The sequence below is a fragment of the Cryptotermes secundus genome, unplaced genomic scaffold, assembly GCF_002891405.2.
Source record: "Cryptotermes secundus unplaced genomic scaffold, Csec_1.0 scaffold26, whole genome shotgun sequence".
In the NCBI taxonomy this organism is placed as follows: Eukaryota; Metazoa; Arthropoda; class Insecta; order Blattodea; family Kalotermitidae; genus Cryptotermes; species Cryptotermes secundus.
Genome location: NW_019743656.1, coordinates 1,238,834 through 1,310,922, shown reverse-complemented (window position 1 = coordinate 1,310,922; position 72,089 = coordinate 1,238,834). Strand labels below are relative to the sequence as shown.

At 40.1% G+C, this 72,089-nt stretch overlaps 2 protein-coding genes and 1 long non-coding RNA gene across 11 annotated transcripts in view; 1 reads left to right on the top strand and 2 right to left on the bottom strand.

The window, feature by feature from the left end:
* Nucleotides 1-7,219: 7,219 nt before the first annotated feature.
* On the bottom strand, nt 7,220-9,447 carry LOC111874143. Its single transcript, XR_002844493.2, has 3 exons — nt 9,330-9,447; nt 7,790-7,907; nt 7,220-7,383 (listed from the first exon to the last, which is right to left on the bottom strand). It is a non-coding gene; the product is annotated as an uncharacterized LOC111874143 (long non-coding RNA).
* Nucleotides 9,448-20,790: 11,343 nt separating this feature from the next.
* On the top strand, nt 20,791-55,465 carry LOC111874142 (protein mesh). 2 transcript variants are annotated; one of them, XM_023869378.2, is made up of 21 exons: nt 20,792-21,280; nt 26,111-26,352; nt 28,288-28,653; nt 29,637-29,774; nt 30,007-30,175; nt 31,566-31,677; nt 32,229-32,374; nt 33,195-33,388; nt 33,903-34,048; nt 34,777-35,058; nt 37,779-37,911; nt 40,059-40,206; nt 40,318-40,506; nt 40,923-41,060; nt 43,988-44,124; nt 44,776-44,911; nt 45,994-46,135; nt 47,588-47,739; nt 49,143-49,325; nt 54,057-54,216; nt 55,372-55,465. In XM_023869378.2, the coding sequence occupies exons 1-21, from the start codon at nt 20,908-20,910 to the stop codon at nt 55,454-55,456; spliced, it is 3,771 nt and encodes a 1,256-aa protein (XP_023725146.1). In that variant the 5' UTR covers nt 20,792-20,907; the 3' UTR covers nt 55,457-55,465. The 2 variants fall into 2 exon arrangements, with proteins under 2 accessions (XP_023725145.1, XP_023725146.1); XM_023869377.2 differs by lacking the exons at nt 54,057-54,216; nt 55,372-55,465 and adding an exon at nt 49,840-51,035 and having other exon boundaries at nt 20,791-21,280.
* Nucleotides 55,466-70,184: 14,719 nt separating this feature from the next.
* LOC111874138 overlaps nt 70,185-72,089 on the bottom strand; it is a 611,561-nt gene continuing 609,656 nt past the window's right edge. For 7 of the 8 annotated variants that reach the window (XM_023869365.2, XM_023869368.2, XM_033755346.1 and 4 more), the window contains one exon: nt 70,185-72,089. This exon is cut by the window's right edge and continues 2,446 nt beyond it. The gene's annotated coding sequence lies outside the window, so the exon portion shown is untranslated. The other variant, XR_002844492.2, reaches the window with a different exon arrangement.

Sequence of the window (72,089 nt, the reverse complement as noted above, 5' to 3'; positions counted from 1 at the left end):
TATTTTACGCGTTTCTGTTTGTTCTCGACCTTCAGTGTCTCCCAGACCATAGTTCGCAAAGCACTGCCACTCGTACGTTGTGTAACGCATCCTGTGTCCCTGTCCCTCACTTGGTGTGAGCCTATATAGCACATTGTCTCACTGGTTTCTTGTTCCTCCATAATTACGTAAACTTGTCCCTCGGTTTAATTAAGTACCACACCATGAAGACATATAAGGGAATGGAGGTACAGCTCCACCGTTCTGAACTCCGGCACTAGATAGAGATGAGTGGTCAGCTTCACAACCCGACGGCTTTACACCCGGGGAAAGAACCAGCAGTAGCCATTGGATAGAAGGCTGAGTGGGCCCCAGGACTCGACGCTGTGGAGAGAAAAATTTTGCCCCTGCCGGAATTCGAATCCCAGCCGTCCAGCCCTGTAGTCCGTCACTACACTGCCTGAGCTATACAGATTAGATAAAGAAAGTCGAACTATAAATGAACACCGTACCAATCAAAGCCACGTGCTTCTCTAGCTCGCTTTAAAGAAAAGCTAAATAAACACCAAAAAAAGTAAAAGTAAAGTAAAGCTATCCCTGTAACAGACCGTGGAGGCCCATAGCGTTGTGAGATGTTGAGGTTCCCATATTTTCTAGACAATCGCCTCACAGATGGCGGTAAGGTTGTCAGTCTTACGCGCCGGCTGCCCCTTACCCCCCAAGAATATTCCTGGTACACATTTTTGTTAGAGGCTGAGTCGACCCCAGGGCCATAGTGCGACTGGAAGGATTAGGTCAATTGAAAAAAATCCAATGACCTCATCGGGACTTGAACCCGCGACTTTCCGGCTTGTAGCATAGTGCCTCAACCAACTACGTTACGGAGTGCCCCAAATAAACACCAATATGGGTGTAAATTTCTATGCAGCACTCTTGGTCCACATGGGTGTCCGGAATTCAGTAATGTCCCTTACCATGGCCATGGATGACCATAATTCATTCCCCGAAACCAATATATTTTAATCGTCACTTGTTCATGGTTAATTCCCCCTGGAGCCATGTACGACATTCATGTAGTGGACAGCACTTAGGTGTAGAGATAGGAGATATCGTTAAGGTTACGTCACGTGAATGGATGCTACGTTCCTGAGAGGCCGGTGTCCCGGAAGTGGACTGTGAGAAGAAACGCAGAAGTTGTTTCCCTGCCAGCCAGGGGGAGGGGCACGCTGTCCGAAGTGTCTGCCTTGCGTTACTGATTCGTCCTGACCGTCCCTACTCCGTCTATTTGGCAGAGGGTTGAGAGGGGCGAACAATTTTTTGGGATACCACACTTTTACACATTCTGTTTTCCCTTCTGATTGATGAAAATTAATTTCGGGTGTTCCATAATCTAAAAGTCCCATGACGATTTTCACCACGAAATTTTGCGCTTCTAATTACAATGAAGTTTGGAGAAAATTGGCCTGCTTTTTATACCCAAAGCCTACAGAAGATAAGGGTCCTTGTGTTGGGAACGGATTGTGGGGTGCACTCCCCAAAACTACGTGTATGTTTACTCAACGTGAATGATTACATTGCTACTAAATTTGAAACCTTTCTTGGTTTGTGTCAGTTGTGTCCTTTGATTTGAGAAGAAGCGCGAGCTCATCACTTCCTCACAGCTTACAAAACTGCATCATGTCCATCAAAACCTGTAACGTAGAACCAATCCGCAACATTTTTTTTTCCTTGGCACTACAGCCCCAGTGGGCCTAGGCCTACCTCCATGAACTTCTCCGTTCACTTCGGTTTTTCTAGATCTTAGACGTTCGGTAGGACTCCTTGGGCGGTGATCAGCTCGTCGCAAGTACACAAACACAGAAAAACGCACACACACAAACTAAACATCCATGCCCTGAGTGGGATTCGAACCCACGATCCCGGCTTCCGAGCGAGCGAAGACAGTGCACGCCTTAGACCGCTCGGCTACCGTGACCGGCTCCGCAACATGTACCCAACTTAATTTGTAATTACGCATGAACTTGGAAAAACATTTATTTTTCGACATATCCCCCACCAACACTGATATTCTTGTCTCAGCCACTTCTGCACCGCCGTTTCTACCTCTTCTTCATCAGCGAAACGTTTTTGACGTTTCTCGACTCACTTGTGAATCGCTTTACGCTTCAAACACTTCCCACCACAATCAGGAAACATTTATTTATGAATATCCTTTGAATTGAGTCATTTTGCCCACAAAGAGAGGCACAACAGGACGCTGGCCTTCGGTAGTACACGCCTCAAGCACGGTCGACATTTTGACTACTGAAACCAGCTCTGAACAAGCTGGACTGTGCTGCTCCCTAGTGATATGTATATATAGAGAAAACCCGTTACGTCTATTACAGCTGTTTTATTTCCATTTGTGACCTATTTACTGACTCTCTATCTCTCTCTCGTAAAATCAAATTTACTTTGCATTATCGAAGCTAATGGAGTTGGTCAAGGTATATTTCCATGGCCCCAATGTCACCGGACTTCGCACCCTTGGTCGTTTCTTTGAGACTTCGCAGATGATGCCGTTGCCAGGGTGAACCCCTCTCCCCCCCCAATCGAATCTGAACATTTTCCGTATTGCGCATTGGCGTTCCGTAGGCAAGTGGCTTTTCTTCGGGAAGATCTGAATTCGAGGTAGACACCTTGCCAATAAGTGAGATTCGAACTCATGCTCTGAATACTGGAGGTCACATTGCCCCAGCCGGTCTGCGCTCTGTTCCACATGACTTTCCATCAGCTATGCTCGGCTCTTAGTCGCTGGTGGGATGATTGCGTCGGTGACCGTGACCAGAACACGAGAAACTCCCCAGACCGTGGACAAATGCAAGCCGGCCTAGGAAATCTAATTTTAAGCTGTTAAGACCGAATGAAATGCTTTAACCGACTTCCTTCTTAATGTGAGAGTCTGTGTTTCCCCGTGCAAACAACACGGAGGAACACGCCTTCATTTCGGAGAGTTCTGTGTTCTAGGACAGAATATGAGACGACACAACTCTTCATAAACCTCAGCGCGTTTTTCTTTCTTTCTTCTTCTTCTTATTATTCTTAGTGGGGTGAGATTGAGTACACTTGGTGCATCGCCCACTGTTTGGCCTATTGTACCAGCCCAAGATGATAGATGATGATGAGCGTGGAACAGATGGTGGGATGAGAATTGGCAGGGGAAACCAAAGTACTCGAAGAAAACCTGCCCCAGCACCACTCTGTCCATCACAAATCTCACATTACCTGACCCGGGCTCGAACCCGGGCCGCCGCTGTGGGAAGCCGGCGACTATCCGCCTGAGCTATGGTGCGGCCCTAAACTTCTGCTTGCTACCTGTTTCACGCTGCTTTCTTGCTTTGATTACTCTTCGACCCTGAAGATGGAGGTGACATGTTCTTCCGAAATATTAGTTAACTTTTAACGGACTACACTGCGTTATTTCCCATAAGATATGACTCTTCATAACCGCCGGTTTGAGAATCTAAAATTCTATTCTTTTATTTCCTTCTGCATTAAATTTCTTTTGCCTTATTTCCATTCTTCTTTCCTTCCCTTCTTTCCCCACCTCAGTAAATCAAGAAACTTCTGCCACTGTAACCAGTAACATAAACATAAAGCGAAAGCATGGCTCCATGCGAGAAATGTGTACGGTGGCTGATGTGGTATACAAGTAGACGGCATCCACGTACACGTATTTCGAGAGAACTGTTCTCGTTGACTTGCTAACCCCACGGCGAGTGTCAAATTATAAAATTCTAGAAGAGTACTAACCTCCGGGTTGTAATGCCGTGTAGTCCAGTAGAGGCCGACCGAAGTTTCGGAGGAACGTATCCGCTCCATCATCAGTGTCGACGCGAAAGCCACCTGCTTCTTGCAGGTGGCTTGCTCGGCTTACGCTTCCACCCTGATGAGCGGACGTCTACCGGGCTACACGAAGTTACAAACAGTTGTTACCGCTGTGGGAACGTCATATACAGTATAAAATCACTGGCAAATTGACGCTGGTTCGAGTTTGGGCGTATCATTGTACTCGTATATTCCATCTCTTCACAGAAAAATGGAAGTTCCAGTGAAAACATTGACAATAAGGTGCAAAGTACACAGATGAATGTCCCTATTATGTTTTATTATTATTCTTAGTAGGATGAGACTGAGTCCACTTGGTACTGCGGCCACTACTGGCCTATTGTACCAGCCCCATATGATAGATGATGGTGATTGTGGAGCAACTGGTGGAATGAAGATTGGCAGGGGAAACCGAAGTACTCGGAGAAAACCTGCCCCAGCGACACTTTGTCCATCACAAATTCCACATGACTATACCAGGTCTCGAACCCGGGCCGCAGCGGTGGGAAGCCGGCGACTAACCGCCTGAGCTATGGCTAGGGCCCTAAGCTTCTCTATGTCTGCTGTCAACCGTATGCACTTTGCGAGGTGGCGGAGACACTAGCGCCACTATATTCATGGTACCGAACTGTGTGGTACGAGCCTGGATAGCGCGATCGGTATAGCAACTGGCTACGGGCTGGACGACAGAGGAGTCGGAGTTCGAGTCCCAGTGAGGGCAAGATATTTCTTCTCTCGAAGACGTCCAGTCCGGTTCTGGGGCCCACCCAATCTCCTATCCAATAATTCCCCAGGAGTAAAGCGGCCGGGGCCTGAAGCCGACCACTCACTTCCAACCAATGCCGAGGTCAAGAATACCTGGATCTGTAAATTCACTCCCCCATACGTCTTCACGGTATAGTAATTAATTAGTTAAGCACAGGGAACGTAAGTGTGTGGCAGGAAATCTCTATAAAATATGCAACCTTTGTTGACGTCATTTTTTTTATAGAAAATTTTGTGTAGCCTTCGGTTTCATGGCAATGACTAATGAAGCATTGGAACTAAGCAAATGAAATTTGATACGGAGCTAGACCGGTAAACATACTTTACCTTGCGGAAGGAAAGTCTAGTTGGTCCAACCTCCAGTATGTCGATTTTGGTTCCAATCGCGTGTTGAAAGTGATGCACCCCCCACCGGCAGTGTAATTGCCTTATTTGCACCCCATTCAGACAGGAAAGCACAGCTACTGAGCCTACACACTTCCTTCCCATTATCAGCCCCATGTCAAAGAGCGCGATCTCTCCTTCTGACCCGTGAGAGAATGAAACAGGAAGCTGTCAGCAGGGCAGCACTCGTTTCGTATTTGTGAGGTCCCGAGTTAAAATCTTGGTTCGGAGCCGGCCATTTTAACTGAAATTTTCCATTATTTTCCCCACCCCTTGAGCAGTGCGGGGAAGTACCTCAAGTTAGGTCACGGCCGCGTCTTACTACAAATATCTGTTTACCAAATCATGATTTACACAGTGTAACACAATGCAGTAATGGCTGACAGCTACTCAAATCAGCGGCCCTTAACATAACATCCATTTGAATTACATGTATTTACAAATTGTATCAGTACATTTAAAACTGAGGGTGTTCGAGAACAGGGTGCTGAGGAGAATATCTGGACCGAAGAGAGATGAAGTGGCGGGAGGCTGGCATAATGAGGAGCTTCATAACTTGTACTCTTCGCCAAGTATAATTAGAGTGATCACGTCAAGGAGGTTGAGGTGGGAAGGGCATGTAACACGAATGGGGAAAAGAAGAATCCGTATATTTTGGCAGGGAAGCCAAAGGAAAAGGTAGACGTACGTGGGTGGATAATATTAAAATGAATCTTACAGAGATAGGATGGGGTGGTATGGACTAGATTAATCTGACTCAGGATAGGGTCCAGTGGCAGGATGTTGTGAACATCTTCGGGTTGGATATGTGAGCGACTGGTGGTGGCGACCTCTCAAGAAAAACTCAGCTCTATGGAGTTACTTTAGTTGTCAGTGAACTTTAATAATTCATATGTTTTAAACCTCATATATACATACATTGCGAAGTTTCACTTAATGCTTGGTTTCCCACTGATGAAGGTCGTCTTATGACGGATTCGGGTTAAAAAGGTAAAGTTGTAACTGTGCTTAACTAATTAAGCACTTCGCCATGAAAGTGTATGGGGGAGTCGATATATAGATCCACATTTTCTTTACTTTGGCACTAGTTGGAGGTGAGTGGTTAGCTTCACGCCCCGGCCGCTTTATCACCGGGGATAGGAGACTGGGTGGACCCCAGAGCCGGTCTGGACGACGTAGAGAAAAAAAAGTTCTTCACCCTAACGGGTCTCGAACTCCAACCACTCGGTCGTCCAGCTAACCCCCTGAAGGTCGCCTTATGACGGAAACATTTCAATGAAGTGATATAATTTGGCCAGAAAAAAAAATAAAGTATATAATTGGGTGGTGATATATAAAGTGATATTGCCAAAACAAACGGCGTCTCGAGTGGAACTAGATAAAAAGCCAGATAAGTCGTTCCCAAGGATCAGGAGGAGGTACATATCAGGGTCACAGGGACATACAGGGACAGCAGACTATTGTGTGAAGCCCACGAACTGGAAAGTCCCTGCGATGGGTCTCCTTTAAGAACTGCAGCAAGGGGAGTTTGAGACACACCTCGAGTTTACTGCGTCATGCCTCCCTGTGCTCTGGAATATCGATTTATTGGCCTTCAACAAGATCCCGTTCTGCGCCCGGGATATGGTTGCTTCCTTGTCAGTATCACTAGCATACAGTTGGTAAAAATTTAAAGAACGAATAACTCTCACATTGAAGAACTGAAGTTTACTCACGTAATCAGAAAAAAATATTGAGAATGGGGATTCCATTTGCATCCAGAAACTCTTACCCCAACCACTTAAACAGCCCTGGAAAATACGGTGTGAATTTCATAGCATCTTTGGGCGAGGTTTAGTAGGTCCACATTAGGAAGCAGAAAAGTTGCAAATTTTATGTTCATTTGTTCTAAGTACATCCGTTGCTGCATATTACACATACAGTAAATCCCATTGGATTGTATAAGCCACACCTAACCTCACTTTTAAGGCAGACAGATTTCAGGAAAGGAACTATATTTCATTGCAATGCCATATAGGAGCGGTTTCCAAATTTTAATGGCACCCCCACGTTCTTACTTTTGTGTGTATACAGAAGAGCTATTTCAATTAATATTTATAAAGATTTTACAACCGTTATACATTTTTAGAATTACACTGAATTTAACTATACATGTGCCCCTTTCTAACCAGCTCCTCGCACAGACTGAAAACCACAGCCACGAAGAATCAAAATCAACACAGCCTTTTTCATTTAATGTAGAAATTTATTTTAATTCCATTAAAATGCGCACAATCCAAAACAAAATTGTACATGTACAATCTCTATATATTATTACACGCAAGTGACGACTTTTGAAGTGACAGTGTTGTTCTTCGCGAAGCAATGATGGAGAGCTTGCATGGTATCCTGAAACAATAGAGCGTCACATGCATCAGTACTCTGCCCTTCAGAAGCCCTGCAAGATGTAACACGTGTTCTCATTAGTTACAATTTCGAATTCCCTGAAGTATACCAAGTTTCCCACCAATACAAAAGCAATATCCTCCAACTCAGCCTTCTCTTTGCCTCTACAAAAAACTTGAAATGTGATGTCATACGGTCTTATGGGCACTGCTACCAGACTACACGGCGCACTACATTTCACAGCAAACTATGGAACTACTGAAACATTCCTTCGGCACGATGATTAAGTTACACCAATGCTCGTTTAGGTAACCAGGAAATTCCACGTGAACACTGATCATGCATAAAGCTAATGTCAGCAAACATGCTGTCATACTCGTATGTTGGGTTGCATACTCGACAGGCTTACCGCTAAGAAAGTTTCTTCTATTGCTTGTCCTTGGTGCCACCGGAAGACCCCTTCGTTCCGCATGCGCAGTTGGAGCAAGTGCAGCCACTGCCGCATTTGCACCCGGAACCCTCGCATCCTGCGGGTAAACAGACGTTGAGAAACATGAAATAATTAATGCCTTATGCAAAATAAGGGCACGGCACATAACACTACTACAGCCCTAATGACAAATCATTTGAGCTTTTTTTTTTTCGTCTAAATATTTTAAAGGCCACGTTCCGGGCATTATAAACAAATGCCGAGCGGGTTGATATAGCGGTAAAGCTCAAAGACTCCTAATGGTGCTTGGTTCGAATTTCGACCGGAACACCAGAAATTCCTGAGATTCTTAATAGTTCTCCTCAGTTCCGCCAGAAAAATGCCAGGCAGTATTTTCCATTAAGCCATGACTGCTTCCTTCCAAATCCCTTCCAATTCATGCATGTTCTTATCGTTCGACGCAAAGAATCTTGTTACGGCCAGCGTCGTAAAGCAAGCAACAGAAATAAACTTATAATACAGAAGTTTTAACGCTCGCTCTGTTACAATTCTCGGTAGAAATATGAAATCAACTGAAATACACACTCACTATGTATGTAAGTGGATCGGCAAGGACCCCACTATTCGAATTAAACCTACATAACCCAAAGAAACTGATTTCCCAGCTATTCAAGTAACTGCCCGTCTTTTTATGGAACGTGGATGTTCATTACCGTGTTCACAACAGCCACACGAACCCAGTCCCATTCACATCCTATTCATTTGAGATACTGTATCAGATTTGGGGTCCTCGAAGCCTAACTATGAACGATACTCCTGTATTCTGGAAGGTAATGCCGTGTAGTTTGGTAAATCGTAGTAAATAGGAGTAACTTGCTGCCTCAGTCTTCACCTGAATACCAGACTAAACCGCGCCACATACCAAAGGACACCATCCTACATTTAATAACTATCCTACCATCTACGTCTAGGTCTCCCAAATGATCTCTTTCCCTCAGGTTTTCGAAGTAATATTACGTATGCATTTATAAATTCTAACATTCGTGCTACTTGCGTGTTTTTGGTAATACAAATCTCCGTGTTATACACAAATTTTAGAAACATAACCTCAAACACGTCACTTCTTCTCTCCCCCCCCCTCATACTGTACTTGCAGAATGTTGAACCGTTAGTATCGACGTTCATCGAAATAATATGTAAGAATTCAGTTCCTACATCACAGAAAACACACTATTCCTTCATTAGAAAGATTAGACGGTTAATGCTGTAGTTATTGTGAGAATCATATAACTCATGAACCTGCACTGTGTGTTAGAAAGATTAGACGGTTAATGCTGTAGTTATTGTGAGAATCATATAACTCATGAACCTGCACTGTGTGGGCAAGACGCTGAGTTCCTTAATTTTACAGTAGGTGGTACACATACTTTCCACCAGCGTAACAGAGAATCAATATTACTTCATGACAAACAGCGAAGCTTACATCAGTGGTAAGAACAGAGAGTGCCGTGTAACTCACCCTTTCCGCTTCCACAGCAGGGGTCTGGCATCTTGAGCGTTGTTCTTCTGTGTCTGCAGCGAGCTGTAGCACCAGTGAGCACAGCTGTCCCCTTTTATGCGACGGTTCCGCACGACCTGACCTGACTGCTGTCGTGACGTTGCTGACGCGACCTGCGCCGTGTGCAGTAGGCCGTAATGGCAACTTGTAAGTACAATGCCGTTACGTCATCCTACGTGCCCCCTTTCGTCACGGAATGAAACAAATGACAAATATTCCATTGACACTGTAAAGGACAGTGTTTACTACACGTACCACTGGGCGCGCTTTCCCTTCACGGTGTATTTACATGTATCGTATGATTTCTCACAGTAAATGGTGATTGTTTCCCTATGTAATGGAGGTGCAGTGTGCTTTGTGTGATGGAGGAACTGAATTATTAAATATTTTGATACCTCCACCGTAGCCCTGCAAGTCGCAGGAGGCGACGAAACGGGAATCCAGCGCCTGGGGGTGTAACTGGGGCACCATGTTCCTGGGAATATAAATGCGTGGACCTGGCCCCAGCGGGACTCGAACCCGAGAATGACGGCGCTGGTAAGGGCCAGCAGCGGTCATAAGGACTATAACCGCAAGTGTTCAGTTGGAAAATACGGGTAAAATTACTGGTCGTGAGTCTCGAGGGATTGTCGCCAAGACGAACTGATTGGCGGTAAACCGCCAGTCGTAAATAACTCTGATTCTGACTCTGACTCTGCGTCAAATGACTGAACCCTTCAGAGCATAGCGGTAACTATATGTACCACCAGATTTAACATTTAAATTTCGATTCTGCCCACACACCGTGTGTTTCTATACATCCAATTCTCCATACGTCTTCATGGCATAGTACTTAATTAGTTAAGCACAGGGACAACTTTACCTTAACATGATTCTCACAATAAACAGCGACTGTTTCCCTGAACATCAGTAACCGGCTGGGCTCTGTAATGGAGACGTAATGTGTTTCCTGTGTGGTTCGCATTGGATTCTTGCATATTTATATACTTTCGAGGCTTGAAAGACGTAAAACTGAATTCCTATTGAATTCGTCAGTTGCTACGGAGAATGTACTTTACGAGATGATTATTTTGTGTATAAAAAGCAAAATGTTCTTTTGCAGATAAGAGCGAAGGTAATACGTGTAATGTTTTAATATTGCCTTAGAATAAGAGCGACCTTGTGATCTTAAGTAATATATTGATCGCTTAAAATATTATAGCGCTGTTAATTGGGAACATAAACAACAAAATTACGAGGGAGAGTCATTAAATAGGTCACAAATGGAAGCAGTCCAGCTTCATGACAGTATAGGTAGCATATTAATAGCATATTCCTAGAGCTAAGTTAAAGAGATATATTAAAAAATAACGGGACAACCGCTATGATAGAATACGTTGTTTATAAGACTGTGCTGCAGAGGGCCGGAAGGCTTAGGCCTTTTTATATACATTTAGATTTCAATATAAAAAAGTCTAGGTAGCAGACGCATATGCGCATATTCATAGACTGCTTTCAGTAGTAAAAATGGCTACCGTGCTTGGGTGTATATTGTACTACCGAATAGGAGAGTTCTTTTGTGCTTTTTTATGGACAAAAGACTCACTGCAAAAGATATTCATAAAGAAATGTTTCCTGTTTACGGCAGGAAGTGTTTATCGCGTAGAGTGGTTCACAACTGGGTCGATACATTCCCTCAAGGGCGTTCGAAAGTCGCAGATGATGCCCGACCAGGTGCGGAAATGGCTGGCACAGGTGTATCAATGTTGATGGAGGATATGTCGAGAAATAAATGCGGAGATTTTTTTTCCCCCCTTGGCACTACAGCCCCAGTGGGCCTAGGCCTACCTCCATGAACTTCTCCGTTCACTTCGGTTTATCTAGATCTTAGACATATGGTAGGGCTCCTTGGGCGGGTGATCAGCTCGTCGAAAGGCCTCTACCTGTACACAAACACAGAAAAACGCACACACACAAACTAAACATCCATGCCCTGAGTGGGATTCGAACCCACGATCCCGGCTTCCGAGCGAGCGAAGACAGTGCACGCCTTAGACCGCTCGGCTACCGTGACCGGCGCGGAGAAGATTACACTTGGAAAATATAAACGGGTGCACAGACGTAGATGCCGAGATAAATCTTAAATTAACTGGATGTGAGAGCTGGATTGGAGGCAGGTGACCCAGCATGGGATGTTGTGATGTTAATTTGCTGCTGGTCCTCGCCAGCACAGTGATTCTTGGTTCCGAGTTCCAAGGGACCCATGACCCAATATTCTAATGTATAAAAATCCAATTCGTACCTCACAGGAAACACATTACGTCTCCGCTACAGAGCACAACCGGTTAATGATGTTTAGGGTAACAGTCGCTGTTTATTGTGAGAACCAAACGGAACACACAAATGCACTGTGTGGGCAGAATGCAGAATTATGTAATATATACAAATCCAGTCCGTACCTCACAGGAAACACACCCATTAGGTCTCCGCTACAGAGCCCAACCGGTTAATGCTGTTAAGGGAAACACTCGGTGTTTATTGTGAGAACCATACGGAACACATGAACACACCGTGTGGGCAGAATGCAGAATTATGTAATATATACAAATCCAGTCCGTACCTCACAGGAAACACACCCATTAGGTCTCCGCTACAGAGGCCAACCGGTTAATGCTGTTTAAGGAAACACTCTGTGTTTATTGTGAGAACCATACGGAACACATGAACACACCGTGTCGGCAGAATGCAGAGTTCTGTATTATACACGAATCCAGCCCGTACCTCACAGGGAACACACGCATTACGTCTCCGCTACAGAGCCCAACAGGTTAATGCTGTTTAGGGAAACAGCTGTCCCTATGCTCAACTAATTAAGCACTACGCCATGAAGGCGTATTGAGGAGTGGATATACAGAGCCACGTTTTATTGACTTCGCACTAGTTGGAGGTGGGTATTCAGCTTCACGTCCTGGCCGCTTTACCCCCGGAAATACACTGTGTGGGAAAAGTGCATACTTCTCGTTATGTTTAAGCGGGCGGTATATTAAAAAACTATTAGCTTTCCAATTCCAGAAGGATTGTCACACATCAATGGGTCTGCCAGCCCTAGCCGCGCGTGAAGCAGGACAAGATATTGACCTCGGCCGCTCAGTTCTCAAGGCTGATTCATTTGAAACGCAATAACCGCTTTGACTTTGCTGGAAGGCGCCAAGGATCACCCAACGTAGCGTGTGCAGTGGTGGGGCGAAGTCCGAGGCTGGGAGCACAGAGGGATTAGGGCGTGAGTCACACAAGATGCTGTATTATGTTCGAGGATCCACCCCCTGTCTCCTTGTCCTCGTCTTTGGAACATACATCATATTCCTGTCATGTGACATGTATGCCGAAACATGTCCTAGACAGCAATACAACCTGCTCGATAAAACGATGTGTTAAATGTAATACATATCAGTTATAGCGATTTACATAATAGGACGCAACACAAGACGAGTATGCAGGTCGGGCAAATAAGTTCCGAAACTGGTTTCTTAAAAATTTATTTTAAGAGCTGCAGATATTTTCCAAATTAATCTCCCTCCACTTCTTTACGGCGTTTCCAGCGCTTCGGCCACTGTTCCAAACAGTTCTTAAAATCCCGGACAGGAATGTGTGTCATTTTTTAACAGATGATGTAATGTCCTCAAGTCCGAGAAACGCTTTGGTTTCAGTACACTTGAGTTTTGGAAACAGCCAGAAGTCAGCTGGAGCCAAGGCAGGAGAGACTGGCGGATGGTCCATGGCAGAGATGCCTTTTCCTCCTAAAAACTGCGACACTTGAAGAATGTTTCGGCGCGTTGCCGTTGTGAAGAACCAATGAGCGGTCTCTCCACACTCCACGCTTGCGCCTCACGGCACCAGTACAACATGCCCACGCGGTATGTCTGATTAACAGCAGATTAACATTGTTTTGATATTGGACTTTGACATCCGCGACTTCATTGGCCTGGGGCAATTCTTCCATCTCCCTCTCCATGGACCGGAGTTTGGCCCGTTGGCGACTTCTGCAGTTTAACCCTGTCAGCCTTTATTGAGACAGATCGCAACATGGCATACAGAAATACGGTCCGATCCGCGGAGCATGCGCTCGTCATATGTCTGTCTTTTTTCAGCAATTCCAAAATCAGTATGATGGTACTATATATGGGGCCTCGCGCGCCCCTTCGGCCCCTTCACCCCTCCTCGCCTTACTGGCCAACGAGAGGCTGTTGCATTCGTAGTCAATAAGTTAGTGACGTTCTTTTGACACCCTTGATAACTAAAACTGGTGCCACGTAGTCGACAGCAGTGGCGGTGATGGGCGGACAGCAGTGGCGGTGACGGTCTTGCTAGCAGTGGGCCAGGCGACATACCACCAGAACTGGACAATGAAGGTAAAGGTAAAATTGTCATATTTCGATCCGGATTAAATAACCGACTAGCGATGGTTTTTATTGTTGTTATTATTAGTGGGGTGGGACTAAGTCCCTTGTACTGCGGCCACTTCTGGCCTATTGTACCAGCCCCAGATGATAGGTGAGGGTGATTGTGGAGCAATTGGTGGAATGAAGATTGGCAGGGGAAACCGAAGTACTCGGAGAAAACCTGCCCCAATGCCATTTTGTCCACCAGAAATCCCGCATGATCTGACCTGGGATCGAAACAGGGCCGCCGTGGTGGGAAGCCGGCGACTAACCGCTTGCGCCATGGCACGGCCATATTTTAGACAAAGTTCCTGCAACATTGGTACTGTCGGTAAAACAGACGAATATGCGTCACGCAGTTCTATTCCCCATATTTCCGAATCTGAGGAACTGAGCCTGCCAGCAAATCAGTTCAGAGCTTTATCAGTAAGGTACTCGCTTGGTGTTCGTCCTGTGAGTGGGTACAGACACGTTTTATTGCTCTAACTTCCAGGAACCTGCTTCAAGCGGATATGACTCATTTAAACTCAACACATGTTTGAAAATCACTAAATCATCAGAAATAAAACGAATCGGTTACGTCGATTCAAAGCAGTGTTTTATGATTCATTTTTACGGATTTTCTTAACGAAAGAGGCCACGCGGTGTTCGGGCCAATAGTTGAACCCGGAACATCATGTTTGTGGACAAGTGGCTTCGGGCATCGATAAAGCGATCTTTACCTGACTGGCTTATCGCTTAATGAATGATAAACACAAACACATTATGAGTTTATAGTTGATGGTCGCCAATATGGTTAATTTCCAGAGAATAACTTAAAGGTCTGTTGGAGGATGTGACGCCGTGTAGCCTGGTTAATCGTTACGAACTTTTCGGATGAACCTGCCGTTTGTATACGTATCCTAGTGTAAAATCCGTTGACATCAACGGGAATTCTCATCATTCGTTATAGTATAAGCTTTCATGCTGTTAACTTTCCCTGCTTTCTCCCGTTTTTCTTTCCAGTCCTACATGTTATCGATGGATGCGTCGACGCCGACGTTTTATGCCATCTCCCACGAATAGCAAACACAAATAGGCAATCATAAACCGTCTACTTCTAATGTATCTTACACTTCACATATCCACATCAAGATATCATCAGTAGGCAGAGGATAGACACAATATATTGAAACAAAGAGACCGCTCGTTCTTTCGTGACATTCCACGTTACATAACTTACGGATGTTAAAGATGTTAACGCTAGGGAATTAGCTGCTAAGTAATCAGAAATTGCGTCATTTCAGATATTTCATCTCACATTCATTTCTGATGCCTGTATATGGAGAAAGATATGATATACCATACGAATTCTCATCTATGTATGTATGTAACAAGCCTGTTTGAAACTAACTCCATTATGGAACCGCAGGACCCGGCTACTTGTCCCTATCCTGAGCCAGCTGAATCCAGTCCACAGTCTCATACTGTATTTCCGAAGAAACAGTCCTTTTTCCTGTACGTTAAGTCGCTTGTCCGGTTTTACGAGGGAAGTTTTGTACATATTCGGAAGCGTGCTCATTTTGTCCGTCCGTCACTACATCTCTTGCGCGGCGAGTCCTATAGTTTTTATTCTGGCAACCAAAATTTGAAGAAAAAAATGCCTTTGTTACCTTCAACGTGTCTGTCTGTCCGCCTGCGTGCAACCACTCGAGCACCGCTCAGTCGATTTTCAATTAAAATTCTTTCGACTTGCGCATTAAATTAGCAACCAATAGACTTACGTTTCGAATCCTTTTTGGACTCACGCCATGTTTATAAATGCTCTCTCTGGTGGATCAAATCATAACCCTTAGCGAACCATAATACTGTATTGATTAACCTAGTTATTTTTAATATTTTAAAAGTTTAAATGTCAATAGTATATTATTTGATGTCAATTTATTAATTTTATAATAAAATCATATAAAAAGTAAAGCTATGCCTGTAACAGGACGTCGAGGCTCCCATAATTTCTAGACAATAGGCCCACAGATGGCGGTGAGGTTGCCAGCCTTACACGCTGGCCACTCTATACCTGTACTCATTTCTGTTAGAGACTGAGTCCACCCCAGGGCCATAGTGCGACTGGAAGGATTAGGCCAATTGAAAAATCCAATGGCCTGATCGGGAATCGAATCTGCGAGCATAATGCCTCAACCGCATGTCGGGGTTTCAGTGCAGTAGGAGGTAGAATGCTGAGAGATGGGCCTGATTCTTGAGGTTCAGCAATGTTGTACATATCCTGGTATAAGGGTCTCGACTTACGATTTTTCGGTTTATGACCCGTTTTCAGGGACGCATGAAGTCGTACATCCGAGATACGACTAATTAAAGAAAAGTGAGCGAATATGCCAGGAATGTTACAGTGTTTCTGCCTCACACATGAGGCGTGGAATCATAAACATCGCACAGCTGTCTGAGACTGGATTTGGATTTGTGTTCGGTATAAATCTTTCTCCTTCTTCGAGCCTAAAAACTGTCTAAATAAGTTTTTAAAATACAGAAAATACACCGCGATCCCGTTACGAAGACCACCCGGTTAATGCTGTATAAGGAAATGAGCAATGTTTATTGTGAGAACCACATGAAACACACATATGCACTGTGTGACAGAATACGGAGATTTTATCGGAAGTGGAGGGTTTCTGTATTGCATCCTGATTCTGATATGCTGGATTATCATTGCTTGGCAGCATGTTCAACCCGCTGACGCAGTCTGCCCGTGTACCATGGACCGTCGTCCCACGTTTCCAAGATAGTGTGTTTGCACACGGCACTCTCGGGCCAGCCACTGCTGACGGCTATCTCGGTAGTTTTCACTGATAAATCGATTCGGAGCGGTGGCAAGACTGTGATAACTGTGATGAACATGGTTTACGCTCTGCGTGTCCTTCCAGTATCACTTTTAACTTTTCTGGCTCAATTAACACGGAAACAGGTATAAATAATAGCTAACTGCATCCACCCCAACAAAATTGCTTCTGAGAGCGAGGACAGCCAAGCTCAGCTAGTCAACAGACTCTCCGCAGAACAACCAAGGAACCAGGGTTCGATTCCTGGAAGGGGCAAGAGATTTTTCTCTTCTCCTCAGCTTCCAGATCGGCTCTAGGATCCACCCAGCCTCCTATCTAATGGGTACCGGGGGCTCTTTCCCCGGGAGTAAAGTGGCCGAGACGTGAAGCTGACAACTCACCTCCATCTAGTGACGAGGTCAAGAATATGTGGAGTTATGTCACCACTCTTCCATATCTTCATGGTATAGTGCTTGACTAATTAAGCACAGGGACAACTTTACCTTTTTTACCGTTACCAGTCGTACGTAAACTTATTACTTTTTTTAATTTCCACCCTTCTGAATCTGTCTCTGTATACACGCATGGGTTGAACAATACTGGGAAAAGTCCACGGTGTTGTCTTAGATCTTAATTTACTACAAGGGGGGGGTGGTTCATCTTTGAAATATATTTTAATATTATCATTTCAATTAAGTGGGGGCACGCGGTAGCGTTGACGTGCACAGATTTTCACTTCAGTCTTGACATGAACAGATTATTGTGTCATAGTCTCAAGGGAAAAGACTATCTGAAAGAGCCAAGAATAGATAATCGGACAGCAAAATGGATGTCAGAGAAATGCTGTAACTTGCTTGTTATGACTGCACGGCAACAGCTTCTTACTCTTATGCCAGAAAAGCCACTTGAGGTCTCATGCTGATGAGTCACAGGCCTGAAACAATAAAATGAACAGCATTAAGAAACAGACACATTCTGATTCACATGTGAATCGGCATGTACAATTTCAAAGTCGATCCACTTTTAATTTCAACAAAATGTAAAACTTCTATGTGGCTTGCAATGAAAAATAAAATGGTTACATAACATTCCTGCATGATAATATCTGTCACTTTGCCCCCCACACAAAAAAAACACGTTTTTTGGTATTCTCAGGTTCAGTTTTTGCCTCAAGATTAAGAATTACAATGCAATGGTAAATGTGTGAGACTCTTGACAAGTTTGTCAATACAGATCAAGTATTTGCTGGTATACATACTGGCCTAAAGAAATGGTACTAATAATACCCATGTATTAAATCAATTTTGTTCATACATATCTCCATATTAGAACACTGTAAAAATACATAAAAATAGAGACTTTAGCTGCTTAAAAATGGGAAATTAATTTCCATTTCCACATTTCTGTCCAACGAAAATTCCAAGTCAATAATTATATTCATTCATTCATTCATTCATTTCCTTTATTTTCCATATATATATAATGCTGTGCTCTACATTTCAGTTAGAGACAGAAGACCATGATATCCATAGCCACAATTGTAATGTTTACTGTTTCACACACTTTGATGTGAGTACAGCTTTTATAAAATGCAATTATCTAGATCAGATTGTTAGTGGGGACCAAATATTCGTTCTGGAAACTAACTGGAAACTAAATGGAACAAAAATACACTGATATNTGATATGTTGGGATTTTGGACTTTATCCATCGTCCTGGTTTTTAAAATAACAAATAAAAACACGACGTTTCGGAAACAGATCCAGTTTCCGAAACGTCGTGTTTTTATTTGTTATCTTAAAAACCAGGACGATGGATAAAGTCCAGAAACCCAATATATCAGTGTGTTATACACCATCGTCAGAATCCTATAGTAACTACTTGGAACAAAAATATTCAAGCACTATAACAAACATCAAGAACAATCAGCTCATAAAATGAAAATGCTGATCTTCACCAGAACCTGAGTCATGTATCAGTTCCATAATTACAAAAAAAAAGTGTTAACACTCTGCTCAACAATAAAATATGGCTATAAACCACTCTAAAGACTGTGCAAGCCATGGAGAAATGATCGGAGTCAAAACAAACTTCCATACTGAAAAATTGGCAAAGAAAGTAATTCAAACAGTGAAGCTTCATTACTTACAGTTCACTATGACCAAGCTAATACCAATACAGAAAAGTGCTTTACATAATATTTGTACCTACTTTTAAACTCTCCTACAACACCAAATTTCATGAGCCAAATACAAACTCATCTATACTGTGAAGTGCTGTTGCACAAGTACCTGAAATATAATTAATCTTTTCTTCTAACAGATAACGAATCATTTAAACATGCATAACTTTTCTAAAAAGTCCTTCCCTCTCTCTCCAACATACGATCCCATAATGGCATACTTCAAAGTCTTAGTTTCTAATATGAATTTTAGGAGTATTCATTATTTTACACATAAAAATCAGCACCTCTAACTTTGTCATCACGTGACATATCCGTTTCGTTCCACAGCATACTAACTGTGAGTCTGCGAATTCTTTCCGTTACAGTGACGGGCTTACATTTACCGCCACCTCGGAGCTGAAGCACAGACATGTTCAGTCATACCCCAATTGCAGAACTGCAGCTGCACTTCTTCTAATTAAGGTCAATTCATTTTAATCAGGAAATATCGCTTTCACACGCGATACGAAATTTTGACATACAGTGCAACAATTTTAGCAAGGTAGAAGACACCTGATGATGGCCGTATATAGCCGAGCCATGTAATGTTGAGGAAGGGTGACTATATAATAAGTTGTATTTATGACGGAAATATATGTGTGAAGTAAATGATATATTAGTGCACAAATCCCACTTGACCAGACCCGGGGTCGAACCCGGGCCGCCGCGATGGGAAGCCAGCGACTAACCGCTTGAGCTATGGCGCATCCCTTTCGAAAGAACTTACCCTGGATCCAGACTCCTTCGTCTCAAGAGAAATTCTCTCTCAAGCCAAATCTATTTTGTCCTGCCTACCATAGTCTGGGTGGCTCTTGCTCAGTTAAATGCACAAAAACGAAATTAGCAGCTCCGTGAACCTTTCGTACCATCTTAGGAAACAAATGAATCACTGAAGCGAGTTACAGAACAGCTGACACTAGGAAAGCATGCAGCAACGCAATTGTGAGAAATTGGCATGTTCCCTTGTCTGGAAATTGAGGTTCTCAGTCTCCCCGTGAGTTGCGTTGCCGTTTCCTCAATTTGCACTGTTCCATTCAGCAACATGTGTTCAACTTGGGCTGATAACAATTCTCGGAAATCGCGGTAGCGTTGCAGTTGCCAGTTTCCAAGAAGTCATGAAAAATAGACGGCTCCCAAAATCGTTCCTAATACAGTACACCCTTCATAATTCGGATTAACTGGGGGAGGTTAGTTGCTGGCTTCCCACCACGGCGTCCCGCGTTCGGGCAAGTGGGATTTGTGGTGGACAAAGTGACGCTGGGGCAGGTTTTCTCCGAGTACTTCGGCTTCCTTTGCCAATATTCATTCCACCAATTGCTCCACAATCACCCTCACCTATCATCTGGGGCTGGTACAATAGGCCAGAAGTGGCCGCAGTACAGGGACTTAGTCTCACCCCAGTAGCAAAAAATAAAACTGGGGGAGGTCATCCGGATTAAGCGATAATCCAAATAAATGGAGCAAAAGATAGTACTAAAAAACTTACGGAGCAAATAACTGCAAAACTTAATGACACGAATAGTGCTGATGAGAAAAATATCACTGCAGCAATTTCTTCCTCTGACAGAAACTGAAATCCAGGGTCTCATTCATCCAGCTCAGATCTTTTCTATCATGGTTTAAGTCTCTCCAGCTGCCCTCAACACAGTCTGAAAGCCCTTTTGCTCCTAAATCCGATGTGTCTTTTAAAGTATGTAGTCAAATACGAACATAATTTTTCATTTTTCATATTTCGATCCGAATTAGCGAGGGTATACTGTAATAATCTTTTTCAACGTAATTTGTGTGTGAAATCAGTGGATTTCGCCGTAAATTCGGGTCTGCGCAATACCCTTTGCACATCACACTTATCTGTAATGAAGTTAGTGGGTGAGATATGCTGCACCTTCCACCAAGATAATATTCTTTATCAGACAAAGCCTTCTGATGATGTTGAAACAGGTCTGTAAATTCGTTTGGGCTTGAGCTGAGCAAAGCTGTAAACTCCAGCCCGCAGTTCGGTTCTTTAGAAACGAGTTACTTCCGTTACTATCTGTTGGACGTCTGACCCTGCCCGTTCAGTAAAAGCGGGCAAGGCTTCCAAAATGCCACGCGTTCACAGTCTGTTTGCATTGTTAGTGTTCTTAGTGTTTCTTTCAGCTGGATTTACAACTGTATTCGCTGAGGATAGTGGTTCGGGTCATGATGAATCAGTTAGTGATGTTTCATCTGAAGCGAAATACGCAGGTAAAACTGAGACGCAAATTGATACCGATGAAGCGTTAGAAGATGACGATAAAGATGCGGCACTGAAACCTTCAGAAAAGTTTAAAGCACGTCATCATGAAATTGAATTAGTGGAAGATGTGCCAGAAACGATAGACAGAAAGGAAACAGACGCTGAAGGCGTTCCTGATACCCCCGAAACGAACCCGAGTGATGATAGGACAAGATCAGGGAATTTAGATGTCTACTATGGTAAGTCAAAGCGACGCACCAACGACAGTAAAAATGTGTATCAGTCGTAACTAGGGATGTGTTTTATATGGTGATAAAGCGAGGCACACAACGTGATTGTGGCTTACAAGATGAAAACATACAGTGCGTTTTCTAGAGAGCACAACTGTGAAACGAAATCCTACCTTGCGGGTCGGACCGATTTGAAGAGGTAAGCGTCCGACTTTTATTGTGCCTGATTGGTGGGTATGCAGTAATCCACTGAGCCGGTCAAGGTGGCCGCGCGGCATGCGTCAAGACATGTAACAGTCAAGACACGATTTCTGCAACATGACGCAAAGAAAGGAAAACAGTTGAAACGAATTATTATGAAAACCGCATGACGCCAGTCTGAGTCATGATGCTATGTCAGCTTCATGCTGACGAATCACGAATGAAGCAAGACTGCATCATTTATCTCATGTCTTGATGCTTGTCTTGACGTAGCTGGTGTGCGGCCGCCCTAAGGCATGAACTGTGGGTCGTGGGTTCCAATTCCACTCGAGGTATGGATGATTGTTTTCGTTTATTCTGTGTTTGTGCTGGTCTGTGTATAGGTAGAGGCTTTGCGACGGGCTGATCCCCCGTCCAAGGAGTCCTACCGACTATGTATAGGATTACGAAACTGAAAAAAAAAAGCGGCCAGGGCCCAACAAAGGGCTGTAGAGCCACTGATGAATGAATAATTCACTGCATTCTTAATATTGTCACGTGTATGAGTGACTATAGACAGAGTTTTGAATAATTGCATTTATTGACCACTTACAGATCGTAACTACAAATACCTACAACACTATCGCTAATTTCCACACTTTACAGTTCACTACAGCACACGCTAAGTCTTTTCCAGCTTGCAGTGTCTGTACTAGATGTTTCCTGGTAACAGCTTCTAACAATGGTTATACGTCTTTTTTCGTGTTCAAACCCTCTCTGAACGGCGGCTTCCCTTCCAACTGATACTCGGCCATTTCACACCGACCTCCTATTCTTCTACTCACCAACTGACTCAGCTCTAACCTTGCCCCTTGCTTATAACGGGAAAGTGTTTACCGAACCGTTCCCTAGCAGCGGCCGTCTGTTCTTCTTTATTAAAAATCTGCTGCCTAGCAACGGACGCCGTTCCGTTCTCTGTTTCGCTTCAGTTGTTAAGAATTGAATGTTGTTTCAGAGCCATTCTTGCAACGGCTGTTTCTCTGGCTCCACAGTTCTTGCCTTGAGCAAATATGCCACAGAATGATATACGTGTATAATTTAGTTCTGTACGTTGTACCTCAGCTGTCTCGTGGGCTCTTAACCAGCCTTCATGAAAAGGTAAAACGTAAAGGTATCCCTGTAACAGGCAGTGGAGGTCCATAGGGTTGTGAGATGTTGAAGTTGCCACATTTTCTCTGGACAGTCGGCTCATAGATGGCGGTGAGGTTGTCAGCCCTACGCACCGGCCCCCCTTTACCCCCAAGAATATTCCTGATACTCATTTCTGTTAGAGGCTGAGTCAGCCCAGGGCCGTAGTACGGCTGGAAGGATTAGGTAAATTTAAAATACAATGAACTCATCTGGATTCGATCCCGCGACCTTCCGGCTTGTAGCATAGTGCCTCAACCATCTAGGCCACGAGGCCTTCATGAAAAATGATCCAATATGTAACCAAAGCCGACCGTGATTTAAGGTTTTCACGTCGGTGAAAATTCATAGTTAGATCTGGTTACATCTTGTAAGGTAGTAGGCAGTTAATTGACGTTTCGGGAGAACCAGCCACCTCCATCTTCAGGGTAGAAGTGAAGATGGAGGCAGCTGGTTCTCCCGAAACGTTCTTAACCACCTACGAAACTATACGGTGTCATAACCTAAAATACCACAACATAACCAGTGTTCGCGGACGTACAGACATACATATTTTTCATAATTCACTCTACACTCTGCTACGGGAACGTACGGTCATATCACGTGGGCAAGTGTCCGGGAAAAAGTGACGGCTTTTTATTGAACTTTAATCGTGACCAGTCGAACAAAATGTATGTGAAAGGTTAAGCTCCTGTGCTTAATTAAGCACTATGCAATGAAGACGTATGGGGGAGCGGAGGTATAATTTAATGCATTATTAAACTCGGCAATAGACTGTTTCTATGTGGAATATTTCAGTTCTCTTGAATTTATTTCTCGAAACATAGCGTGACCCTCAGGTGTGAGTAGAACCTGAAATATACTAAAGAGGATTATATTACTACGTGTCCACGGCCCCAGCAGAAATTTGATTTTAATTTATTCGAACGCGATAGCTTCCGTCTTTCAATTAATGTTACGACATAAAAATAAGAATATACGAAACTGTAATTCTGCCTGTGATTCCGTATGGGTATAAAACTTGGCCTTTTGACATTAAGGGAGGAACACAGACTGAGGGTGTCTGAGAACAGGGCGTTGAGGAGAATATTTGGACCGAAGAGAGATGACGTGACAGGAGGATGTAGAAAACTGCATAATGAGGAGCTTCATAACTTGTACTCTTCTCCAAGTATAATTAGAATGATCAAGGAGATGAGCGGGGCATATAGAACAAATGGGGGAAAAGAGGAATGCATATAGGATACTACTGGTGGGAAAGCCAGAAGGAAAGAGTCCACTAGGAAGACCAAGATGTAGGTGGGTGGATAACGTTATAATGGATTTTAGAGATATAGAATGGGGTGGTATGGACTGGATTTATCTGGCTCAGGATACGAACCGGCGGAGGGCTCTTGTGAACACGGTAATGAACCTTCGGGTTCCATAAAATGCTGGGAAGTTCTTGAGGAGCTGCACAACTGGCGGCTTTTCAAGAAGGGCTCAGCGCCACGAAGTTGAAACTGATATGTAAGAAATAATTTCGGCGCCATGTTTCCACAGGGCGTGGTACACTCTTCATTTATCTCGTCGAGACGCCATTTTGTTGTGACATGGAAGACGTTATCTTTATTTTTCATTTCACTTCAGTACGTAGATATCAAAACGTAGTTTAGTGTTGTGTTTTGTAAAATATTATAACAATTTTTTTAAACACCATGGCGTACATAAGGGCCTGCAATGAAAAGCAGTTTCAGCTGTTGAATTCAAGCGGCTAAGCCTTATGAAAACTACCATAGGCTTGATCATTAAATACAAGCATGGGCTTGGTGTGGTCTTTTCTTCATGTGTTTGCTATGGGCGAGATAACTGGCCCAGGACATCTCAGCTTACTAATCCTACACACGTCAGCAAGTTCAGCGCTGATATCACCTGCTGTTATCTGGGCTTGGTATTTCGTGATAACCGGACAAATGAAAATGGATGTTTTCAAACCGTTGGTAGCGACTCAGTGAGCTAAAGGCATGGCTCTATTAGACTGATGGATATTATTAAACTACCTCACGACTGTTAAAACTGTAGCGGTTATCTGACGTCAACTGGCACGAAAGGTTTATTGCTGTATCTCGAAGATAGGGGCAGCAGGTTCCTCCGAAATGTTGATAATGCCTACCAAACTACCACGAATGTTCCTGGGGTGTAAAGGGCGGCCGGCCGGCGCGTAAGGCTGACAACCTTGCCGCCATCTGTGAGCCGATTGTCTAGAAAATATCGGAGCCTCGACATCTCACAACCCTATGGGCCTTCAAGGCCTCTTACAGGAATAGCTTTACTTTCTTTGCATCTCAGAAGACCGCAATGTAAATAAGCGGGGATGATCGCATTGAGTTTAATTGAAAGGATTTGGGGAGGAAACGGTCGTGGCCTGTTTCAATCTGTTATATGTTAGGGTCTCATGATAGTGAGTATTAATAATAGCGTCTTCTGGATTTTAACGCCATGTAGGTCGGAGAGAGTTAGACGTTTCGGAAGAACATGTTGCCTCCATCTTCAGGGTCAGTGTAAATAATGGAACAAAGCTAAGCTTCCACCCCTGCTTCTGATGCTTCATTGCATGGTTTACTTTTCGACACTGAAAATAGAGGCATGGAGGCGGGGACATTGTATGGCCTGAGCTACTGACAGCATCGTTAAACAAACCACAGATAAATAAATAAATAACCAAAAAGGATCAGCTGTCTGTGTGTGTCCTAGGCACTTTGGCCAGACTCTGAAGCTCGAAAATAATCCAAATAACATTTAAAAATTATGTGTCTACCTCACAGAAAACACACTGCTTCTCCATTACAAAACCAACCAGTTAATGTTGTTCGGGAAAATAACTGCATGAGGGGCAAAATCAAAGATGATTTTATGCTAAAGCGGGCGGTACACTTTGTTCTGAAGCGTTAAACTAAGCACTCATTTACATCCAGTGACGAGTAAAGCTGTCCCTGTAACAGGCCGTGGAGGCCCACAGGGTTGCGAGACGTTGTCAGCCCTCCTCACCGACCACCCTTTACCCCCAGGAAGATTCCTGGTAGTCATTTCTGTTAGAGGCTGAGACGACCCCAGGCCATAGTAACTCTTTACTTTAACCCATTTGATAAGGACACAAGGTTGTGTGGCAGAGCAGGCTGACAGTAGGGGTGTTTGTAACCTCCGCGCTTGGGAGGAACCGCTGTGTCCTTAGCTATTGAAGTTCGTGCATCGTGTTCTGTATAATCTGTCCAGCAAAAAGCATTTCCTGCATTACTGTTCAAGCCATGGAACGTACTGGGTGTAGCATTACTGATTCGAACTGCATGCAACATTTGGTACGCAGATAGACCGTAAAGATAGCTATGTATCACATACGGAATAATAGTCACAAGTCAGTAGTTAAGAAACATGGTGACAATGTGAAACTTTGAAGTTGCACCTGACACATTTAACGCAGCACTCTGTTTTCAGACTGTAAAGACAACAGGTTTGGCCCTCCAACCCATCGACTTGGCCCAAGAGAAAGCGCCTATGTCATCACGGAGACTCGTCTTAGGGAGATCCGCAGCGAATTCCTGTACTGTTTCTTTGATAAGGGTGGCGATGATGGCAATGGTGACTACCAGCAAGACATCCACAACTCTGTACCTCAAATCCACAAGAATTTCAACTTCCAACTGCCTTTCTATGGGTTCCGGTTTAATTATACCAGAGTATGTAATTTGAAACAACAGTTGTTTAGGTGTATAGTTTACATTTATGTTAAGCACAATAGACCACTGCAGGTCGTGGTGCAAGGGCCGAGAAGGCCCACCCCTTATACATTCATTCATTACATTTACGTGAGCATTTATCCCGCTTCTGCTGGAAGGTGTAGGTGATTGGTTTGTGGTCGGTGAGGATGGTGAAGTGATGCGCTTCCAGCATATGGCGGAAATGCTTGACTGCTTCATAGATAGCCAGTAGCTCGCGGTCGTAGACGCTGTATTTCTGTTGGGCCGGGTTAAGTTTCTTTGAGAAGAAGGTGAGGGGCTGCCAGGTGTTCCTTACGCGTTGTTGTAGCACGGCACCCATGGTGGACGTGGAGACAGCTGTGACGAGTGCAAGTGGCGCGAATGGATCCGGGTGGGCCAGTAGAGTGGCGCGTGACAAACTCGCCTTGCACTCTTCGAATGCCTTGTGGGGCTCCGGTGTCCAAGTGATGGGGTGGGAGCCCTTGACTTTGGGTCCGGAGAGGACGTCGTGCAGTGGTGCCTGCGTGGTCGCTGCGTGGGGCAGAAATCGCCTGTTGAAGTTCAGCATGTCTAGGAATCGTCGGAGCTGACTGGCGGTCTTCGGAGGGGGCAGTCCTGGAGATGGGCCACTCGGTCTTCCAGAGGTTCGGAACCCTCGGCGGATACTTTGTAGCCGAGAAAGGTGACCTCAGGTGCTCTGAAGACGCACTTTGACAGGTTGATAATAATCCCATACCTCTGGAGTTGCTTGAAGAGAGCACGTAGGTGTTGTTCGTGCTCTTCGAGTGACTGGGAGAAGACAAGGATGTCGTCTAAGTATGCGAAGCCGAAGTCGAGTCCCCGTAGAATGTCGTCCATGAAACGCTGGAAGGTCTGGGCACATTAATAATTGCTAAAATATTTATCATATAATTTTGCTTTGCTAAAATACCTTTATTCCTTCTTTAATTTTTATATAATAGGCAATAATATATTTGTTACTTAATAGCTTGATTCTCCCTTTCTCGTTTGAAACTTATTATTTAATACATTATTTTGGATGTAATTTATTTTAGATGTAGATTGTAGACTGCGTATAACTTGAATCATACATCAAAAACTTTGGGGGTACAAAGTTGAAGAGAAATTATATCTGGGGGTACGTGAACAAAATTTGAATACCGCTGTACTAAGGCATTAAACTTTTTAGAATAACAATATGAAATAACTAGTGCTGCTATTTACAACCTATAAACTATTTTCGGCAGAGGAGGACAGTATAATACTGGCTGCTGTTTACTTCTATTTGTAACTACTACAACCTCTGACTGTAACATACTGTCACATGTATGGAGTGACTATACTCGTAGATGGGGTTTGCATTGATAATCATATTTACTGAACTCCTATGACTCATAAATACAAATAAGGATTATGCTGTCATTGTTCTACACATTTGACAAATCACTACAGAACAAACTAGGTCTTCTCAGTCTGTTAGTGTTCACCAGCCATTACTTGGTAGCAGCTTCCAATGGTGGACATTCCCCTTCCTCTGGGTACATGAACTGACCCCAGCTCCAGCTACCGGTTTCTCACAGCGACAGCTAACCGCAGTTGAACCCCAGTGGTTATCTAATTGCAGATCCTAACTTGTTCTGCTTATAACATTTTGGTGCAGACTGCACACAAAACATCTTTCCTCTGTTGCTGTTTATGGGCTGCTGCCTAGTGGTATAGTTGCTTATTTTGCAATCGTTGCATAGCAACAGGTCTACATGTCACAATTTGTAATGGCAGGGTAAAACTGTAGCATTTTATGAAAAAGGATATGTTTTCTCTCCTGTTTCTGCTCTATTATCATTAAGTATATTTTAACACAAACACCGTTTATTTTAATTTTGTTTATACAGTTGTGATTTGTTTGTTGTGCAGCTTTCCATGAATGGGTATCTTGAGTTCAGTGATCCACCAGAGCACTACACGTACCCCCTGGTCTTCCCAATAAAGGAATGGCCCAAGAAGAATGACCCAGCCTTCATTGGGATCTTCTTCAGCAAATCTCGTATTGGCAAGATCCGGAATGAAGATGTTGACCAAAGGAGGCCAGGAGTGTACTTCCGCCTAGAGAGAGATCTGCAGTCTCGTACTGACCAGTTTGGTGTCGAGATGAGGGAACGCCTGAAATGGGACATCCGTGAAGGAATAATTGGGGCTGACACCTTTAATCCCAAACATGCTATAATTGTCACATGGAAAAACATGTCATTTGCTGGTGGCATTGATAATTCACTATACAGAGTAAGACTTTGCTCTTAAGACTGTGGTTTGTGGCATTGTATTATGTTCAAAGTAAAACCAATGTAACTGTCATATATAGCCACAGTAATATGAGTATATACTGTGTAAAGTCTCCTGTATTACAATATACAGTGTCGTCAGCACCCTGCTCTCAAACACCCTCAGTTTCTGTTCTTCCTTGTGAATGAGAGTTAATCTTTTTAACATATAAATTTAAAATATGGACTTTAGGAACTGTATTCAGCTTACTGTTCATAGTCTGTCACTTGTCTCTTGTCCCTATTTGCTATGAGATTAGTCTCCTTAAAATGAAAGTTAAACAGGTCAGTTGGTGACTGGCTGCTCACAGTTTTCTATACAACAGATGTACCAAGAGGTTAGAAATCAGGTTTCAGTTGCAGGATAATCTGTGGGATTTTGTGGTGAGCAGAGCATTACTGGGGCAGGTTCTCTCAGCTCTTCAGTTTTTTCCTGCCAATTATCATTCCCACGTTGCTCAGTACTCACCTATCTTCAGGGGCTGGTACAATATGCATATTTGAGGCTGCAGTCTCACTGCATTCCTACATCTGAGAGGGTTAAATTAATTATTTGGTTTGGGGTACAGGTTAAATCAAATCAGCTGTTCTTCTAGCGCCATTTCTGTCTTAGAAATATCTATTAATGAAAAGTTTCCAAATCTCTTCTCTCTTCTCACAGTCTTTCCTCTTCAGTTTCTTGCTGTCATTTAATACTTAGTAGAACCATTTTACTCTTGGTCATCCCATAGAGCTATTCCTTTGAATTTTATTTCTAATGCCTGTCTTGGTATCCTTTCTCCATTTATTCTTTTTACACAGCCAAGCCATTGTAATAATTTCTGTTCCAACTCTGTTAAAAGATTTTAAACTACATCTCCTTATTTAAGAATTTTATTTCTACATCTGTTCCTTTTGTTTCTCCCTTAATACTTCTCAAATGTAACAGCTCCTTTCTTGTTTCAGACAAATACTTACCAGCTGGTGCTGGCCACAGATGAGGTTTATTCATATGCCATATTCAATTATGTTAATTTACAATGGACCAGTCACACAGAAGCTGGCGGTGACACAACAACTGGAGAGGGTGGTGTGCCTGCATTTGTGAGTATATTTTTTGCTAGCTAAGTCTGTCAGAGGTCATGAATTTGGAGCAGTCCCACAACTCCACCTCTGCCATTCTTCCATCACTGTAGCTGCCAAACAGTCACTTCACTCTTACCCACAGTCCTTCCACTTACATACCACTCACTGCTCGTAACTCCAAAGAGAGACAAAAGAAGTTCTGTTCCACAAAATTTAATATGCCACCGCTTTCAGCTTGTCATTTTTTCAGATTGGATTTAACGGAGGAAATGGGACTCAGAGCTTCGAATATAAACCCTACTCTCAGGATTCAGTTTTACGAGACCTTGTCGGCAGAGGCTGGACTAACGGCTTCCCAGGAAGACATATTTTCCGCATTGATGAGAAAATCATGGTTGGAAATTGCAACAAAGATATTGGTATGCTTATCTTTCTTGTTACACTTTTTTGAAAGAATTCGCTTTCCTCTATCCATCTGCTCTTCAGATGGATGACATCTATAGTGTTAGATTTTCTGAGTGTATGTTTCTTTGGTACAACCTTTGATTTCCCAGTAGTACTTAAAAGTGCCTGGCATGAAGTACAGCAAACCGTTACTAATCTGGTTACAGTTAATCTGGATTAAAATATGAAAAGTGAAAAATGCTGTTAACAGTTGAGTACATTCTTTAAAAGATACACAGGATTTAGGAAGCCAATTGTCTGTTCAGACAAAACTTGACAGTTTCTTCAAACCTGCATTATTACGTTCCAAAACAAGTACAACCTCTGAGGTTTCGATCAATGAATGAATGTATCGTCTTTTTATAGTTTTCATGTAAAGGCTCTACAGTGATATTTTATTTATTTATTTTCATCAGCACTACTTATATCATTAAATTTTCTATCTGTATTCAAAGTTTTTATTTGTCTTTTAGGACTACCTTTTGTTTTAACTAATTAGGTTATTTGCTTAATATGGATCACTCTTCCCCCATTACTCTGGATTAGCAAGGGTTTAATGTATGTGTGTAATAATTTTCTGTACTCATCCTGCTGATATTTTCAAGTCTCCATTTTTAACCCATTTCACTGCTGTGCCCCTGTACTGGGGTTTTACATACAGAGCCAGCCATTTCCCCACAAAAACTTGAGACCAAGGTGCTACATTTGAAATGCAAATGAAAGATTCATTCATCAGTAATCGGTCAGACGACAGGTCCACAGTCTCTTCAAAAACAGTTCCTCCAAAATGAAAGATAAGAAGCCAAATACAATGTGGTATCGCTGTTTCAAGCTTTGGCACACTACATCTAAAGTTCTGTAATTACCTATAATACAGAGTGCAGTGATTGATCCTTTATGAGAACAGCAAGCACACAAAACAAATGACATGTAACAGTACGCAGTTTATAGCTTCTTCATGTGCAGTTCCAGCTCAAATCCCGAGACTTCACGAAAGAGCCATTGGAGCAGGTTTCTCTGGGAGTTTTCCCACGTTAATTATCATTTCACCATTTCTGCATATTCCTATATCACCACACCTCAGATGCATGCAATAACCCTAACCAGACACCACATTATCACATACTCAGTCCTTTTTAATTTTCGGCCTTTACCTCCGATAAAGCAATTTATTTATTAGTGGGAGTGACTTTGTTAGATTTAAGTTCTGTCTTGAAGCTGTTACTATAAAGAGCTGGTTTCTCATTTAGCCTACTCTTTGACCCTCAAGATGGAGGTGGTATGTTCTTCTGAAACTTTAAGAACTATTTGTCCTTAATTCAGTTTTTACACATGTACCCTAATATCACAATGATTCCATTGCAGCGGGAGCAAATCTTCTGTTAATGTTTGCTCCAGAGAGTGGTAACATGTTGGGAGGCACTGTGGTTAACATTACTGGGCCCTGTTTTGTTCCCGGAGAGAAAATTCAATGCAGGTAATGACAGTCAACAGCAATACTGACAGAAAGGTTTCTGATGATAGTGTATAACACTTTTAATTTGCATTTTGGTCACTGTCACAGTATTTTCAGACTGCAGTGTTTCAGAAAATTGTTCTGTTTTCCTCACCAGGTGGCAGGATAAAGTAAGGAATCCTACTATTTTGAGTCCCAAGGCATAGGCAGCCTCATACCCTATCCCAGGTTGTCATGGGAATTTACTTTCAGGATAACCATGAACTAAGAGGCACAAATGGAGGCCAATTTTAAACAAGATTTTACCAGATAAAATGTCAAGGAAAGATATCATATCATTAAAATGCTCTTGTGTATATTTATCAGAATTTGTTTTAAATGTAGCAATCATTTTAAATAACCAACTATGCACACAAAACTTTCCAGGAAAGTTTCAGAATTCAGATCTCATTTTCTTCCAGCAATATTCATCTTATGAACAGAAGCTCAGTATAATGTATGCACTCACTACCATCTTGAAATGACTGTCTCTTGTTTTTCAATAATAAACATTTCCATTATTTGACCTCTAGGTTTGATGACACAACAGTAACGGGAACAGTAGTGGATTCCAACAGAGCCATTTGTGTACAACCATTTATGATGGCTGAGGGCTATGTGCGTTTTGAGATAGCAACTGGAGTATCAAAATTCAACTGGAAAGGAAAATTCTTTGTTGGTAAGTATGGTTAAGTCGTTGCTAAAATCTCAACAAGACTACAAACTGCATGGGTGTGAAGACTAGCTGAACTTAGTTATGTATTCAAGGTGGAAGTCATTTTTGTCATGATCTTTGATACGGAAACGCTGGGGAAAACATGTCACGCTGCAAGGGACTGTGCATGGGGCTTCTTATTCTTCTCCGGAGTGGTAAGGTCATCGATTAAATTGTCAACTTTTCTGTTTTATACTGTGGACCTAATAGGGAACACAGAAATATAAGGAAATTTACTCCATATTCTTACCAATATGTATGGTAGCCACTGCCATTAAACTGATGTGCAAGTGTTATGGCAGAGTTTCTGGATGAGATTCAAATCCTCATCCCCAGTTAAGTAAACTAAACTAAAATTTAATTTCTTCGTTTGNCTTTATAAAATGATTAAATTGTAAGTATGTCATGTATAATAATAACATTTATATATTAAAACTTCTCAAGATTTATTATCTATACGTCGCACTTCAAATTCGTGAGTTACGTCAATCCTCTCCTATGGGAGTACTTTTCCTATATTCTTGTGTATATTGTGTCCTTCCTTGTGACTGCGTGCCTTATAGTCTTCATTTGAGTGTTATTCCTTTTTAAAATTTGGCTGCTATATATACTGTGATATTGACAAGGAAAGTAACGATGTCCCAGGGGGAGGTGGGTACATCTGTTTGTTTTTGATAAAACAGAACAGAAGAGAGCAGTTTTAACAGTTTCTCAACAGAGAAATGAATGTGTTACAGAATTTCTCTTCTGTTCATGCTTTCAAAGAAATGTTTGCTACTTTCAGAGACTCCAGCCACAGCAACAGATAGAATATTTTTTGAAGGGGACTCTGTCCATGAAAGGGCTCCAGCTGAGATTAGGATTTCTTGGAACAAACACAATTTAACCACCAGTGAAAGTGCGCCTATCAAGATCTCACTGTGGGGATATAAGGAAACAACGATTCGCCCAGAACTGCTGTACATCGACATGATTGAGGTTGGTTATCAGAACCTGCTCACTCATATGGCTAATGTTACTCACAATGATAATATTACTGGCAATTTTAAATATGGTTTCAGATAAGATCAGAGCAATGGAGATAAGGGAAGAAGGCTGAGTTTAGCAATATCAATTAAGTAAAATGTATAGAATACATAAAGGTGTATAAATTCACACTAGAAATCACAGCAATGTGTATTCCTAATTTTTGCCAATTTGATATAATAATTATTATGTAACTGCTCAGAATTTTGCAGTTAATGCAAAAATACCATCCGTCTTTACACAGAAATTTTAAAATTACAGTGTTAGGCATTTCAAATAATGTTTCCAGTTCCTGCCAAAATAGTGACAAGTACAGTCCATCTGTATGGAATCCTGTTTCTCTCTCTAGAACCAACTGTGGACCATTATACATGGCCGAGCAGACACACTTCTGAGAATGCTATGACAGAAAGTTGTCTCACCAGACATTGTGATGTAAAGGGTCGGTTGTCATTTCTTATTACAGGAGAGCACAGTGAATTCTGGCAGTTACATCATCTCACCGGGCAACTTCAGATCACGCTCTAATCCAGGAACTGATAATCTGAAATTTGGATTTATTCACATCAACCTGACCAATCCAACACAGCATGCAGGCCTTACGGTATCTCCGTAAGTACACGAAGCTTGGCCTGTGCCAATTAATTGGACGATAAGTTAGTAATTGTGTGCCTAATGTAACAGTTTTTGCACCTTTCGTCCATCATCTTCACTTATCTTTGAAGCAGTAAGACTTGCGGAAAAAAGTGTGTCAGTCATGATACGTGTATTACATTTTTCTCTACAGCTTTTATCTGAAACATTCTTTCCTCCAGTGAACAGCGAGTTATGCTTGAGAAGTGTGCAGGAACCAATACATATCTTATAAACAATCGGTTACTGTAATCCAGTTTCAGTTACAATTAGATTGTATTAGCACATTTTAGCAAAACTCCCCACAATCAAATTTCATGAAAATTCTTCACAATGAACCATCTGAGTTAGGCATGTGAAATTTGTTATGGGGATGGATTACAAACATGCGTACATATGATGTATAGAATATTGTCTGTAAGTCAACAGTCATGAATATAGCAACATTGCCTAACTCTGAGTTTATAGCCAACAAATTTAACACAGACTCTGTACTATTTTTTATGGAATTAAGATCAAATGATAGTAATACCAAGTATGTAGGATTAGAAGTCTGTACAGTATGAAAGTAGACATTGTGTGTTATTTTGGAACTTGTGATTACATAACGGTTTCATGTCTCTTCTATAACAATGATGGCAGAGGTTTTCTGCAGGTGTGGAGCTCAAGTGCAGAGGTTTCCTATAGTTATCCTTCATTTCCTGTAGGGTCCTATGGAGTAAACCGATTCCATTGGCTTGGTATTTCAATGGCCAATGGGAACGCAAATATGGATCCAGATGGAGTGAGGAACTGTGTAATGACTGGATAACTGATGATCGTTACCTCAAAAATTTTGCTGCTGAAGTTTCACAGTGCCCCTGTACATTGGAACATGCCTTGGCTGATAAAGGACGCTTCCTGCCAGACTTTGATTGTGACAAGGATGCCAACCCGAGCTGCTTCTATCACAAGGGTGCGGTACACTGTGTCCGTTCTGGAGCTCCAAGGTCAGCAGGAATGCCCAAATAGCCATAATTTTAAGGTTTTTCTTTGAATTTGCATTATCAGTTGGTTGCACCATATTTCAGTTGCTAGGGGTTTTTCGTTTTGGAGGCCTGGTTTCAATCCCATGATACTTCATTTGGGGTGGTGTTTGCTGGTCAGGGTGCAGTGGAGCAAGTTTCTCTCTGAGAACTTTGGTTCTACTCTGCCATTCAGCTACCATCATGGACTGGCAGAACCATGGGACTCATTGTCATTCCCTGTCACAGCTGCATTACCTATTTTAAAGTCTGAAGCCAAAATCATGCTCATATGTTAGATTGCAGGCTTCTGAGTTATGACACCGTGTCATCTGATTAGTAGTTACCACAGTTTTGGATGAATCTATTCTATCCATCTTCCACCCTGAAGATGGAGGCGGTGTGTTTCTTGTAATATTGATTATAACCTATAAGACCATTTTTTCAATACTAATATTATTAATTTAATGTTGAGTTGTACATTGTTGTAATCCATAGCATTGTTTATTACCATAGTACAGTCATTTGTAACACAGAGCCTTAAAATCTGTAAAAAAAAATCTGTCTTAACATATTTCAAAATTTAAAATATCATCCTGAAGGGTACATGCTTAATACAGTACACACCCACTAATCCTGTTACAATTAATCTGGTTGTGGAATAATGTGGATCAAAATATGAGAAGTGAGAAATGCTCTTCACAGTTGATTATGTGCTTTATGAGACACATGGCATTTAGGAAGGCAGATGAGTCACTTGACTGTTCAGACAAAACTTAACAGTTTCTTAAAGCTTGCATTATTACATTCAAAAGGAAGTACAACTTCTGAGTCTTCTATCGATGAATAAAAGTTTGGTCTTTTTGTATTTTAAATAAAGGATTTACTTATATCACTAAATTTTCCATTTATTTGTGTTCTAAGTTTTTTTTTGTGTCTTTTAGGGATACATCTTGTTTCATTAATTTAGATTATCACCTAATCCACATGACCTGTCCACCCCCAGTTATTCTGGATTATGGAGGGTTCATTGTAATACAAAAAGAAAACCCTAGCTGAAGGTTATTTTCTGTGATTGTACATAATTTTAGAACATACAAACAATTTTTATAAGTTTTTCATAAAACAGTCTTATGCATAAAGTAACATCATACTTCACAAACAATGTATATTGGAATTCCTGTACGCAATTTGATTCACATTTTGTAGCTGTGTAGAAACTATATGGTTAGTAGCATGCTAAACAGACCACAGATATCCATGGAGAGATATAACATTACATGCCAGGATAGTGATGAATTAAACTGATTTCAGGAACTTGACTGTACTGTGATAATAAACAACTTAATATTATCAGATTCAGATACATTTTCCTAAGCAATCACGAGATTTATGGTTATGAAATATGACCCACATGTAGTCCAATGCCCTCTGCATCCGCTAATATTCTTTTTCATCTCTGACACAGAATATATAAAATTATCATATATTTTCTTTTAAGCATTACAAATATTCTTTTAAAATATTATTAAAAATATGTTTACAAAGAAATCACCATATAATGGTCAGCACATATGTAGAATCCTCAACTATGTGTGCCCCAGATTTCATAATATAAATCTTGTGGTTGCTTAGAAAATGCTTTGGTCAGGAAACATGTGAATTCTATTAAATAAAAAGTTCAGACATGAAGATTTCAAAGGAGCAGACAATATGATTACTGTTAGTGAATTTTCAAAACACTTCACAATATGCAGTTCTAAATGTAGTATTGCTTAGTGTCTGGAAATATTTGTACTCGTATGTTATCATGGCAAATAATTAAATAATTACATACAGTAAACCATAATGCTTTCTTTTGTGATTAAACAATGAAAGTCATCTTTAAATTAAGTTTATAACTTGGCATGGAAAAATATACAAGATGAAAATGAACTGTAGCATCACCAAACAAAGCTACAGCAGTATCTGTTTATACTCGCATCAGGCCTACTGGGACCTGCTATGGATATCAGAAAACAGGGTCATTCCATTTTTCACAGGTTTTCCCAAACTTTCTTTCTGGTTGGTATGTAATGATGGCTTTTGAAATCCTGTCAGCATGTTCTTTTAAAATTTTTCTGTATTGTTCTCTTAAATTTTGTTATTTGAGAAGATTTCAGTTCTCTCATAACTTCTGCACTTCATTTCTAGTCTAAAAGTATGTATCCCACTGCCCTGGTTATGAAACATGTTTCTACAGTGACTGACATTTTGAAAATTATCCATCGTCCTACTTTTATTAAAGTGATGTTTTGGAGACTGGACTCTGTCTCTGTCCTCAGATAAAAAGCCTATTCAGCTGGGCCCAGTTGGTAGAGCTAGTCCTTATCTCTGTACTGAATGGATAAATGAATAGTGTCCAGAAAGTCAGTAACTGCATTAATATACCATCATCACAAACTTCTAGATGTTATGAACATATTTCTTCTTATCATTCATGATTTACTGCCATAAGATAACGATGTTTTCTTACATGCCTAACAACTAATGATGATTTGAAGATCAAGTTTATAATTTCTGATACTTTGAGAGAATATACAAGTTGAAACCATTTTCTCCTTCATATACAATATGTTTTTGTATTATAGAATATTCTGGCATTTAATAATTAGCCCATTAAATGTAACAGTGAAGTAAGTAGCAAAATTAATCTAATGTTTCAGTCAGATTGGTTCAGGCCAGCAATGCTGCTATGACAAGAACAACTACCTTATGCTTAGTTATGACCAACAGTGGGGATCATGGCCCCACAGGTCACATAACCTTGGTTTCTTGCCCTGGAATGAAGCCAACAAGGTGAAGTATGGACTAAATTAGATATAGTTATACAAAATGTGTAAGCCAAGTCCATTTCGTTCTTATGCCCCCTATCCTGTATAAAGATGTCACTTTCCAGTTTCCTACCATGAACCTAACAGAGAACATGCAACGATATTATGCAATACACTCCATACTCTTACAATAGTTGTTAAAGTGATGCGCAAGTGTTGTGATAGAGTTTTAGGTGCAACTTGAATCCTCATTCCCAGTCTTGTTTTTAATTACAAAAAAAACTTCAGTTTCTAAATTTGAGTGTTTTTTTATTGCTAGTGGGGTGGGACTAAGTCGCTTGTACTGTGGCCACTTCTGGCCTATTGTACCAGCCCCAGATGATAGGTGAGGGTGATTGTGGAGCAATTGGTGGAATGAAGATTGGCATGGAAAACCGAAGTATTCGGAGAAAACCTACCCCAACTCCACTTTGTCCACCACAAATCCCACTTGACCAGACCCGGGATCGAACCCGTGCCACCGCAATGGGAAGCCAGTGACTAACCACTTGAGCTATGGCACGGGAGGGTTTTAGCTACTGTATGTATACTGTCATACTGATGAAGAAAGTAACCATATCTGGGGTGAAGGGAAGGTACACCTGCTTGTCTGATACAATCACATAGAAATTACTTCAGGGAAAGAAACAAAAGAGGGGAGGGGGAAGAGCCAGGTGTTGTGTTTCAAATGTTCTGCTTATATACTAATCCTCAGATGAATGTTATGTAAGGATAGCCATGTATACATCATTTTGGTATCCAACATTAAAGTATGTGTAATTATAGATACATTCTTAAGGGTTCTGAGGATGGTGTATGACAATCAGGCTTACTGGGTTTTTGGACTTTGTCCATCCTCAGGTGAGGGGGTGGATTGTGGTTATCTGTTCCTAATGGACCTACCAGAGTACATGTTTCCCACTCTCTCACCTGGGGATGGTAAGTGGTCCAGTTTCTGAAACCTTGTATTCTTTAGAATACCAGACAATGGATGAAGCCCAAAAACTCATTAATCCTGAATGTTCAATTATTTATCATTACAAATAAACTTAAATAAAGCTTTGCAAAGCCAGCTGAAGAAGAACTGACATACATTCATTACATCTTAACATTTATGTGTGCAGCTGAATATGATGAACATATTTTCTGAAGGCCAATTTTATGAAATCTAGGGCCTAATAAAACACAGACTGGATGCTGAGCTGTTTGTCAAATATTAGCCTTTATATCAGAAGGTAGGTAGGCCCTGACTGTGATCATGATATTAACTTTGCTTTCTGTAAATTAAGTAATCAGCCATGTTGAGAATATTGTCATGTGTATTAGGGGTGTGTGACTATTGATGGGGTTTGGATTAGATGATTGGATTTAATTGGATTTATATGCGCAATTTGTTAATAAAAGTAATACAGCGCTATCGCTGATCTATACATTTTACACTTTACCGTTACACTCACACTAGGGTTCTCAGTCTTCACTAGCTGTACCCTGGCAACGAGCTTATAACAGTCTCACTGCAACTACAGAACATAAAAAGTCTTCAAATCACAGCCTAATTCCTTTCTTCACAACTGTCCTGTCGATTCTTGTTGTCATCTCTTCTGAATCCTTTTCTTGCCATCACAAGAGACTCAATTATTTCTCAGCTGAGTCTGAGTCTCATTTTATGACTGACGGTCAGTCGGCCGCCCTGGGATCTTCATTATATAGCCTTGGGGTGAATCCAATGGAAAACACTGTTTCCATCGTTAGCTCAGCAATGCCTTGATTGTTGCTTGCTTATTCATTGCTGTAGTAACCTGTTTACTGAGTCACTGCCTAGGAATGAATGTCTGCACTGGCTCCAATATTATGGGTTTCAGGCTTCATGTCATGATGCTGTGCAGGATGGTAGCTAGGTACCTCTCACCTCCATCCTCATCTAACATCAAAGTGTAGGCAGCTGTTTTCCCAGAACACTGTCACTAACCAACCACACATCATGGTGTGACATCCCAGCTGAATATAATCTTAATATTCACTGCCATGAAAACCTCAACACAGAAAATGAATTTTGCTGCTTAAAATTTAACTTTACACAGTTGGAAATTAGATTTAGTGACCTGAAAACTAATAAGCAATATATTTTGTCAGGTACCAACACTGTCACACTGGTATCATGACATTGCACCATTCTACATGTGCTGCCTGTGGCAAGAGGAGCAAGCAGTTGGTTGTGAGACATTCCGATTTGAACGCAGACCCACGCAGGACTGCGTTGCATACCAGTCACCTTTTGTTGGTAAGTGTTATACAGCACAGTTCTAAAAGTCCTTATACTTTAACCTGTCAATTAAATTCTGTGTAAACGAGTGATAAACACAGTGAGCTTTACATTATGAATTATTTTCAGCCACTGTGTTTGGTGACCCACATATCATCACATTTGATGACTTGGAGTACACGTTTAATGGGAAAGGAGAGTTCGTTTTGTTACATTCTGACACTCCAAAACAGAAATTTGATGTTCAGGGTCGTTTTGAGCAGCTCCCTGACAATATCTACGGGGAGGTGAGAGCCACACAGCTGACAGCCATTGCAGGTTAGTGCACTGTTCTGAGTCCAACAGAACTGTAACTATTGAACCCCATGGAACAGAATCCTTCTTTGGAAGCTATTAGTTGCCCAGCTCCTCAAGAAATTCCAGGGAACTGGAAGGTTCATTACTGTGTTCACAAGAGCCTATCACTGGAACCTATTCTGAGTCAGGTGAATCCAGTTTACACATTCGCACCCTATTTCTTCAAGATCCTTAATACTGGCCTCCTCTCTAGACACCCCAAATGGTCTTTTGATTTGACATGCATGCTACATGTCCTGTACATGTCATCCTCCTTGATTTGATCATGCCAGTAACATTATGCAGTTTTTTTTTCCTGTAAGTTATATTCCGTGTCTCTGAACGAATGAACATCTGAAATATATTTAATCTGCTGTTGCAATATTCCTCCTCCTCAGCGAGAGACAACACTTCGGCTATCATAGAAGTACGTCTGAGACCTAAGCATGCCCAGTGGAGGTATCATCTTGATGTGTTTGCCGCTGGGAAGAGGGTGTACTTTGACAGGACATCCTTGAGGATCCAGCACTTCCCTGGTGAGTAATGCCGCAGTCAGTGACATAGAGCACTGCAGCCTGCCAATGTTTCACTTCCCTCTACCTGTGACTTCTGTAGTTAAAAATTTTCTCTAAATTAGCCTTAGTGTTTTATTGCACAGATATTCCTCTTTTCAGGGTTTTCATATTTTCTTTTAGCATGTGCAGAATGAGAAGCTGTAAACATGTACCAATTAACTTTGCTATTTCCATCTGCCCATACATAGCAACTCAAGAATTGCTGAACTGATTTTCATGCAATTTTATATTGGAATTCTGTATTTCAGCATCCTGTTGCAATTGTATAACTTAACGTCCATGTATTTATTGTCCATCAATATTGCAACACTTGTTTGTTCACTAATTAATTTTAATTTTAGTTTTAACATTATACACTTTGACACTATATGTTTCGGCCCCAAAGGGCTATCTTCAGGTGTCTTGATATGTTACAAATGTTTTATTAAATTACGTTAAAACTGCTACACTGTGTTGGTCCATGTTAAAATAATATGCTGTTGTTCTCTTTTCAAGGTAAAACCAGGTAAAATCCATTAAAATTTCTATTATACCCACGTTATTTTGGTGTGTTTTATTTCACCTGACACGGGGTGTCGTCCATTGTTCATAAATGTATATCTGTTCAGGGTGTTTTGTTTTGGCAGCTTGCCCCTCATGTTCGTAGCTTACTTTTCAGTTATGGGTGTCATCTGTAATTTATAAGATCCCTAGATTAATGTTGTTTTCTAATTGTTTGAGATTTTGATTTGTTTCATTCTGGTCCGTCACAATAACAATTACAAATTATAAATCACTCTGTCCTATGTGACCTGTAAGTTTTTTACTACATAAAAACTTAACACCCTTACAGTGAAAACAGCACAGCAGCCATGAGCAAACCCTGGACGATATAAAGAACCTCCACATCAAGATAGCCATGTGGCACAATATCTGCCCCATATAAGGGAGACGATGGGAGGACGAACACGAGCCTGCATGGTTTACGAATTTTAATTATTGACAATCTAAAAAACTTTTAATTAGCATCAAGGAATTTTATACCATTTTTTTTAAAACTTACATTCCCAGGAAACTGCTGTGTTTGTGAAATGTTCTATTCTGTGTACTGTGTGCTGTAACATATAAGTGTACGTACTTTGCGTGTAAACAAATTATGTGATAGTGGTTTCCTATTTTTAGTGATGTTTACCCTCTGAAGATGGTCCACAGAGACCGAAACATGTAAGGGTGTTAAGTTTTTATGTAGTAAAAAACTTACAGGTCACATTGGACGGAGTGATTTATAATTTGTGTTTGAGATTATTATGTTATGTTTGTTTACTTTGTACTCACATGCCCTGTTGTTTCCTCCATGGCATGTGGTGTTGTCTTACTAGTGCCGATGCGGTGTGTTTCCTCCTGTATTTATATGCCCTGGTTGTGAGGAGTGGGGAGAGATGGGGAGGGTATAGTGTTATGTTGTGTAATTTTATATAGTATTTCAAATACAGAGTTGTGTGTGTCAATGTTGGTGTCACTCATGTGTAAAAAAGTAAAAAACATTTACATATGAATGACACCAACATCGACACACACAACCCTACATTTGAAATACTATACAAAATTACACAACATAACACTATACTCTCCCCCATCTTTCCCCACTTTCCATTGCTTTCATGAATGTGATCACAACATTACATCTACAACATTTTGTTTTATGTGCTTGGCACAATGTTTTGTTCTAACTGTAGTCTTTGTTTAGTTCATTTTGCATCTGGTTCCATCCACTCAGCTGTAATCATGTCTTGCAAATAATGCAAGTAAAACAATTTGTGATGAAGCTGTGTTATTAAACTTATATGTGTACCAGACATTTTCACTCAGCTAATTTTGGCTAAAGAGAGACAATGTTTCAGAAGCTAACTCTGCTTCCATCATCAGGTGAAAGTATGAAACCTCCTGTCTTTGGTCTATTAGGTGGAGTTAACCTCTGGCCCTGGACCATGTAGGTTTCACACTTCTCTCTCAAGATGAAAAATGTGCTGTATATGTTTTAGTTCATTTAATGTCTTACAAATATCTGTGTCTGTTGATACTGGTTGAACTCTCTCTCTCTGGTTTAGTACCCAGTATATTGCTTCATTCCATAATATTGTGATGCATATGCCCATTGCTAGGCAACACCCTGGTAAACACATTCCCACAACACAAGCACTCAACAATACAAGGACATCCATTGATGGGTAACGGACTGATTCTGGATAAGACTAGATGTCTATTGCTACGCAATGAACATGTTTTCTGTGGGTCTGTCAGTTATTGAAATTTATTGTGATTATGAGTGATTGTACAAGGAGTCATCAATAAATCCAATTCAAATCCTGTCTTATTAGTCAAGCCCATAAATCATAACTATATTATGCGGTACATTCTTGTCATATCCAGTGCCTGAGGTGGAATGAAAATAGAACCGGGATGGTTTTCCCCTTTTAATTCATAGACATAATTGTACATTGCATTTACTGCCAAAGAAGTAACGGGATGCTTTTAAGCCATTTAGAAAAGAACCAGGATGCCATCCCGCCCCACGTCAAGCCCTGGTCATATCCATAGTTTGCTAACTCTTACCTTCTGCTGAGCAAAAATTATTATTTTTAATGTCTGAATCACAGAAATAAGTTCTTTTTTATTTCTGAGAACTCTTGCAAAACAAGATTTGATTCCTGATAAAGCCTTTCATTATGCATTTGACATGAGATAGTTTTGTAGTTTTATAATCATGTATTTTCTTTTGAAACGCGTTTAACCCCTTTGCTTGGATTCTCACCATTTTTGTGCTTCAAAGCAATTTACCAAGATTCCTAGAAGTGAAGTAGCAGTTGTGTGTAATGCAATTCACATGAACTATGTGATAATTCTTGCAGGAGTCACAGTGTACATGCCAACGTACATTCTGAACCAGTCAGAGATAATAATGATGTTTGAATCTGGTGCTGGAGTCGAGGTTGTGGAGAATGAGGGCTTTATGACTACAAGGGTCTACTTACCATGGTCTTTCATGGTATGTATACAGTAAAACAGCTCTACACTGCCAATAGATAGATAGGGATCAGACAATTATTCTGTGATACTCCATAGTGTGGTACTTAGGTACCAATATTTTGGAGGAAAATGGCACCCATCTCTACAGGATAGAAAATGAAGATACAAGTAGTCTGTTCCTTCAAACTGTTGGTACCTGTCTGTGAAACTACAAATTATGACATCCCACAACACCATGATCTCAACATTCATTGCCATGAGGATCTCAGATCTCTCATATAACTGCAGTATATCTGTAATGGTTGACTCATGGCCCTCATAATTGCAAAGTCATGATGTCTTATCCCCAGATTGTTGATTAAGCATTTCTCAATCAATTCACTGGGCAGCTAAATATCTGTTGTTTGATTTTTTCTGTCTGTTGACACATGATGTCTTCAGTGCAGAGGGTTTTAATCCAAATCATACAGCCTACATTCCTACAGATCTTCTGATATTAATGTCATGTTTAAGTACTGAAAGTTTAAGGTAAAGATATCCCAGTGCTTAATTAATAACCACACCATGAATGCATATGGGAGAGTGGAGACCCCTTTGTAATATCACATTAGATTCAGAAGCGATATTATTTGGTAATAAAATTTTTATTCTTACTGGTTTTACATTTCAGAATCAAACGAGGGGCCTTTTTGGAAACTGGAGTCATGATATCATAGATGATTTCACACTTCCAAATGGTATGATGGGAAGTGTTGGAACAAACATCAATAATTTTGAAAGTATTCACAAGGACTTTGCATTGCATTGTGAGTATATTGCAGTGACTCTGTTGCTTTTCTATTGTGCAGCAACATGTGAATATTTTGCATTAATCTCTGAACTCTAAAAGTTAAAGGTAAAGCTATCTGTAACAGGCCATGGAGGCCCATAGGGTTGTGAGGCATTGAGGCTTTCACATTTTCTAGATCATTGGCTCACAGATGGCAGTAAGGTTGTCTGTCAGCCTTATGTCCTGGCCACTGTTTACCTCCAGGAAAACTCCTGGTACTCATTTCTGTTAGAAGCTAAGCAGATGCCAGGGGCTATAGTGCAGCTGGAAGGATTAGGTCAGTTGAAAAAAAATTCAATGACCTCATTGGGAATTGAACCTGCAACCTTCTGACTTGCAGCATAGTGCTTCAACCAGCTGCGCTACCATGTGCTCCAATCTTCAACCTGTACCATATTTTTATCTTTATGGAAACTAACCTGTAATGATATTACTAACTAGCTCTATGGACTAGCTTCATCTCACTCCGGATTGGGTCCAGTGACTGACTGTGAACTGAAGGTAGTGTCTTCTGGGGTGTGCTGCTGTGTAGTTTGGTGGACAGGCACCTGCATTTTGGAAGAACCTGATGCCTCCATCTTTGGGGGTGACAGAAGTGAGATGAGCATAGAAAATGGTAGGTAGTACAGGGAAGGGAGGGTCTATGAGCAAACCAGTGAGAACCAGTGTCTTCAAAATGTTCCCCACCCATAACTTTTCTCTCTGAAGCTGGAGGCTGTATGTTCTTCTAAAACGTTGGTATGTATCTATACCAAACTGCACAGAGCAACATCCCACAAGATCGTTACCTCAATACTCACTGCCATGAGAATCTTCAAATCTCATGATAATGAAGTTCCAAATTCCATAAAAGGCAAGAAAGTTCAAGACAGGTTGATCAATTTATTAGCTTTTCAAGAGGGACTATGTGAGACAGTCAGTCAGTCAGACAGTGTTAAAATAACTTAAATGTGTGTATATTTACATACTGAACAGCAGTTAATCCTTAAAAAACCTGTTGTGAATAAAATTCTAAATCTTATAACTCTTTAAAATAAATAATTTCTCTTATGTCATCAGGGTTATTAGAGGACAAAGATGATCCCAATAAAGGGGTTGCTCTCTTCACCCGAGAATTTGGCAGAACTGCGAGTTTCTATGCCAACAAGACCTTCGTGCCAGAGTATCGAAAGAATCCGCAAGATATCATTCCTAGTAACAGGTGGGTCCTGTAACAAAAAGATTTGTAATTCTTACTAGAAGAAAGAAGACCAAAAGTTTGGGTCAAGTAAATAGAATTCCTGATGTGAATTTGGGAACTCTCATGTTCAAATCTCAGCCATGGGACGAACTAATCCTGTCTGAGGTTCTCTGTGGTTTTCCACAGTCTGTTCAGGCAAATAAATACCAGAACAGTACCTCAAATTAGGCCTTGACCACTTCCTTGCTTTCCACTCATCCTCTAAACTAGTGTTTCTCAACTACCAGGCCATCTTATAAAAAAGAAATTACCAGGCCCTGGCCTCATGAAGGTTAAGAACCTCTGCTCTAAACATCATGTCATTTGACACCATATAATGAGTTCCTTGACAATGCTCCCACGAGCTGAACTTGAGTGGTATGGGTTAGACAAGCATGACAGAGACAGCATCCAATTGTACCTCTTAGCTCCATAATTGCATAGTTTGAGCTACTGACAGCTTCATTAGACAAACAAATAAATAAACAGAAGATATGAGAACTTCCTAGTATGATAGTGGGCTCAGTCTGTAACAGTTCTCCCTGTTCACCAAGCAACATTTATATTAATACTGATCAGTCAGCTTACTGAGACAGGAATTCATAATTTTTTAACAGCGTTAGAAGAGAAAATTTGCACTAGTTTGAGGTGAGTGGTCAGCTTCACACGCCGGCTGCCTTACCACATTTACTCCCTGGTACACATTGGATAGGAGGCTGGGTGGGCCCCAGAGCTGGTGTGGATGACATGGAGATGAAGAAATCTTGCTCCTAGCAGGATGTGAACACTGAGCCCTTGGCCATCCACTCTGTAGCCAGTCAGTATATTGACTGTGCAATCCTGGCTCTCCCAGATAAGTGAGAAGTTAAATGTAAAGGTAAAAATAGGTCAACTCCATTAAGATACATGGGGAAGTGGAGGTATAGCTCTACCATTCTTAACCTTGACACTAGCTGGAGGTGGATGGCCATCTTCATGCCCTGCCACTTCATCCCTGGGGGAAACAGCACCCGGTACCCATTGGATAGGAGGTTGGGTGTGCCCTTGAGTCAGTTTGGCCACTGTGGAGAAAAGAAAATTCCTTATACCTGCCAGAAATGAAATCCCATTTCCTTGGTTGTCCAGCCTGCAGCCTGTTTCTATACTGATTGAGTTTAACATAATATTGATAATCTCTTCATGTGCCAACATTAATAAATCCCCATTCCTCTATCAGTTCAAAGCTGTACTACTAATTCACTGCAACAAAACAAACAAACTCCGTTTTTTAGTCCACAAGTGAACTATACTGACCGAGCGACCGCCGCTTGTAGGCGAAGTTTGGTGCTAACTTTTGCGGATAGACGGTGTTAGTGGTCGGTCCAACGAATCCCCACGGCCGTTAATTTCAGTTGCAACATTGCAATGAATTCTGTTTGTGGTGTGTGCCTACAGGACTAAGGACATTGAAATGGCGATCAGTTTGTGTGGAGATGCATATCAGTGCCTCTACGACTACTCACTGAGTCTGAACAGAGATATGGCTCATTTCACCAGGAACTATCTGGACAGTTTTGTGAACATTAAAGCAAAGAACAAGGAAAGAGGTAACCATATATCTCTGTATAGCTACTCTTTGTTGTTTTGTCATCACATCAGTTCCACAAAAACCAAGCAAACATCTCAGGTAGTTGCAGGAGAACCAGAAGATGACAGTATTTCAGTGTTTAACTTTGCTGAAAAATATTTCCTGTAGAGTGTTATTATTTTTGTTATACTTCCAAATCTTCCCCACAAAACTACTTAAGCTTAGACTGTGTGTATTTATTGAAATTGTGATTTCAAAGTGACCCTCAAGGACCGTAATGTGTGAGGATGATTCAATGGAAAAGTTGTCTGTGGAAACTGGATACAGACTGAAATCATCTAAATTTCCTGTTGAATTTACACATTATAATGTAGTCCACAAATAGCATAAATTCTTGAGTGGGGGAGGCACAATGATTGCAATCATGGATACCACTCTTATTCATATGACTGACATTCTAAACGTAATTATTATTATCGCTGTCATCATCCCTTGTATTATGCTTTTTATTTTCATGACTATATTTATTTAATATTATTTGCTGCTGTTGTTTAATGTATGGAGAAGCCCAGAGCAGAAGACAGAATATCAGTGTACAGCATAACAATTCTGTTGTCTGTGCTGTTTTTTGTTTAGTTATGTCAAAAATTGCACTGATTGCACTGAACATCAGATGCATTTCACCTATCTCATAATATTAGTTCAAAATATTTTTTGCTCCAATAAGAACCGAGTGAGTTACCATTGAGTTATGCTTCAGATGTGTGTATAAACACATGTAGGCCTTCATGTGGAGTGTCTGTTCTTAATATCCTTTAGCCAAAACTGGACTATATGGACAAATTTTAGAGAAACTCCCCAATATCAAAATTTTATAAAAATCGGTTCAGAGATTTTTGAGTTCTTATATGTACAGAGATGGACATGGAAAAACTAATTTGTGTATTTCAGAAACTTCTTATTGTAAATGTGAATAATCTATGCATGACCATTCCATTGCAAAAATTTAAGAAAATATAGGAAAAACATATTAAAACAAAACCTATTTAACTTCATTACTTAGCAGTTTCAACTAGAATTATCAGTCTTCATTATTTTTGTGCTGTGAGCATATTATGTGAAGCTAACACCTGAGCAGGTAGGTGTAACACTATAACTGTTAGTTACCTTCTGGTTTGTGATACTGTTTATTTCTCCAGCAACTGTTCACAAAAATATGCAGTGTCACAACTAAGAACACCATAGTCATAACAACATCTGCCTTGAAAACCTCAAAACAGAGGCATAACATTGTAAGAACTGTGTTGGGGCGCTGAACAGATAATCTGAGATTTTTAAGACCACCGAAGTTGAACAGAATATTATACCATGCCTTCCTATGCTACATCACAGATTTTAAGTTGGTTCTGCTGTATGTTTCAGTGATATCATGTGGCGTTCTGGAGACTCCTCGGTTTGGACGCAAAAGTAACTTCCTTTTTGTGCCTGGGACCAAAGTGACTTTTGAATGTAATCAAGATTTTGTTCTTATTGGAGATCAACGCCGTGTCTGCACAGAGACAGGGCGGTGGGACACTCCTGTGTACGGATACACTGAATGTCTACGTGAGTACTACTGTGCATTTCTGCATGCAACTTATGGAAATCGCTTTTGTCCTCATATTAAGATTACAGTCTTCTGAGATGTTATGACGTAGATTCTCTTAACTCGGTCCAAGTTAGGGTCTACTGATAACTGCCCTTCCAGGGCCTCCTTCCCTTTTCCCTTCTAACCCTTCCTTCCTTCTACTCTCTTCCCCCCCACTTTATTCCTCTTTTTATTTTCATTGACAAAACAGCCCTTATTAAGGCCGCCAATTCCCATTGGTTCATTCACAATCCCAGTCCTCCCTTTCCAGTATCATGTACAATTTCCCCCCAATCAGCTCATTCTTCTATCCTGAAGATGTAGGCAGCATGTACCTCTGAAACATTTGTACCTATGTACTAAACTGCATAAGAATCATATCATAGAATTCATATCCATGACGCCCAAAGGGCCCTGTGTCACAGCCCAGAAGACTGTAATCTTAATGCTAAGCACCATAAGAAATTTCATTTACTCTTCTATATTAACCAGGTCAGCAGGAGTATTCGTCACGCCAAATTGGGATAACATTTGGTGTGATTCTGGGTGTGATGGTACCAATAATCCTGATTGGAGCATGCATCGCTTACCACATTATTAAGAGACGTAGAGTTAAGGACACATCTACCGAATCATGGCACTATAAGCCAGAGCTAGCACCTGCTATGGCACCTTCCATAGCACCACTGAAAGCAAACACTTTCAATGCCTACCGCCGCAGCGAAGGTGCAGCAAGTGACCGCAGTGACCGGAGCAGCTCGGGCAGCAGCAGTTTGGGTGGGATGAAGAAACGCAGGATGTATGACCGTTCATATCGTACTCATGAACCACTTCCTGGAAAGCCACCTGTTGATTTTGATGAAAAGTTATGGGACCTGGGGGAGGAAGCTGAGGGAAGGGGTGCGGACTCATCACTTACTACAAGTGATGAAACATACTCTGACATGAGCAGTAAAGCTGTATATAGGCACAGTCGTGAGACAGTTATTTACTAAACAGCATGTGACATCAAAGTTCAGAACTTACAGTATTATCATTTCACTGAAGAAATGTTATAACGTGTTGTGATAAAAAGAAATCAGTGAAGAAACATTATATTAAAAATAATCTTGAATTCTTGAACATTTCTTCACTACAGGACCATGGAAACACATAAATTAGCGTAGAATATGTTCCCAATTTATCATACAAATGTTTATAATGAGGCCCAAAAAACCAAATGTTCTAGCCTCTAAGCATTTCTGCTGCCCCCTTTTTTGGGATTTGTATCTCCACGACTGTAAAAGAGAGTGAAGATTTTTGTACTAGTAATTTAACATACATAGTACCTGTTCTTTGCCCAGGCTGCTGTTCTTGTCAATACTACGATATAAAGCTGCTAAAACTTTAAAAGAGGGAATAACTCTTAAATTTAAAAAAATTGAGAATTACTCACATAATTAAGAAAGAACAGGAAACAAAGATCCAAATCGCACCCAAAAACTCTACCACAATACTTGCATATTGCATTAGCAGACATGGCTCCAGTACATATCAGTAAGAGTGCAGTGCAAATTTCTTTAATATCTTTGAGCATTCTCTTTTGGGTCTGCAGTAGGAAACAAATAAGTTGCCCATATATATATAATGGGAGCTGGGATAGCGCAGTTGGTATAGCTACTGGCTACAGGCTGGATGACCGAGGGGTCGGAGTTCAAGTCCTGGTAGGGTCAAGAGTTTTCTCCTCTCCATGTCATTGAGACCAGCTCTGGGGCCCACTCAGCCTCCTATCCAATCGGCACTGGGGGCTCTTTCCCTGGGGTAAAGCGGCAGGGCTGTGAAGCTGACCACTCACCTCCAAATAGTGCTGATGTCAGGAAAATGTGAGTCTATACATCCACTCCCCATATGCTTTCATAGTATAGCGCTTATTAGTTAAGCACAGGGACAACTTTATCTTTACACATGTGTAGGATTTTTTTTATATTAAATCAGTGCTAGAAGCACAGTAACATCTTTTTACAGAAGATTCTGGAACTATCCCTAAACAAATGAAAGATTTACTGAAGTCAGAATGCTCTAAGTATGACTTAGAAATAAATCCTACATTTCCATGACATATCAGATATTGTAGAGTCAGTGCTGCTGAATCAAACTGAATGACCTGTAGAGATTTTATTTAATTTATTCGCTTAACAGGCATTGAGGTATTCATACAGATAGCATTGTGATGTCTGTTTATGGAACACAGGTGTCTGAAGAAATTGTAATGCAGCATGTGATTGGTTGTTACTTATCAGGCCAGTCATGCATAACACATTAGGTGAACTCAGTCTACTTTTTTAAATATACTTTACCAGATCTCGAATACTAATATTATAAATGAAGGTTAGGAAGAAATAAATGATAATGCATAATTTGCTTAAATGATGATTCTGTAGGTTTGGTAAGTAAATTGAATATATGGTGCCTACAAAGAGAATTGTTTAAATGTACAATACTTTTCAAACTTGGTAATTAGAACAGTGAGGATTGTAAGTAATTCCAAATTGGTGTTATACAGCTAAATAAAAAATCAATTTTGTATTTTGTAGTTTTGCTCTGTTAAATGAGAAAAATTTCTGTTCCACATAAGAATTATGTGATAAAGATTATAAGGATAAAATTCAAGTAATGGCTTTCCAGGAAATGTTTGCATACAGAAAGACTGATTAGCAAGCAATTTGCTGCCCTAGCACTGGTCACTGCCTCCTGTGGAATGGAAATTTTTCCATTACTAATAAAATTCCCTATTAATGGAAACTTTTCCAACCACAAAACTCTTTCATCCTATTTGAAAATTTCCTATCCCTTTCCTTCTTGCAGCTTCACTCTGTCAGCTACAGTTGGTGCAAAATTAAAAAAGGAAGGATATTTTCATATAGGAAAAACATAAAACTTTCCTGCCATTTGTCATGTCTATATGTGAATTATTAGAAGAGATGCCAGAGAATGTGAAAAGCAGAGATATAACACTTGGCATGTGATGATAATGTGGCTGTAATCTTGTAAGTTGGTGGAGGAGGCATTCATTCATTCATTCATTCTGGCAACTGCCAGATGATCTTCAGCCTTGACAATCATATAGTTTTACTCTTCATTACAGTATTTACTATCCTATGAACACAACTGGTCCTTTTGTCACTGCCAATTTGTCTGCTATTTAATTATTCCTAAGGTGATGTGTGCCATGGTAGAAAATTAAAATTTATTTATGGTTTATTTAATAACGTCATAAGTAGCTGATACAGATCCGAGCAGAGCAAGCCGACTGTCCAGTTCAGGCATGGATTGATCTCCCTCTTCAGATATGCTGCATGAAGTTTTCTCACACCAGAAGTTCGCTAATTTTGCTGGGAGCTGGGATAGCTCAATTGGTGTTCTGATGGGCTGAACGGACAGAGTTTGATTCTCGACAGGTGCAAGAATTTTTCTCTTCTCCATAATATCCAGACTGGTTCTGGGGTGCATCCAGCCTCCTATCCAATGGATACTGAGGGCTCTTTCCCTCGGCGTACAGTGACCAGGGCGTGAAGCTGATCACACACCTCCATCTAGTGCCAAGGTCTAGAATGGCAGTGCTATACCTTCACTCCCTCATGTCTTCATGGTACAGTGCTTAAATAATTAAGCACAGGGACAACTTTACCTTTTACCACATAGTGAAGTAATCTGCCTACCTAAAGACTCTTTTCAGTTTATCTCAGAACTGTTTTTGACAAAACAATGACAGGATTTGTATTACTCTCTCAACATAAGGAAAAGATAGCTTTAAGCCTGTGGTTCTCTGGAATGTAATAATAATAATAATAATAATAATAATAATAAATGTAAAATTGTACTCATGCTTAACTAATTAAGCACTACACCATGAAGGCATATGGGGGAGTGGATGTATAGATTCACGTTCTCTTAACCTTGGCACTAGTTGGAGGAGAGTGGTAAGCTTCACACCCGGTACCCATTGGATAGGAGGTTGGGTGGACCCCAGAGCTGGTCTGGATGACACAGGGAAGTGAAAATTCTTGCCCCCACCATGACTTGAACTCCGATCTCTTGGTTGTCCAGTCCGTAGCCAGTTGCTAAACTGACTATGCTATCCCGGCTCAATAATAATAATAATAATAATAATATATTCTGTAGTTCCATCAGGGGCATAAGTCATCTGGAGACTTTTTCCATTTGTCCTGATCTTCCGCTAAATACCTCAGCTCACTCCAACTTCTTCCAGCTTCTCTCAGAGTGGATCTCCTCCAGCTGTTTCTTGGTCTCCCCTTTCCTCTGTTTCCTTGAGGAAACATCATCCTTCCTCAGTGTGTGTGGCCAATCCATCTGAATTTTCGATTCCTTTTCTCCATATTTATATCTGTTTGCCCTGATAACTGTCAGAGCTGTCTATCTTAAATGGTTCTAGGCCACCAAATTCTTAATATATATATCAAACATCTATTAATAAATGTCTGAATTTTCCTCCTTAATTCATTTGTGACCAGCCAAGTCTCACAGCCAAATAAAAGCACAGATTTAACACAAGTACTGAAAACTTTGTCCTCTGGAATGTTGCACCATATTATCAATGACACATACTAGAAGACTATGGTCTTAATGTTCACTGATGTGCGAACCTCAAATCTCAAAAATATTAGAGAACAAGTGAACCTGAAGACTGGGTGTAAATAACTATATTTCAGGTCAACAAGAGTACTCGTCTCGACAGGCTGGCATCACAGCAGGCATAGTGCTGGCTGTGCTTGTGCCCATTTTACTAGGACTTGTCTGTGTAGCGTACCAGCTGTTGGTACGAAAAAAGAAGAAAGAAGTGTATGATGTTCGAGATGGTCGTTCAATCAAGTAAGTACAGAAGCTGTTCTCTGTGTCACAGAAACTTGACACAGATGAAGTTTCCACTCATCAGCTATGTTTTGAGTTTCGCCCCTACTTACATATAAATTTTTAGTATAACATATGTGGCATATGTAAGTAACTTTATGCAGAAACTGATGGTCACTGAGACAATCAAGAAATTTTCGGACTTTTATAGAACTAGAAGTTTCCACACTGTGAAGTAAGTGACTAGTCTGAACTATAGCACGAACATATGAATTTTAAACCATTCAGCTCAGAATCTTCTATATTCCTGTCTATAAACCTAAAAATACAAGGCTATACTTGTATTAGTTTGTGCATATCTTGGACCTTCACTTTAATGAGAGTGTTCAAGAACACAGTACAGAAGAATGTCCTAATATGTGATGTTCAACAAACATTAGACTGATTGGCGTCACATGGCTGGGACATGTACCACACACCAAAGCACGATAAATGCATACAACTTTTTTGTCAGACCTTCAGGGAAGAGGCCAGTTAGATATTTATACACTGAAGGGAAGATAATATTAACATGGGTCTGAAATAAATATTGTGGGAGTTTGTGGGCTGCATTCATGTGGCTTGGGAGATGGACCAGTGATGTGCTTTTGTGAATATGGTAATGAACCTTCGGAATCAGTGAATTTCTTCTTTAATTGAGTGACTTGTTAGCTTGTAAAGTAAGGCTCTACCCCCTCAGAGTATATTTTGGAGATCCAGAAGGCCACAGTTTGTATACATAATTTGGAAATTAATTTTGTGAAGCTGTTCCCACAGCTCAGGTAGTTAGGCACTGGCTTCACACTGCAGGGCCTGGGGTTCAGTCCTGGGTGATTCACGTGAGATTCATAGTTCTTATATATGCCACTTTAGCAGGATTTCTTCCACCTTTCTTCAACTCTCCTGTGCTAACCATCATTCTACCACTGCTCCATACTCATCTATCACTGTCCCCTGTGGTGTGCAATAGCCCTGACCAGGCAGCACATTATCATTAACATGGTTTTTAAGTTGGGGACTTCATTTCTGAACCAGGACATGGCTGGTTGCAGGATGAGGAAGTTTCATATATGTGTATATAATTGGTAGACACTCCTTTCATGACAGTAGATGTAAGTCTTTTTGTGTGTGTTTCAGGATAGAACCACAACTGACTAAACTTCAGGAATTAGATAATGATGAACTTTCAGCATTGAAGAGACGAGAAACAGAAGTTAATTGAATATTCATACATCAAGTGTAAATTATTTGAAATTTTCTAACCAAACTTCCTTTTATTATTTGTTTCCTGGGTGACAGTATTCGGAACAAGTTGTGTATTGACACAATATCTTGGCAGGATGCAAGCTGAAGTGTAGGAGGAACTGTAGAAAGCTTTGCTTTTAAGAATAAGAATTACTATATGGCTACTTATATAGCTGCTATGGAAGGATGTCTCATGGGTGGTGGGGGTAATGGTGCTTGAGGCTCCCCACTCTCTGCCTACTGTTGTATTTCCCTCTCGCCTCTGTCAACCAGTCAAAGGCGCCTGTCGTTAGTCGGATTGTCATTATATTTATCATTACCTGACATTCAAGTAAAACACGATGACTAGTCAACTGGAGGGTGATGTGGAGGCAGTCAATCCATGAGACTTCTTTCCGTGGCCTCAACATAGTGCTATGTAGGCAGTCTGTGGCGATTAACTGGTTATGTACGTGTCTAAATGGAATGATGAAATATTTAAATTAGCTTTGGATACATCTGGAAGCAGAAAATGAAGAAAGTTAACTGAGACTTGAATTGTAATTATTACGATGTTGGAAGTGCTCTCTCTTCCTGCTCATAGAATAATAGACAATAATAGGATGCTGTAGAAATGACATTATGATCTAGTATAGGGGCCCAATAAAATTCTGTGATGTCACACTATACTTATTTTACAGTGATTCCCCCTTACACATTATAATAGCTCTCGAGGGACACTTTGAAAGCATGGTTTTACTGAGTGTCCATGCTGTGATCTTGAAAAAAGTTCTAGGAAGACAGCTACATTTAAACTAAGATACTAAATTTGATAGAGTAACAGCTGCTGCTGTCTAGAGGTTCTGTCTAGAGGTACATTGTCAACTCTTTCCAGCAAATGAATGGTGAAATACAAACTAACCATACCTTCCACTGCCCTTTATTGCTGCCATCTTATGTTCATATTCATAACTACTTGTTACCATATAATGACAGAATAACAAGTGTTGGCCTCTTATAAACAAGCGTATTTTCTAACAAAGGCATGACAGCCTCACCTGTGTCAGAATCTATTGCTGTGTGTTGTCTGCCAGCTTGTCCATCCTTCACTCTGCCAATTTAAACCACTTCAAACATCTCTAACAATTACATGATTATACTTCTTTGCTGTGTTAAGGGTATAATTTTTTTAATAATTACACAATCTGCATGTGATTTTGATTAGAATTTTTTATTTCTAAGTGTTCAGTGAGTTTTGTAAAAGCATACAACAGTGGTTTTTTGCTAAGTGTAAAGTTACACAAGTACTTACATGTTTGCAGATGATGCAAGTAACTTCAAAACTTACCACCCTGCCATCTGCCACATTAGCACTGCAGATCACTGAGGTTTGTTTGGAAAAACAAAACCTCAAGCCTATAACTTTTTAAAATGGAACCAAAGGCTTAAACCTTTAGAAACAAAAACAAGAGTCCAACCTTGTGTATCTATTATTGAAGGCAAATTCTATGGTTAGGTTCATTTTCACAGATAAACTTCTAAGTTTTGCAGCACTAACTAATGCAGTTGACTACATGGCAGTAAATGTTACAGTTGTTTGGTCACCTATTAATATGTAAGTGGTATTAGATTATTTTGTTGTATTTTTACACACAGATTATAAGAATAAAAATATAAAAATAATATATACAAATACATTTTTAGAAAATTACATTTGTAATTTATTTGAGAAAATACAAAAATGTGCAATGTCTCACAAAGATTCAGCTTGGAGAGGGGCTAGTGTGCAGTTTCGGATAATGAAAGGCCATTTGTTAAGAGATTATTGTGTTTTGCTCTGACTGGCAAAAAACTGATTTCATGCCAGCTGGCTATCTCACGATTTGTTATAAGTTAAGTTTTGATTCTTTCTTTTTGAAATGGTGGGAGATACAGAGTGTTCGAGCTCAGACTGAAATTCAGCACATTAAAATTTATGATTTTTTTTTAAAGAAATAGTAAGCTGTTCATTTTATTGTACAGTGTAATTTTTCAAATTTTTAATTTAGGAAGATATTCATTATGGAACTTGCCTCAGCATCTGAAACTTCAGAAGTTCCCAAATTATACAGACTCACCAGAGTTCAGTTTTCATATAAAACATATTGATATTGATGCTGTTTCAAAGTGTAACTGAAAGCCTGCTTTAATTTCAGAAATATTTTAACATACCTGAATTTCCTCATATCTATTCACTGAATATTTCAGGTCAGATTACTTCAATTAATAATTTGTATTAATAATTATGTATATGGTAAAAACATTATGTGTGTATGTTACAGAACATTATGTGTATTTTGTTGTCCTAAAATGTGTACACTGCTATCAAAAATAATGCTGGTTACTATGATAACTAATCAACCACCAACTAACAAACATATGAACTAACTCCTTAGATCACAGTCCTTTTTAGGAAAAAGCCACTCGGCTAGGCAAGAAATACCCTATACAATGAGCTCTAACCCGATGCCAGATGAATCCATTCCACATTCTCAGAACCTATTTCTGTAGGCCACATTTTGTTGTTATTTTCCCATCTATGCTCAAGCTTCCCAAGAACTTCTTTCCCTTCAGGTTGTCTGACAATAATTCAGTATGCTTTTTACATCTCCATCATACAGTGGAGCCTCGCTTAACGAGCATAATTCATTCCAGAATCTTACTCGTAATGCGAAACACTCGTTACGCAAAACAATTTTTCCCATATAAATTAATGTAAAATACGATAATGCGTTCCATGCCGAAAAACAGACTCAAAAAATTTTATGTATAACGTTTATTCAAAGAAAATTATATATACATTGTTAAGGAGCATGAATCATCTTCATCTTTTCTTCTGTGCGGAATGAACCAACCTGGAACGCGAATTCGATTTGCAGAAAAAAAAATCGAAATAATTAGTTTATTATTTATGATATATATCTAATTCTTTTTTACTAGAAAGCTGTCTATAGACATTTGTTTTTGCCGACGCTTCAAATTTGGTGAAAATGCGACACAGCATTATCATTAAATAAATTTGTAGCACGCATAGCCACTGCCTTATTAGGGTGATGCTTCTCAATGTATGATGCAACAGTTTCCCATGCTTTCAGCATTTCTCTTATTGCGTTAGAAGATTGTTGCTTTGCTGTTACCTCCTCCTCTGACAAACTCTCCTCCACAACTTCTTGCTGTGAAACACAATGCAACTCCAAATCGTGCAAATCGTTGATGTAGACCGACTGTATGTGTGTGCTAGATCAGCCACTCTCACACCTCGTTCTCGCTTTTCAATGATTTTACGTTTCATTTCTATGGTTATTTTTATTCTCTTATGGCTGTCTTTTTGCAGCTTTTTCTTTGGGGACATTTTTGCAAGGGTTATTAAACTTTGCACAAAAGAAAATCACAAATAATATGTCTGAACACAAGTTTGGAAAAATGTGTGATCACAAGCGACACTAAGATGCTAGCGGAACAAGTGCTAAACACAGACTGATGTAGCAAGCGCACAATTCAGGACTTCCCTTCTCGTCACTCATTATGCAAAACGTCACTCATTAAGCGAGTCATTTTTTACAATTTATTTTGGGGATCATTTGCACTGATCACACGACACCCTCTATTTGCTTAAGTTAGCACTAACTTCGCCGATGAGCGGTGGTTGCTCGGTCGGTACAGTTCGCTTATGGACTACATGCCACCGAGTTAGTTACCAAACAAGCCAAAAACACACAGCATTGCTGGGTTTTTGGACTTTTTCCATCGCCTGGAAATAGAAATGTGTTTTCTGTTTCCTAGAATTCCAGATGATGGAAAAAGTCCAAAAACCCAGTAATGCTGTGTGTTATCCACCATCATCAGAACCCTTTAGAAGCCAAAAAACATGTAACAGCCAGTCGAAACATAACCTTACACATGTAATGGATAAAACAATTTCACAAAGATGGAGGGTGTGGAAATTACTGTAACAATTATTTAAATTTTCAGTATGCATCGTTCTTTGTTTCACCCGCTCGCCATGTTGAGGCACAAGATATGAGTGGGGACCTGAAAAAGAAACAAAAAGAACAACAAAAACAAACATAAGAATAACAACAAACACAAATTATAAGTAATTAACAAAATTAATTCAGAAACCTTACCTGTGGTGCTGATGTACTTGCCCTTTCTTCATTTATGTGTATCTTCATTTTGATTTGATATGCTGTGTGCTTCAGTATTGGTGATAATGGAAAGTAGACAACTGAGTGAGTATTCACTGCAGTTGTATAAATTAAAATGGACAATTTAATCAAGTACACACTCTGTAGGCCAAGTCATGCAAGGAATGAAAACCAAAAGCAAAAGTAAGTCAAAGTTGACGTCTTCAGTCCAGTATTTCCTACTTGTTGGAAAAGAAACAAAATGCTGACACTTTCTTCAGTGGAGAACAGAAATTAAATTTATCGTGTCTGTAAAAATGCTCCATAAATTCGAAAATAAATAATAACTACAAACGAAATTAAATTGGCAATACCCCTCATGAAGCTTAAGGGAACAATTTCTTCTCGTAATAACAAGTTTGTTAGCATTGCAAGCCTGATGGCTAGCAGCAGAAGTATCCAGCTCTAATACGTGCAGTTTATGATACATTCATTTGTTGAAGCAGAAATTATTACATCATTTACGTTTCTGTTTATGAAATGCAAATGTCACAATTCCGCATTAATTTCCTTGTAAGTAACAACGTCAAAGGCTCGTTTACTTCATATAATTACTGAATCACCTAATGCGTTTTTTCATGATGAAAATCGATGTCTTCTTTAAATATTTTATACATTTTATAAGTTGAATTCAGATCCCTTTATATCATCAGCTCACGTGATGTGTTTTCTTCCTGATGACAATCATTGTCTTCTCTGATGCTGAAACTAGAGCACAATTTGACTTACCTTTTGCATTTCTTCATGATGACAACTAATGTCTTCACTGATGTTGAAGCTAGAAAACATCTTATTGACTCACCTTATGCATTTCTTCCTTATAACACTTTATAAACTGAATTCACAGTACAATGTATGCAAACATACAAAACATGTCACTTTATATATTTCAGTTTCTGCTTAAATATTCATGTAGATTCAGCCACTTATCTTTCAGCATTGAACTGAAAGATGGGTTAAAGCAAAATTAAATTTCACTTTCTTCAATCTTTGTCCTTCCAATGCAACCATACACAGCGAGAGACTGTTAAAGTTCTTTTTATCTCTCCCCCCCTCACAATGATTTCATTGTCGTGATGCTCAACCCTGTCGAGTTACAACCTGTGGTATAAAAAAAGAAGACACATAGAAATACTTACAACTAAACCTCCTAAATGAGTGACCACATGCCAGCAAGGGCTAAACTGGACACAAAACCTAAATTCACGCCACCTAACCAGAAAACCTAAATGGCTGAAATATATACCCCATGAGAAGTTGAAAGCTAATGAGCGATTTACTACTCTCACAACTGGGAATTATACATTATTCCTTTGAAATCACAATTTCATCCAAATAAAATGTTCAGTCTTTACCTCACAAAAACCACACCTGATCTCCAGTATGAAGGCCTACTGATTAATGTTGTTGCAGAAACAGATGCTGTTTGCTGTGAGAATCACATGAAACACACAAATATACACTGTGTGGGCAGAATGCACTGCTTTTGATATTACTGAAGATGGTGCTGTATGTCAAAGAGTTAACAAAACACTTTTGGAAAAATGGAAAGAATATGTTGAGAGCAAGTGCCTAGACAGAAGCAAATAGAACATTCCAAATAACATCCTGTTATGTGAAGATACCGTACTTATACAGGCTCTAACAGTCTGGGAAGGACTGTGCTAAACCATAAAAAATCTCTGCAGGAAAGCCTGAAAATTTAAAAAGGACTAAAAATACATCTAATGTGTTGAAATTGACAAATAATAAAAATACTGTAAATAAAATAATCAAAATGGTTTTAAATTATGGGAAACTTATGGTACCTGCAGTTCTGTAACTGAAGATCATGTGTGTATCGAGTGTAATAATACAAATGCCATTGTGAATGCAACAATTTATTTGGTTGTAGTTCATTGTCTTTTCTTCCTCTACACTACATGTTTCAGCCGTAAGTGGTCATCATCAGGTGTATTTTTCACTACATATCTGTCACACTGCACACAATCCAAAATCTAAAACACCAGTCTGTCAGTTTTGTTTACAATCTCACCAACATACGCTCGTCAATTTGATTTTAGAATTCCAATTTAAAATTTAAAATTTAAAGTTTTAAATCACAGGGATACTTGCTCTGTGTCTACATGTGCTGCAGCGGCTATTTCTTGTTTTCAGCATCGTTCATGTATTATTCTGTGCACGCTCCCTGTGTGTGTGTGTTGCTGCTCATCTTTAATGCGTTTAATACGGTATTTGTATTATTACATATAGGAGTGTAGAGTGCAACAGGATGCTTAAATATAATATGTATTGAGTGTATTAAATCTGTATTTTTCTGCCATAATACATTAAGTCCTATGACACAAAAAAGAGTAGCTACAATCTGTATTAGCCTTGCTAACCTGCTGAAGGAGCCATCTGAATTATTTCCATTAAGGTAAGGGGAAAAAAAAAGAGGTAAAGCTATCCCTGTAGTTAGTTAGTTATTATAGAGGGTGGGTTTCCCCATGCACTTAGACCTGTAGTGTTCCATTGTGCTTCCATCTATAATTTCTACCAGTCTCTATATCCTACCGGTATTGGTGCTTACCATCAGTCCCACCCAGCCAGCGAGACCGGCTCTCTACTGGCTGAGAAGTATCTATAATGCTTCCCCCATCTACCGGAGGTATTAGTGACTGCTGTTGGGCGGGAAACGTCCGCAATTTTGGCTCAGTGACCTCCTTTGGAGGTATGAGGTTCTTCTACATGCCGTAAAGTTACGACACGGGACCCACGGCTTAAAGTCCCTCCTGGAGGACTTGTTCCCTGAATTTTTCTGCCCTTAAAAATTCGACGACCTCCACCGGGTATTTGAACCCGCATACTACGAGTCATGAGGTGGGAACGTTACCTCTAGACTACGGAGGCCGCTAAAGCTATCCCTGTAACTGTCCATGAAGGACCATAGGGTTGTGAGACGTCGAGGCTCCCACATTTTCTAGACAATCGGCTCACAGATTGCGGTGATTTCTATTCAGACACCAAATGTTAGGCTTCACTGGTCCCATATTCCCATATAAGATACATAATCAACTAACTTCTCTAAGAACTGTTCAGCTGGTAAGTTTATATTGATAATTAGAATTCCCATTATGATGGATACTAAATATTGTGCTAAGCTGGTTCACTGTTCACATATCAGATATTAATAATAACTTAATTGCTCTGAGTGTTGTATAGATGTTTTATTTTTCAGTTAATAAGTTATCCCTGTGCTTAACTAACTGGGCATTAATTACACCATGAAGACGTATTGGCGAGTGCGTTTTTCTGTTAATAATTGTACACAACTATTATAATCACAAAATAATTAAAAGTAATCTCATTAAAATAAATGCTAAAACTTATACTTGACTGGCCAATTTTTCCCTATATAGTAAACTAAGTTTTCTAAATGCTGCTCACTTATTTAATTTTCTATTAACAATCAGAATAATTATAAATAATTCCTGTAAGATGGGCATTTATTTAATGGTATGTTTCACTGCCCCATTTTTAACATATAGGCTAAGCAATATACTAGTTATCTAATGCTTGTTCATCTATTTCATTTTCTGTTACTACATACAATAATTATAAATAATTCCTGTAAGATAGGTATTTATTTAAGTGGTACAATTCTCTGGCCCAATATTCACATATAAGCTAAATAACAAACTAAGTTTTCTAAAAGCTGTTCTCCTATTTCTTTTTCTGTTAATGATTAGATTAATTGTAAAGAATTCCTTTAAGATGTCCACTACATGATATTCTTCGTTATTGGTCTACTGTTCATATAGCAGTTACATAACAAACTTACGTTCCTGAAATAGGATAGAATGGGCAAGTGACAGGGATGTGGAGGGAAGAGGTCATGTCCAGTCAAACCCAGATCCTGAATTCAATGACAAGAATAGAAGGTACAAGGCCGAAATTCAATCGCAGGATTGGTCTCCAAATGTTCTCCAAATGTGCGAGTGAGGTATCTGAATTGACTGTCTTAGGCCTGTTCCAAATACTGGCATGAAATCATCTTGGCGATCACTTCTAGTCATCATAGTGTTAACAGATTTAACTTAATTGTTTAGAATGTAGAATACAATTTAGTAGTTTCACATAATTATTGAAATATCTTCACAATCATTCATTTCAAACTGTTCAACTTGGAAATAAATCTAAAGAGCACTGCCTAACCTCAAAATATTGTCACTGCTGATAAAAACTGCTGAAATACATGGCTTTGAATAATAATACGTATAATAATACGAAGAGTAATACGTATATTGCTCCAACTTTACATCAAATGCGGGATAATTTATATAGATCACAACTGTTATACAATCCTGGCCAGTAGAACACTTCTATGAGTCTGATGATAAAGATGGATAAATAATTTACAACAAACTTTGTAAAGTACGGTAATTATTAATATATATTATAATTAGATTCCGTTAAATATTCGCGTTGGCGCCATAAAAAAAATACCAAAATGTCAACAGTCATTCGCAATCATTGATTCATTTTAATTTATATATAATTTCTGGTTAATAATGGGTTAGGAATAAATTCAAAAATTAGCAAACAAATAGTTACTAACTTCCAAGCTGTTCGTTCCTAATACAAAAAAAAAAAGCGCCTCATTACAAAAAAGCGCCAAAATTGCTATAAACTTCACAATTAGTCCTTCGTCCTAATTAGCAAATATTGCATGTAGTTCTTATGCATTTTATAATCCCGTATGTGCAATTTTAGTATATACATTGCGATTGCTGGGTGTAATAAATAATTATAAAAGTTACAATGAACAACGCCTCGTTATGATTACACACAACGCAGGGGCAAGTACCACGATTTACCATTCAGCATGCAAAGTTTTGTAAAGATATTTATTAACATTCTAGACATCATCTAATGTAACCTAATTAATATGAAAGCATAAATACCTGCAAGTGGTCCAGTTAACACAACTTACGGCACTGAACACTGATCTACCTCACACACTTTCAAGAACTTGAGGACATGTAAGGTCAACCATCCACTCGAAACACGCGCAACGACCCACATGTCGCCGCAGGTCATATGCATACGGAGGTTGGTTTCGATTCATCGAGTGATACAACCCCTATCGATAGTGCACCAAGTATTGCAGTGGCGGAGTGTGAGCAACATTTTTTACATGGAAATCAAAATCAGGCGAAGGTTCACATTCAGACGTTTTAAATTTCAGAGGTATTAAAATTCGGAAACTATATGATTATAGCACGATTATTTTGTCACGAAACCCAGGCTTCTGAGTGAAGAATGTAGACAGTTCAAAACAAAATAATGAAGAGAATTTAAAAGAGTGATAAATGAACAAGATAATGGAGATAATTACATAACTTGGAAATTTGTTTTTGATCTGGGAGCACAAACTGGTTCGTGTGTCCAATTATTAGACTTTAGAAGCGTAGAGAGGCTTGGAGGTAAACATCCACTCCTTCTAGACCTGGAATCTTCGTGAAGGAGGGTGTTAAGCCATTCGGGGAGAGGGCCCCACGGTATATTTTGGTGTCACCTGTTGGGCGTGGAAGTTAAAAAAATATGTTCTGATGGAGGATCGAACCTCGATCGTGCAGCTCCACAGCCAGTCACTTTATTGACAGAAGCATGCTCACTTACCAGAGCTAATATTGCTATAACAATGTAAAGGGCATTCAGATGAGCAGTTTGTGCAGCATGCAAAAGGAAGTAAAATAATGTAGGCGAATGAAAAATTGTGGTCATGTTTCATGGAAAAACAGATACTGGAGAATTGAGGATAATATTAAAATGGAACGTTAAAGTTTCGCCGATTTTGCCTGTATATAATAAACAAAAAAAAAAGGCATAATTAATCTCTTGTCCTTAGAAAGACTGAAGATGGGCACACATACGGCTTCATTTTACCAGTTGTCTCGTATGGTTCTGAAACGTAGCTTCTAAGTTAAGGACAACAAATTAATTTTCAAGTGTGTGAAAACAAGCTGTTAGGACAATATCTAGACGTAAGAAGAGATAACTGAAGCAGAAAATGAAGGAAAATGATGCGTTGCCAAGTATTGGTAGGATAGTTAAATGGGGAATACAATGGGATGGGCATGTAGCTAGGAAGTAATAAACAAGAAATGTGTAATTTTGTACTAAAATGTCTTGTAAGGTGGCTTGTTGGAAGACGAACATATGCTTTGCAGACGGTCGGTGGGCGCACGACCATATCCAATGGCGGAGTTGGGTTATACAGTCAGTTAAGTAAACGATTTCTTTTTACATTTTCCTTAAATCACTTGTCTCTCAAAACTACATTAACCTTTAAGAGCCGAAGGACACCATATGGGGACCTTTAAAGTAAAGCTGAGGTGGCCGAAAGACACCGTATGGGGACTCGCAGTCCACGCGTGCGCACAGTGTTTATTACCTAATATAAAATTCTGCACTATCTGGCCTCCAATTGCCAGCGGCTCGGTAACATCACGGTCAGCACACGTCCCTGGGTCTGCCCTTGAGAACTTGCTGACGTAAGACACACTTGTCCGGTGTTCAACGTCTCTTATTTCTAACGTATTTGATGGTTGTGAAACTGCATACGTTATACGGTGTACAATGGTAGTATTATTGTGAAAGGTTAGCTGTAATATGTGGAACTAGGCGTGGCATATTTTTATACAATACTGTAATATTTACCTGAGGAGACTGAGGAAAATCTCGAAACAAATCTTTTCATGATAACAGGCCTCTTGGCTGAGATTACGTCCGGAGGCCTTTGTCGACAGGAGTGAACTCTGTGGGTTGAGTCGTATCTCTTGCCGGGTTAAGCCCCAGTGTGGACTGAGGACATTTCTGTTCACTGCATCTGGTAGTGCCTGCATCGAGCGTCAAGCTGAAGGGTTTCGCCGTCTTCTTATCCGCTAGGTTCCAGGCTCTAATTTCGGTCGACACAACGGCTGTCCCAATAGGTTTCATGGTGTTCCTTAGTTCCGGGATACGAATACACGTACAAAGATTTAAAACAGGCCACGACCATTCATTATCATTCTGTCGTTCTATAATATATGCGGTGAAGTGGACAAAATAATTAAGCAGTGTTACAGAATCAGAGAAAACTATATATTTCATTGGCAGTAAAACTCTAGGAGCCTGAGCTGGCCACTCACCTCGGTGGTGATCATAAGTTTTATTTTCTGGGGTATAACGCAGTGTAGAACATTAAAAATCACCATACATTTCGGTGGAAAATTGCGCCTCCATCTTCTGAGTCAATGAATAAGCCAAGCATGAAACCAGTATGAAGCTGTTAGCATGTAGCTTGAAGTTTTGTCTTTATGACATGATGTTTATCCTTTGTAATGTTCAGTAATACATAGAAACAGGAAATCAGTTTGTATCATATTTCAGAAGTTTAATAAATTGAAGGGACGCGCCATAGCTCAAGCGGTTAGTCGCTGGCTTCCCACCGCGGCAGGTTTTCTCCGAGTACTTCGGTTTCCCCTGCCAATCTTCATTCCACCAATTGCTCCACAATCACCCTCACCTATCATCTGGGGCTGGTACAATAGGCCAGAAGTGGCCACAGTACAAGGGGCTTAGTCCCACCCCACGAGCAATAAAAAAGATAATAAATCCATAACACTTTAATGCTTTTCTTTTATTATTATTATTAGTAGTAGTAGTAGTAGTAGTAGTAGTATGGAGTTATGCCCAGGGTGGTGATTACAATGATCTGCCACTGCGGTCCTTAGAAAATGACGTCAGAGTGGTGACAGAAACGAAACAAACAAAAGAGGTGCAAGGCATGTGTATGACCACCCCCACCCCATCTACACCGTCACTACTACAAGGTCAATGGTTTATACCACGTTTTGGCGCTCCAATAGATTAAGACAGACTGCATAACCTAAAATGTTGGCTGTATATTCCAGTCATCATAATCACTTAATGACACTTGGCAAATATTTTACATGCACTGTGAAACTATCCAAAATGTCTTGGATTTGAATCTGACAGCCTCCTCATATATAATAGTAGTTTCAATTTATGTTTCTTCCAACCGCACATTACAACTTTGGGTTCGAATCCAGAGACCTTGGAAAGAAGTCCATTGAATAATTTTCCTTAAATTGTGTAATTTCCCAAACAGTTTATTTATATGCTTCATATGCTAACTAGCAATTATTTCCATACACACCATCATATCACACAGCGAGCACAATGTACACTTGGTCATCGACTTACAACCGACTTCCGTTCTGACTGACAGGTTGTAAGTAGATCTGGTAGTATGTCGGCCATATATTTATAAACAGTATTTTTTAACCTTTCTAATCAACTGATATCGAGGACAGCATTTGAGTGTTAGTACTACTTCAGAGCTTTAGGTACTACAATGTAATACAACCACATCCCAAGCTAAGAACAAGTACATCAGCTTGGAAACAACATAACCACACTTTATATCACGATGAGCCATGTTCTCCATTTGTGCTCTGAAAAAGTTGTATTAACAGTTAATTGTCAATCAAATGTAATTTTCACGCTAGAATTGAACCAGGTACTTTACAATCAGTGACATTTTCCATAGTTAACCACATACCCCTTGTTTTGATGTTAATATGTAAAATCCTACTGTCAGTGCTTGTACCCTACACAAATGCATGCCTTTCCAGACATAGAATCCCAGAACTGATGTTAGTGGGGCAGTCAGATCACGCATAGGCTAACCCTGTCAGTTTTCACTCTTACAACAAAACTTTGTCATGGAAGGCGATGTGTGTTCTCAAACAGCCAGTTACAACACAGGGCTTCACTGTCACCAGGGAAAACAAATGATGACAAAACAAGCGCAGCAGCTTATTTTATGACACAGTAAAAATAAAAAAGGTAAAGCTATCCTTGTAACAGGCTGTGAAGGCCTACAGAGTCATGAAACATCGAAGCTCCCACATTTTCAAGACAATCGGCTTACAGATGGCGGTGAGGTTGTCAGCCTTACGCACCAGCTGGAAGGGTTAGGTCAACTGAAAAATCCAGTGACCTTCTGGCTTGTAGCATTGTGCCTCAACCAACTGTGCTACCACATGCAAGTATCTGAACTATTCAGCATGGAATGGCAGGATGATGCATGAATGAAGAATTGAAAAGATTTGGAAGGAAACTGTCATCATGGCCAAATCACAGTAATATTACAGAATTTGCCTGGAGGGACTGAGGAAAACCATAAATTGTCATGGTGGCTGTTGTCATGGCTGTGATTCATACTCAGTACCTGCATGGTACCAGTGTACAGTGTTAATGCTATGCCAATATAAGTTTTTTCCATTCTAAATTTTAAAGAACATGTGTGATCAGTTTTCAGTATGTATACGTCCCCCTCCCCCCTCTCCTCTGCATTTTGTTCATCCCTCTCTTCAGAGTATGTCCTGGATTTTGTTTCAAAGCATACAGCCACCCTAATCATAGGTTCTGGGACCAGATGTAGCCACAAGCCTGTCACTGTTAACTTCATATTTTTTAATTATACTCAGAAGTTGAAATTAAGTTGTTTAGGCACAAGCTGTATGCATCACTAAGTTCTCATGGCTCCATTATTCACAAGGCAGTTCTGCAGGATAAGCAATATTACTGCTTGCATGGGACATCTCTGTGGGTACGTCGTGCTTAAGCAAGCAATCACATGGAACAAAAATCCTGCGTGTTCAACAGGTTTTGTGGCATGGCAAATTCTGGTTCAGGTTGTATGTTGAAATCAGAATTAATCAATTTCTGACAATGTAATGATCTACATTGCACCCTTGAAGATGTTTTAGACACAGTGTGCATACAGTCTGTGTCTTAAACACACTAAGTTTCACTTGCTCTCTCTCTCTCTCTCCCTCTCTCGCATATTTGTTTTGAACATATATATTCATCATCCCTTCCAGTATTACGCCTACTGAAACTTACTGCAGATGTCTAGAACAGAATCCTTCCTTTGTCTCAAGGTTCCTCCCAAATCTACAGACATTCCCTACAATATATACATTTGCACCATTCCTTCTGGCACAAAAGAGAATTGTAGCAGGTTCCTCTGAAGTGCTGGTAGTTATTCAACAAACTGCGTGGTCTCACCAGAAACCTTGAACTTAACATCACATCTTGTAACTGTAATACTGATAACGCATATGCAAACTTCTGTCAGTTGGTTTAGATGCATATAGACTTAAACCAACGTAATCTTTGATGATGGAATTATTGCCATCATGTTAACCAGTGAGTCAATTTTGGTTTGCAAACAACGATGATGTCACAAACACAAAACTGGACAGAATTAACGGAGTAGTTAAACAAGGCAGATAAATAGTAGTACTGGAAGATGTCCTGAAATCAGTGAAAAGCTTTTCGTCCAGTCATTCAACCAAAATTAATATTTCTTAGAAACAATATCACAGGACTATACAGACGAGTTCAAGTATATTGGTTAGAAACATAAATTAAAGAAACAAGGTCATTTCACTTAAAATTTTTAATGCATGAATTGAAAAACAGTATTTCCTTTTTGCACTGACATAAATATAAATAAAGAGAACTTATGTATTTCAGTTATGAATATTCTTGCATGAATAAATGGAAGAATTATTTCTAGCTGCTGCAGATGGCCATCTTAAGAGTTTACTTGGTATTACGGAATTTATAGGCTTTGCCCACTGCCTAGTAAGCCAAACAGAACACAAATGTTTTGTGTAGCTGCATTTGTTGCCATCTTCAGGCAAAAAGGTGGGAAGGCATCTACACATTATTATAAATGGCCAATTTCATCACTGGATAATTTGAGTAGGAACGTGACCTCCCACCTTTTCACCTAAGGATGGAAACAGATCTAGTTTCTGAAATACGTTCTCTTTTGAATACTGAACAAAGAACAAAGCCTATAAACCTGGTAATTTAAGTGTAACAGTGTACTATCAACAGAACACTTTTAAGAACTGATCTTGAGATTTTAGTTTATACACACTGTGTTGATAAACCTAAAGATGAAAGCATAACATTATCATAAAAACAACTCTGGAAGCTCTGTATGTTCCAATATGCAATACATATTTCCACTATGTTAAACATGTCTGTGGGTTGCTTCCATTGTGAGCCTTATAGGAAAGATGTAGCCATCACAATGCTATACTAATCATCTGTTACATAAAGCACTAATTAAGTATCTGAATTAACAAATAAAATATCCTTACAAGATACACTTTAATTATACTCTGCCATCAAAGTAGGCACCATTCTGTCATGTAAACCAAGTGACTTCGTACAGCTTCATGCCATCACTTTTATGGTCCTTCTGGTTCTCTTCCAGCAAGGCTTCTCTAGACCTCTGTTTAAAATGGAAATCAAAATAAAAATTACCCACTTCTTCAGAGAAATCCCTATCTAGAATAATATTTCATAAACAATTCTGGTCTGTGAAGGGCTCCTATAATTGTGTATGTAATAGACTTCATGGAAAATAACTTTTTGAAGTTCTAACTTTGCATTCCCACTCCTTGCCATCTTTGTGAAACCTCGCTGATATATTAATGTTGTGTATTATGTAACATGTATATACGTTGCTCCCACTGTAAGCCTTACAGGAAACATGTAGCCATCACAATGCTATACTAATCATATTGTAATGTGTTTGGAATCCAGAAGAGTCACTTCTATGGAAACACTGGAATAGACGGTCCAATGCATAGCAACGGCCGCAGACATATAAGTAGGCAATACATTCGATAAGAGTCTGGTATTAGTCGCCGAAGAAGTAGTCTGGAATTAATTGTCAAAGGAGACAGTCTCGCGGTAGATGCCGAGAGATACAGATGTACTGGCCGAGATATTGTAAGCAGTCATTGTAATACAGCAAGTGGTGATGATTGTAAGGTGTGTAAGAGTGAACGACCAATAAAGATTCGCTGAATCCGAGACCCATGTATATTTATTTGTCGTGTGACACACCACAACATGTGACAATATGTTGCATAAAGCAGTCATTAAGTATCTGAATTAACAAATCAAATATCCTTACAAGTTCATTATACTCTGCCATCAAAGTAGGCACCATTCTGTCATTTAAACCAAGCAACTTGATATTATATAACTCATTACATATTATCACATACACCAGATACATGCATAACAACAGCATGATAACCTAGAATATTCTCAAGCATTTACATCGAAAATGAAAAGAAAACCTGAACAGCAATACATCTGATGACGGCCAGTTGGGCCAAAGCATGTAGTGTTATATAATAAAGAAACAAAGATGTGTGAACATTAATATATCAATGAGGTTGCACAAAGACAGCAAGGAGTGTGAGCACAAAGAGCACACAGTGCAACAGGATGCTGCAGTATAATATTTCTGAGGTT

Bases quoted from the DNA above. Each gene is read 5' to 3' on its own strand.
- LOC111874142 (XM_023869377.2), top strand. From the start codon at position 20,908: ATGCCACGCGTTCACAGTCTGTTTGCATTGTTAGTGTTCTTAGTGTTT. The intron at 32,375-33,194 runs GTAAGTATGGTT...TGCTACTTTCAG, and splicing joins GAAAGGAAAATTCTTTGTTG to AGACTCCAGCCACAGCAACA. The intron at 40,207-40,317 runs GTAAGTGTTATA...AATTATTTTCAG, and splicing joins ATACCAGTCACCTTTTGTTG to CCACTGTGTTTGGTGACCCA.